The sequence below is a fragment of the Scyliorhinus torazame genome, chromosome 21, assembly GCF_047496885.1.
Source record: "Scyliorhinus torazame isolate Kashiwa2021f chromosome 21, sScyTor2.1, whole genome shotgun sequence".
Taxonomy (NCBI): Eukaryota; Metazoa; Chordata; class Chondrichthyes; order Carcharhiniformes; family Scyliorhinidae; genus Scyliorhinus; species Scyliorhinus torazame.
In genome coordinates, this window is record NC_092727.1 from 105,331,221 (window position 1) to 105,403,309 (window position 72,089).

The following is a 72,089-nucleotide window of genomic DNA, read 5'->3' on the forward strand; positions in this document are numbered from 1 at the left end:
GGCCAAGGATGGATATGTGGGCTTGACAGCAAGATGCAGAGTTGAAATGGCAAGTGACAAGAAGGTTGAGATCATGCTTGCAGACTGAGCGAAGGAGTTCCACAAAACCAGTCTTCATTGTCCCCAAAGTAGAGGAGACTACTGGTCTACTGTATTCACTGTTCCTAATGTGGAAAGGCTTGCCATAATCTTCCAATCTCCCCTAGGTACAGAGACGCCAGAAAATTGGATTGTGGTAAATGTGATATTCTAATTCAAGGGTGTAAAGACAGTCCTTACAACTACAGGGCAGTTGGTTTATCAAGAGTGCCTTAGGTTTTAGAATCAAGAATCAGGAGGGGGCGGGGGCAGGCAGAGAGGTTGGAGTTAGTTAAGGAGGGCCAGCTCAGATTTGTCAAGGCAGATTATGTCTGACAAATCCAAATTTAATTTTTTGATAGAGATTGATGAATGGAATTTGGTGGATGTTGTCTATACAGATGTTAATGAAGCGTTTGACACATAAAAGGCTCATTAACAAAATTGAGGCACAATGAATAGGGCAGTCAGTGCCCAATTGGGTAAAAGTGTCTGAAGGACAGAAAACAGCAAACCATAGTAGTTGGCTATTTTTCACCACAGGATAGTAGATGGTGGTTTTCCCCAAATGCAAGTGTTTTTTTTTTTTGCTATACATACATAACTTGGATCTTGGAATTGAGAAATTGGTGATATCAAATTTGAAAGTAGCAAAGAGTGAGGATTATATGAATTGCCTCTGACAGGCTAGCAGAATGGGCAGGCATGTGGAATTTAATAGAGAAGAGCGAGCTGATGCATTTTGGCAGTAGGGAGAGGCAATACAGACATAATGGCACAGCTCTGGGAACAGAGACCCGGGGCTGCATGTGCATCAATCACTGAAGGTTGCAGGGCATATTGAGTGGTTAGCAAACCATATGGGGTCTTGGACTTCATAAGAGGGGAAATGAGTACAAAATCAGGGAAGCTAGCCATAACTTTTATAAACCGCTGGTTAGACTATAACTAGATATTTCATCCAGTTATGACCATATTTCAGGATGAATGTGAGGGGCCCTTGATAGGGTGCAGAGAAGGAACGGAAGACTCCAGTTACAACGTTAGGGTGGAAAAGCTGGAGTTGATTGCCTAGGAACAAAGGTTATTTGACAGAAATGCAGAATATGACAGGTTTAGATAAGGATGACAAAAGAAAATGTGTTCCTGTTAGCTGATAGCACAAGGACATGGGGACACAAGTTTAAAGTTTTGGGCAAGAGATGCAGGAAGTATTTATTTTACACAGTGAATGATAATGACCTAAAACTTGCTGATCATGAGTTCAGTGGAAGCAGAAACAACCAATGATTTCAGAAATAAATTGGATGGACACTAAAGCAAACAAACAAACATGGATGGCTTCAGTGATTGAGTGGAACTGTTTGGACTGCTCTACGGCGAGATGGCATAGACATGATTAGCCTAATGGTCTCCTTCTGTGTTATACCTGACTCTGACTCGAAGTATCATTAGCATCATGCAATCCCATAACATGGTGAGAATAAAAGTCTGTCATTGCCAAACTAAAAAATTTTTTTTTTTAGAATTAACAGTTGAGCAATTTAAAACAAACCAATTTTGTAGAACTCCAATACAAAGTCAAACTATAAATATACACATACGTATAAAAGTTCAGAACATCTGCCGCCACATTTCAAATGGCACTTTTGCAAGTGTTAAAAGGATGAGAGAATGCAAGATCGAGAGGTTAATGTTTTATTCTGACGTGGTGCTGGAAATATACAACTTCCTTCTGATCTGTAAACTGAACTTACCAACCAGCACTTAAATATTGTGCCCTTAAAGGCAAAGGCCATCTCCAAACATACCTGCATCTCAACAGAATTGTGCATTGCCAGCTTTTCATTACCAAACAGCTTAGCAGGAGCAATACCACAGGCTTGTACTAGTATACATTCATTGTAAAACTAATTTCATTTTCTAAATGTACATATGATGGGACCTGGAATATTACAACCTTTACAATGTTGTTCTGAGGATGGAAACTAAAACTGCAGAATTCCAGTAAACACATGATTACAGATTTTCATTAAATTCCATTTGTCTCTCACACACTACAGATCAAAAAATGTTAATTAAGTTTGTTCCAATGTTTTCCCCAATCACACTTGCGTTGTTTTCAGGTACGAGAAACAGTGAATTACAATCCTCAAGGACAGTTAAAATTTTAAAATAATGGAGTGATTAAAGCTGTGATTTTCTTTAATTATTGTCCGCCTGTATCCAAGCTATCTCCTAACCCTCTGAAATGAATCGTCCTCCCTCCTCTGACACCCACAATAACTGCCAAACTAGATAACAAACACAAAATCACCAAGTTTATGGAGTAGTTTATTGCCCAGTTCATGGCGACACCACTGTTTAACAGGTGATTACCCACATTGCAATGTTTTTGAGAACATGAAGAATTAACGATAGTGACATTCTTAATCTAAATTTGTGAAATACGGAGAAAGAGGAAAGTCACGCATCACCTGTGTCAGCCCAATAGCTTTTCCCTTCATTGTTATGCATCAATATAAAATGCTCAATATCAGCCAAATATCTGCTTGTATGCAAAATCTGCACGATGGCGCAGTGAGTAGCACTGCAGCCTCATGGCGCCGAGGTCCCAGGTTCGATCTCGGCTCTGGGTCACTGTCCGTGTGAAGTTTGCACATTCTCCCCATGTTTGCGTGGGTTTCGCCCCCACAACCCAAAAGATGTGCAGGGTAGGTGGGTTGTCCACGCTAAATTGCCCCTTAATTGGAAAAATGAATTGGGTACTCTAAATTTATAAAAAAATAAAAATCCCAAATCTATTTTCTTCATAATGATGTTCAAAGCCTATCTTTGATATCTCTGCCTATAAATTTTTTATTGATGAAAAAGTACAAATCCAGAAAAACCCTTTGCCACATCAGAAGAAAAGCAAAGGAATCCATACAAAGCAGAAAATCTACAGTAGAATAAAGGTAGACGGCAAATCATGAAAGAACATTTACAGTGCCCAAAAAGTAACTCCACAAAGACAATATTCACTGTTGATGAATCCCTGAATGCAGTACCACCAGCACATGTCCATGTATTAAGAGATTCCATTACCATCTTGTGTTTTTAGTCTGGCAAGTGAACTTGAAAGTCCAATTAAAATCAAACTTGTTACATCAGTAAAATAAGCAAGTCAATGTTCTCTGATGTTTCTCTCCATTAAAGGAAACATGTCCACTAGATATTTCTTCCCAGATCATGTAAATAGAAGAATATCATCAGTTTAGTTCTGTAGAAGGTTGGCGTAATAATGAGCTTCATCATCAGGATCGCCCTCACTATATTTTCACCAAATACAGGTGTTTATTTTGAACCTTGATTTAATGGTTATACTATTTATGATAAATCCACTCCTGTTCAGATTTACTCAATACATTTCAAAGAAACGCACAACTTCATTGTACATTTTAGAACAAAGGCTTTCAGTAATATTCCAGAAGTCAATTCACTATTTTATACAAAATTAAAATATAACCATATCAATGCCACGTCCTTGACATTTTAGTCAGATTTCTCATAACATTTTTCTGTCATCTTAGGAACAAACGATTCTAGAAAATGAAAGAATTCTAGGAATAAAGCAGTTTGTTGAATGGGGGTGACTCTGATCATAGTCCTTGTGTCTTCATTACCTCCAACCAGAAAGGCACAGAGTGTAAACATTATTAACGGGCTAGATTTATCTCCATTCTCCTCCTGCTTCAATATAGCTTCAGTAACCTTTTCTTCAATTTCCAAGGAACTGATAACTACGCTAGTGCTTGTATCAGATTCCCGTGTTCTATAATGGAGCTGACGCCTCATTTTTCTCCGCCCAATCCATACTCTGTTCCAAACAGCACAGTGCCATGTCACTTCTCCCTGGTACTGGAGAGATTCAGCCCTTGCTTTTTTGGTGCTTGACGTTTCGGGTATCTCTTCCACAGGAAATGGTCTCTTCAATCCAAAGTGGTCTTCTTCTTTGTTCCCAGTTCCACCAAAGCTACTGATCTTTACATCATTGGTTTGTACATTATTTCCCTCAGTACATGAACAACTACATTCAAGGACAGTCTCCATCACATAGAGGACAGCATGACACACCTTGTTAAACCAGATTTCGCGGAAATCTGGAGATCCATGCAGTTTTCCCCTCGTTTGCTCTGAAAGGCTTGACAATTTGAAAGGAATAGTCAACATATTCACACCATGGCTCAATTCTTTTCCTGGACTATAATCCACTGCTGGAGAATGTGCAGGGGAACATTCAGTACTACTTAGAGGTTGAAACAATCGGACTATGCCCCAGATCTTCCCTTTATTTGATTTTCTTTGATACTGTAGGCTGCGACAGTACTTAAAGGCTTCATCCAATTGTCGTTTAAACTTTTGTCCTGTCCTTTCATTAATGTTTCCAGAAACATTATGACTCAGCTCAAATGGATCCTGGATGTTAATTGGTCCAAGTCGCAGAGTTTTGTCTGATTCTGGACCAATAAAATCAGTTACAAGATGAACTTTACCTTTTCTCAGTGAAATGACAGTTCCAGCAAAGTCGAATTGTGAATAAAATTTGTAGAATTCTGTAAAAAGCCCACCTGTCATATATAAAAAAAAGTTAAGATTTCCAGGAACTGATTTACAAATTTTTTCCATTTCATGCATTCACTATCAACAATGAGTACAAGTCTCCTGAAGCAGTTATGCAGAGTGAAATTACCTCTAATCTTTTCCAATTTCAGATTATGGTTACTGAGTCAAATTGGCAATTAGTGCAGTCAGCTGTTTTATACTGGAGCTGGGTGAAGATTGCCTGAACACATTTCATGCAGGGTCCTGACAGCCAACAGAATTTCATCTCGCCAGTCCAGATTGCAGTCAAATACAGATAGAGTATTTAATTCACTGCATCACCCAGGCCTGATAATTCTAAAGTTTTGAAAACTAAGCAACACTTGCATTATGCATGCACATAATTACTATTGTCTTCAGTTAAAAATAAAGATCAGGAACTAAATACTTACATAATCCCTCAGAATTTGCACTGGGTTCAACTTTAGAACAATCACTTGGAAAAGTACAGTCCCAGCCATCAATCACACAATGGTCATCCTCATCTCAATAAAAAGACACGGAAATTAATTTCCACTTCAGTACAAGGTTGGACATAATAAATACAAATATGAAAAATACGACTAACGTTAAAACTTGCATTACCTACAAGGCAAGATAAGTTGTAAGGTATAATATATATTTCTCCAAGATAAGTTATCCACTGACACTATGGGTATCTTCAGGGACATGCCTGTCAAAATAAAAGTGCTCTAGTTTTATTTATTTCTATTGAGCTTGGACAATCACTTTGATTTTATCATCTACAAACGTCTGATGGAGAGCTACACAATTCATCAAGGCAGTCATAAGATTTTTTTTGAATGTGTTTCAAGCTGTTGTGCTTTCCTAGTCTTGTCAAAATGGTCTACATACTTCATGGAGTAGGAAGTGTGCATCCTCCTCTGCAGACAACACTGTCTTTTACTCACTGATCATCTTCCCTTTCAAACAATTCCCAAGTCATGCACCTTCTATGGCTAAAAGGGCAGCTATGACTGTCAGTCAGCTCTCAGTTCATTGCGAATGTCATTCTTAGCTTAATGCCAGAGTGTCCAAGACAGCAATCCAGTGGAGTTTGCATAAATGCTTCCAGTCAGTATTGTCATGATATGCAGACATGCACATAATGAGATACAGACAGGCAGCTAATGAACACAGAGAACAGGACATAACCAATCAGCAGGCAGAACACTTGGGGGTGGTTTCCCACTAGAAAAGGCACGAGGCACTCACACTCCGCCTCTTTCCACTGGGGACATCTACTGAGTGAGTCAGGTATATATATCACATAACACTTACAGCACGTGGCTATGAGCTAGTCTGGTTCAGTCAGACAGAGGGATCACACTTAGGTTAGCAGAGAGTCAAACTCACAGAAAACTGAGCTAACTGTGTGACAGGTTCAATAAATCAAATTGAACTAACTTCAAGGTCTGGAGTATATTTCAGTTATAGCTGCATCCAGTTGCAGCCCGTGTTATCTCAGTGTGCTTAACACGACAAGCACCTTTTTCCCCCCATGCAACAAAACAGCATACAGTAGCTCTGGAAAGTGGAAATATCAAACTTGTGCCTTTCCACCTCACATCACTAAAAGGTGACACCTTACATTTTAAGAACCGGAAGGTTCTTAATGTGAACAAAGTCTGAGTTCTGATAAAAGGTCATCGCCCTGATACGCTAGCTCTGTCAACAGACTTTGTCTGATCCGCTGAGAGCTTCCAGCATTTTTTGTTTCTCATTCATCCAGCAATTGTGGTATTTTGCTTTTATCTTTTGTACTTTGTGTTTTTAGCTTTTTACATGTTAAAAGGTTTGGAATGTCAAGTGTTGGGGAATGCAAACTGTTGTCTTTGGTTTGCACTTCCTGATAGCAACAAGCACCATCAAGGTCAGCTAAAGCTCTCCCTATGGTGCTCCACCAATGTCTTATTCCAATTTCAGAGAACACCCCAGTGTGACATTTCTATTTCCATTGTAACCATTCTAAATAAGATTGCATAATTCAAAACTGTTTAGTATGACATTTTATCCTGGATTGATATTGCTCACCCTTATTTCATCTAGGGCTCTTACAGTCTAGGTTGAAATCAAATCTATCCCAGATCTGAAAAGGACAGTGCCAAACACAAATTTGAAGTCCTTGTAGTAGTACTAAATCTCTACCAGAAAATGGCACTTTTGCATTTAATAAAAATAACTATGGGAGCAATCGTGTGGCTGCCCTCGACGCCTAGAGGATGGGAGGTGCTGATATCAAATCTCGGGAGAATCGGGAAACGCGATTCTCGCTGGCATATCCCAATTTTTCCTGCCTCTCACCGGCAGTGTCACGGGATTCATGCCCACAAAGAGTGTGAACTTCATTTGAATAAATTTCACCAATTAAATATTAACCGCATTACCCCAATCAGAGATCTCCAAACCTTGCCGACGTGGTTCACAATATGTTGGCCAGGCGTGAAGCTGTCGATGGGATCCCTCCAGGGGAGTAGAGGAACATGCCCAGGCAGTGCAGTTCGAAACTGTGCCATGGCATGCCATTGAGGGTTGGGGGAGAAGAGAAAAAAAAGAGAGAAAGAAAGAGAGAAAGGAGAGAGAGAGAGAAAGAAAGAGAGACAAAGAAACAAAGGAAAGCCCCCGAGACCTCAGAGGTGTGTGCTGCAAAGTAATGAGAGCAGTACAAGATCCTTGGATCCAGTGCTGGTCAGGGCACCCATGAAAGATGGTGCCCCGATCTGTGTGGAGTGAGTTCCCAGCTCTAAGGGCCTTCGCCTGCCAGGGTGATGGCGTAAACCACACCCACTCACTTTTTTTTGGTAAAGTGGCTCAAGATTCAGTGAGAAAACTGGTCTGTGGGACTGGAGCGTTCCATACCAGTTTTCTGTGAGTTCCCCCCGATAACTCAGCAAAACTATCAAAGTGCAAGTGTGAAAAATTTGAAGAGGCTCTACTGATTTCTTGGAAGCACTGAAGAAAACAAAGAACATGTCTGCCCTCTAGAATTCTACTCAACAATAGTTAAGAAATCTTGAAATTTTCTGGTTAAATTCCATTTGAAGTCTTTTGGTGATCTGTTGCAAAGATTACAATGTGTCTTTTAACAGTATTTTAGTGGAAAAATGTTAAAGCAATATCTCCTTTTTTATAAACATACCTGCAATCTCTTTTAAACGATTCACAGTTGGGAGTACTGGAGGTGTCCTGTTCTGAAGGAAGAACACAACCAAGAGAGTCACTGCATAATTATTCATCAATGGCCCCCCTCCAAAAGGATTTCCTGAGACAAAAGTGAAAAATAAATCATATAAAAATAAATCATGGGTGAGCATAAACATTAAGTGTCAGATGGATAAAACAAAGACAAAAATATTGGAAACACTCAGTAAGTCACAGAGAGAGATGGAGAGAGAGGGCGAGACAGAAATAGAGTTAACGTTTCAGGTCAGTGACTCTTCACAGGTCAGCAACCTGAAATGTTTTTTTGTTCATAGAGGCTGCTTGATCTCCTGCAGGTTTCCAATATTTTCTGCATCGGTTTCAAAATCTATCATATTTTGCCTTGAAGTGCTCAGCCCGTCCTTATCTACATGCATGCAGATTTTCCGGTGTATAGGCTGAGATTGGGATTAAGAGCAAGAATATTTTGCATCACCATGCACCATATTTTACTTATCCCAAACTTTCAAATATCCGCAGGCTCCAACTGTAGAACTACTTTTTAAGGCAGGGGTTACAGAGTTACTATACCTTACTCTAACTAGTTTGGCCATTCCTTCCTCATTGGATCAGTCATATAAAAGGAACTTACGGATCTTAGTTTCTAGTTCTGATGAAAGCTTCATTTCTCTTTGTAAGTATTAACAGGTCTGGGAATAGTGTAGATGGGCTTTAGAGTGGTTTCACAGGTCGGCGCAACATCGAGGACCGAAGGGCCTGTACTGCGCTGTAATGTTCTATGTTCTATGGTGCGCACTTCCAGCTATGTCTATTGTGCGCATTGTTGGGTGAAACTTTATGCCTTTCAAGGTGAGGAATATTACTGCTGGGAAACTGATGTGTTGAGTAAACAAAGATCACACAGACAGTAATCTACCTCTGCTTTAGTAAAATAAAGGGTTTCTCTTCTGAACTTGTAGTTCAGGCGCCATATTAGAACAACCTGGACTCTCCCCCTTTCTGTTCTTACTTACAGTAATGATCCTTTTTGCTCAGGCTGGCAATTCAGAGGAAAAGTTACATAACATTATAAGTAATCTTTTCGCATGAATCCTGAAGTGGGTCAGCACTTTGCAAACTCCTTTCAGATAAGACATGCTCTGCCATTTATGGTTGAATTCAAACCCAGGTTATAAAAGGTGGCAGGATAACGTACAAGCATATTACACCCTTCAGGCCTCCTGTAAAATGATTTGCCGTTTCCAATTTTTCCCTGAAAATGCACCTCTAATAATGGGTACAGTAAATAAGAGTGAAATGAAGTGAGCAGCAACATTTGCAATTATGAAGAAAGTCAAGCCAGTCAATTGACAGCTTTTTAGTGTGCATTATGCTAACTTTATGGAACTTTATCTTGGTCCTGGTATTTTACAAACAAGTGTGCGTAACAGTGATACATTCAAGTTCATAAAGTGGTACAACCTGGTCCATTGTGCCATACAGTTGTTTGGTAGTCATCCAATTAATTCCACTGCCCTGCTCTTTCCTCAAAGTACCGCAAGCTTTTCTCTCTTCAAGTATTTATTCAACAAATGTTCCTGCTGAATCTGGTTTCGCCATCCTTTCATGCAGTGCATTCCAGCTCATGAAAAGGTTTGCTGTGCAAGAAGCTGTTTATTCATGCCACCTCTGGGTCTTTTGTCAAGTATCTTAAATTGGTGTCCTCTGCATATTAACCTTATTGCCACTGGAAATGGTTTCGGCTTATTTACTCCATCAAAACATTCCATGATTTTGAACCCCCATCAAATGTACTTTGAAACGCCCCTGCTCTACGGAAAACAATTCCAGTTTCTCCAATCTCTTTATTCTAGTAAATCTCTTCTACACCCTCTCCAAAGTATAAATTGTATATCAATTGTTTTCAATTTTGTGCAGGAGGAGAGCATTAATTGGGGTTTCACTTGAGCACATATAAAGAGACACTTACTGAAACTGTGGGTGGTGTGGTTGAGCTAAGGAGGTGTACCTGGCAATGTTTCACTCCGTAAATAAATGCAGACTAAATAGAGATTGGCTCCACATCATCCTTCGCCAACTGGCTTTCTGGAATCGAACACCAAGGGCTTGACATTCTTCCTAAAATGTGATGCTCAGAACTGGACATATTGATCCAGCTGGTCAATGCTTTATGAAGATTTAGCACAACTTCCTTGCCTTTTTAACTCTATTCCAATATTAAAAAAGCCAAGGATTTTTTTTAACAACCGTCTCAACTTGTCCTCCAACCCTCATTGTGGCCAGATTTTTTTTTGTTCTCTTTATAATTGCACCATTTAGTTCATATTACCTTTATTCATTCTTGCTACCAAAATGAATCATTTTACATTTCTGTGTTGAATTTCATCTGCTCATTTTACCGATCGGTTTCTATTTTCTTCATTGTTTGAGATTTCCAGATTTCATATTATCTGCAGACTTTGAAATGATGTCCTATATACCACAACCTGGTTATTAACATATCAAATAGAGCAGTGACCCCCAACAGTTACATTTGTGTAAAACAATCTCTATATGCTTCCCCCACACCTGAAGATCACTTGTTCACCATTCTGCTTTCTGTTCTTTCATCAATTTTGCACCCAAGCCCCAAGTCCTTAACTTTGTTCACACGTTTTTAAACTATATATCTTTGAGCTAAGTGAAATTGAAGGTGGCAGCACCACCTTCCCATGGGCAAAAAAAATTGGCCTAGCCAATAATGCCTATATCCTGTGAAAAAAAGAATTGCAAGGCTAAAACAAAAACAAGGAGGCCTTTGATGTTTACATTTTGGGGAAGAATGGCCCACCACATTTTAACATTGTTAGATATATTGTGGATAGTAAATTTAGATGGTTTTCCTGCTCCAGTTTGGCGATTACTCCACATGGACAGTCCATAAGGCTACTGCAGCTGAGAGAGCTTTTCTTACCAGCTAGTTGCTTTTGTTTTGCCCAGTAGCGAACAGCATAAACCAGAGGCCTCACTCTTTGATCCACTGATGCACACAACTGAAGAAACATTGTGTTACGTACAGCCAACCTTTAAAAACAGATCATCCTATTATTCATGTAACTTCAAGCAAGTCATCAAAAACATGTTTTAACTTGTTTGATATAGAAAATGCATAAAAAACTAACCATATAGATAGCTAAAATTGTCACAAATTGTACTGAAGATCACTGAATAAGAGGTTCAACAAAGTGACATATATGAGCATGTGAGCAAGATTGAATCATGTTACATTTAACTTGCATATTCTGATCTGTATGTTTTGGGGGAAAAAAGACAGGACAGGTAAAGAGAAATATTCAGGGGCACAGAGACCAAATGTACAAATCTGCTGTCCATTAATTAAGAAAACATCCAAGAAGCTTCAGAGAACACCATGCCATAGAAGGAAATATTAAGGAAAGCAGCTAAAAGCTGGATTTTCCCCTCGGTGGAAGGAAACAGATGACAGGACCATTTCCAGGTCTGATCCGACCTCAGGGGAAACATCACTCATTGGGATTTTCACAGGGCAGAGGCAGGTTCTGGGAGACAGAGTGGACTCTTGAAGGTAGAGGGTCAATCAGAGGCTTCTGGTGAAAGGAACAGCTCTAGTGGAAGGCAAGTAAGAAAGAACACTCTTTAAGATGGAGACCCCTGCTGCAATTTTTTTTTTAAATAATAAAAAATATATTAAGCAGCCATGACATCACTGTTTGGGGAGGGTGGGGTTTAGAAGAAGGGTTTGTGGCGGGGATGAAAGATAATGCTCGCAGAAATGTTGGCAGAAACTGCAGTTGTCACAAGATTGTTTTTAGAACACAGAGGCAGTGAAGAAGAGAGGTAGAATTGGATGTGGGCAGCATACATTACAAAGCTGAGCTCGAGTACGTGGAAGTTGCAAATGGACAGCATGTAGACGAAGAAAAGGAGAAAACCTTAGACCATAGAGATATTGCTGAAGGGGTGGCAAGAGAAGCCATTGCTCGGTCTACGACTGGATAGGTAAGAATAGAAGCAAACAAGGGCAATTCCACAAAGAAAAACAAGAACAAGAGCAGCAGCAATTGAAAATGGTGTAGTGCATGCAACGTCAAAGCATACAGAGGGGTCAGGAGAGATAATGCACCTTGGTTAGAGTCACAGAGACATGGACAAATGATGGTTACTGATTTGGGTGGCAACAACTTATTAAAGAGATGTTGGAAAGGGATGTTGGAGGAGGGTCAATAGCTTGTAAGTAAAGCTGGTGGGTGTTTTTTGAAGATAGAAACCAAGGAGACAGAACCATTTACAATATTAACTGGACTGAAGATGAGGAATAGAGGTCAGCACTCTCTTGGTAATGGACTGTAGGGGGCAGGAGGCGGTGCTCATAATCAAGACAAACTCAGAGGGAGATGGGACAAAATCTGGAGGGGGACATCGGCTCAGGATCAGGCCACTGGGGAAGCAGCAAAGTCATTGAAAGAATGGTCTCAACCTTAGTTAAATCAAGTCCTTGAGCATCTCACCACACCTGTTGAAGACAAAGTTGGAGGATCTGAGAAAAAAAGCTTTGCTGAGATTGTTAGCATTGAAAGTTACCTTTGCTCTCCAGGGTCACCCAGATATATACAATTTATAAATATCAACCTTTTAGTTTGTTGGTTACACCGGGAATTTTCAAAGTGTGATCGTGGCCATCAGGTGGGTGTCAGAAGGATCGCTGCAGTGTTCCCGGAAGAACCCGGTGATATTCTTGAATATTAAACCTCAACAATTCGCAGTACATCCAGCCGAGCGGTTCTAAAACAGCTGCATCACAGTCATCTACCCGGAATGGTGAACAGCGATGCCCACATACTAGAGAGAAAGTAACCCCTTTTTGAGAATGGCATGAATCAGTTGTGGAGCCTTGTTACAAAGATCTGTGATTTGTATCAATTCAGGTTCTGTTTCCACTTACATCGCCGAGAAATAGTGCCGTCTCTTTGGTTTGAGAAGCGTAGGATGAAGATTATTTTCTCATTACAGATGTACGACTAGGCACTTGGAGGCAACAGGTTAATTTCCCTTTTACTGCACTGAAGGCCACTTCTGGTGCCACCAGACCAAAAAAAAGTCTTATAAATCCACACCCTTACTATAAATAAACTATTGTGAATCTGTCCTACCCTGAACATCATAAAGGTAAGAGGTAGAATGACATAATTAAAATGGGAAGGCAGATTTTGAAGCACTCCATGGATGAGTTTTTAAACTGTATTATCAAAAAGGAACAGCCTAATTTTGTCTCTCTGTGTCTAGGTCACTGCTTCTCAATATGTGTGTCAAGCTCCCTACATACCTTTACAACTCTACTTTGATATGCGAGAGCGCTGAAGTAATTGAGACATACATGATGCTGGGGGAAGAAAAACAAAATTGGCGGTCAGACACACAGAAAATTGAAAGAGTCGTTTGGGAACAGGGAAAGAGAGAGGCGAACGAGGAGAGGGGTTGGCTGGACCAGATAGAAACAGAAAGAGAAACAAGAAAAACAAATAAATTCCTGGTGATAAAAGGAAAAAAAAGTCATAGATTAAGAGAAACAAAACTTGCAATGCATGAGAGAAAATTGAAAAAGGAAAATATTGGCACAGGCATGGAGATAAAGCCAATCTGACATGGTAGGAGATGCAGAGTAACTTGTAGGGAGATGAACATGGATAGTGTGGGGGGCGGGATGAGGCAAAAGAGACTGACAGAGCGGCTTGTCTTTCTACTCCAGTTACTCTGCGTCGATGCAGCCAGGGACCGCTTCTTTCCTCCTGTTTCTACCAGCCTGAGGGAGGATGCAAAGATCATGGAGTGAGATTGTGAGGACCAAGCAGGCTCACCTGTCACATTAAAGGTAAGCAAATGTGGCATGGGTCCCAAAGGTCGGCCAGCATGAGACGCGATGGTTGGCCAGTTGGCAAAAGTGGGTGCCGGGAAAACAAAAATTAGGAAACACTGGGTTACATACCTATTATTAATAGAGACGTCCCCTTGCAAGCCCGATTCCTTGTGGATAAATTTAACGACAGGTAGCCTGGCAGTAGTGACAGCTTGAACTTTGTGTACACCTGGAACACACTTCTGCAACACAGTCGCCACAAGTTCAAGCACCTCAGTTGTCGTTGACGTTTCTAGGTTTATGTCAGACAAGATAGAGTCCTCAGACTGAGTATCCTGCTTCGTTTCATTAACCTCCTGCAATTGTATAAAGCATATCATTTGATCTGTGTTACTGTTGTTAATAGTCACCTTTTGTTTCTTATCCTGTCAGCAAACTTCTCAAATTTTAAAAACCATCATGGGTGGGATTTAGGTTGCATTTACCAGAACTTAGCAGAGCTGCAAAAGCAGACAGAGTGAAAATCCAGTGGCAGGACGCCAGAGCAAAGTAGAGTGAATTCTATCCTCTAAAAATCTAGTTTGCAACTAAACTAAGGCCACTCCAAGAGTTCCCACAGAAGAACCAGAGGGTTACAGAAGATAAGGCTATGCAGGTGGTACTTGGAAATTTGTTTTTGCTAAATAACAAGTTACCTTGGAAATATTTGCCTCTTTTCATCATTTAAAGGCTGTTATGGACCTTTTTAGTAAAGTCAAATAGCTAAAACTGAAAAATTATGGTGCTTCATTTCAAGCCATCTTCACTCATCCAGTTCTAATTCAGGAAAATAATACTGGAGTCAGAGATCAAGAACAGTCAATTCCAAATTCCTCCCCCAAAGGAAAAACTACAAACTGACATTGCATCTAAAATGAATTTACGGCAAATGTTTGAGCCTGTTTTCTAACCATCTTTCTGGGAGTTCCTTTAATGCAGGTTGAAATTAAAAATGATCAATATTCTTTAGGGGATTTTCAGCTTTTTAGAAACACTGGGCGAGATTCTCCCAAAGGGAGACAAAATCCCGACGCCGGAGTGAAAACCGGAGTGTTTCACTCCGGCGTCAGAGCCTGCTCCCAGCCCCCTATTCTCCCGCCCCCGGGGGACTAGGAGCGGGGTCGCATATTTTACGCGCTCTGGGCCTTGGCGCCGCGTAAATGATGCGGCCGGCGTCGCATAACTGAAGTCACCCGCGCATGCGCGGTTGCCGTCCTCCCAGAGGCCGCCCCGCAATAAGTTGGCGGATGGATCTTGCGGGGCGACGGAGGAAAGGAGGTCCTCCTTTAGAGAGGTCGGCCCACCGATCGGTGGCCAGATCCCATCAGTGCCCCACCCCCGGTGAAGGACCCCCCCCACCCCCAGCGTTACCGCACAGTTCCCGCCGGCAGCGACCAGGTGTGGAAGGCGGCGGCGGGAACCTGTCGGGTCGGAGCGGCCGCTCGGCCCATCCGGGCAGGAGAATAGCGGGGGTACCGGAGAATCGCCGTTGTGAGTGTCTCAGGCGATTCTCCGGCTGGCGCGGCACAGAACTCGATGGGGCCGTTCTCGCCGGTTGGGGGGGATGCCGTCGGACCGGCGTCGCACGATATAATGGCGCGGCTGGCGATTCTCCCAACCAGCGCAGCCTCAGAAAATCGCGCCCACGATACAGTAAGTAACTACAGACATATATTATAATCTTCTGATATTTTTTAATATTGTGCAGATACTTCTAGATTTCCTAAGGGAAGAAATTAACCCCTTACTTCAGTTTCAGCTGTGCTTCGAGCATTAGCCTGAAAAGTCTTGGTGTGTTCAAGATCCAGATACAAATCCATGTCGCAGCCATGAATGTCGAATGCATTCACCGATGATCCAAAGGGCAAGATTCTACAACCTAAAAACAAAACTGCACTCAGCCACTTGCCATATGGCCCCATGTTTCACCAAGCAGTAAATTAAAATTACAAATTCTTTCAAAAACAAAGAGAAACCATTCTCTCTCTGAAGCAAGGTCCATCAACACATAATTGATATGCGCTGGAATTTTCCACTTTCACCCACAGTGGGAACCATTGCAAGTGGGAAAGGAAAATTCAAAAAGGCAGCCAAAAGTCCATTGACTTTTCGCAGGACCACAAAATCCAAGTCACGGGGGAAGAGCAGAAAATCCTACCCACAACGTCTACCAAGAATAATTACAGGGGGTTACCTACCAACTGACACCTGTGATTTGCAAGCACCTAAAATTAGTGGGATTAAAGTCTTTTCTGTCATTGGTTATAAGAGAAACTAAATTGTGCATGAGCCCATGGAATAATAACTATGCCACAATGTTGGGACTAGAGTGTGGGAAATTAGTGTGCAAGAGCAGGTGCTTGTTTAAGATTGAGGCTATGTCCCAGGGGTAGTTGCCGAAGATCAAACAAGCTTCATGAAGGTCAGGCAGCTCGCGAATAATATAAGACGGCTGTTGAATATAGTGATGAATCCATCAGGAGCTCTGGTACCAGGGATGGTGGCATCCATGGACGTGGAGAAGGCATTTGATCGTGGTGGAGTGGCGGTTAGAGGTTTTGGGAAAGTTTCATGTCGAGATTTGTGGCATGGGAGCAGTTGCTGTATATGGCACCAAGGGCTAGTGTGAGGACGAATAATATGAGTTTGCGAAGCTTTGACTTACACAGGGGTACGAGGCATCTGTCTCCGCTGCTGTTTGCGTTGGCCATGGCTCTTAGGGGGTTGGCGCAGTTGCAGGGCGTTATGAGGGTACAGAGGGAGCATCGGGTGTCGCTCCATGCTGATGACATGTTGCTGTTTTTTCGGATCCACTGGAGTATATGGGAAGGATTATGGGCCTGCTGAGGAGGTTTGGAGGGTTCTCGGGGTACAAACGTAATGTAGGGAAAAGCAAAGTTTTCCCAGTGAATGAGCTGGGACAATGGACTAATTTAGGGAGGGGTGCCATTTCCGGTAACGAGGGATAGGTTTAGGTATTTGGGATTTCAGGTAGCGAGGGGTAATGGACGGGGCTCCATAAGTGGAACTTATCAAAGCTGCTGGAGGAAGCCTGGCGGGACCTCAGGAGGTGGGATACACTGCAGTTGACGCGGAGGGTCCAAATGGTGAAAATGAATATTCTGTCGAGGTTCTTGTTTATTTTTCAGGCTCTCCCGATCTTTATATCAAAGGCTTTTTTTGGAAATTGTACACAATCATTTCGGACTTTGTATGGGCAGGGAAGATGCCGAGGGTCGGGAGGATTCTGCTCCAGGGGCAAAGGTGGCAGGGGGGATTGGCGTTGCCGAATCTGCTTCATTATTATTGGGCGGCAAATGTGGATCAGGTGCGGCGATGGTGGGAAGGAGAAGGGGTAGAGTGGGTTAGGATGGAGGAGGAATCTTGTAAGGGGTTTGAGGGCTACAGTGACAGCAGATTTGCCAATGGCTCAGAGTAGGTGTTCAGGGAGTCCAGTAGTGCAATCCACGGTGAAGATATGAAATCAGTTGATAAGACATTTTAGGGTGGAAGGGATGTCGGTGTTAACTCCGCTGTGCGAGTATCATGGGCTTGAGCCGGGGAGGATAGTGTGTACAGGAGGAGGTGGAGGGAAGTGGAGCTGGTCAAGGTGAGTGATCTGCATTTGGAGGAAGGGTTCTCCAGTCTGGAGAAGCTAAGGGAGAGGATAGAGCTGCCAAGGGGGAGCGAGTTCAGGTATCTGAGCGAAAGGTCTGGAGAGGTTTCCCGGGATACACTCTGCTGGAGACACTGTTGCTTCCGGATGTGGAAGAATTGGGGATATATACAAGTGGCTGGGGGAGCAGGGAGGCAAGCGGGTGAAGATCAAGGAGAAATGGGAAGTGGAGTTGGGAGGGGAGATCAATTGGGGAATACGGAGTGAGGCACTGCATAGGGCAAAGGGGACCTCCTCCTGTGCAAGGATGAGTCTGCTACAGTTTAAGGTGGTGCACATGATTCCGGCGAGAATGAGTGGGGTCTTCCAGGGGATAGAAGACGAGTACGAGGTGTGGGCGGGGGCCAGCAAATCACACGCACATGTTTTGGGGTTGTGAAAAATTGGGAAGATTCAGGGCAGGAGTATTCACGGTCTTAGCCAGGACAGTGGAGGTGGAGGGCCCGGGCCCTTTGGTGGCGATATTTGGGGTTTCAGAGAAGCCGCAGCTCATGGAGAGAAGGAAGGCCAATATTGTGGCCTTCGCCTCAGATTGCACGGCCTGAATTTTGCTGGAGTGGCAGTCAGCTTCGCCACCGGGGTAGCGGCTTGGTTGGTGACCTATACGACTTCCTGCGGTTGGAGTAGATAAAAGTATGAGTTAAGGGGCTCTGCAGAGGGGTTTGAGAAAAGGTGGGGATGTTTGTGACCGTGTTTGAGAAGATGTTCGTCGCCCCCAGGGGGAGGAAGGGGTGACAAAGGGGAGAACGTTTGTACAGCTATACAGTTGATTGCTGGGAAGTATGTTTCCCGGGGCATTTATTTGTTGTAACCTGTTTTGATACATATTTGTAATAAAATACATTTAAAAAAAGATTGAGGTTATGGTTCATTACTAACACAGAGGACCAGTGATTTCCAACCTTTTGTATGTCATGGCACCTCTTTATAGTAGCACAGTGGTCAGCACTATTGCTTCACCGCACCAAGAACCCGGGTTCGATTCCCGGCTTGGGTCATTTGTCTGTGTGGAGTCTGCACGTTCCCCCAGTGTCTGCGTGGGTTCCCTCCAGGTGCTCCGATTTCCTCCCACAAGTCCTGAAAGACGTGCTTGCCAGGTGAATTGGACATACTGAATTTTTCCCTCCGTGTACCCGAACAGGCGCCGGAGTGTGGCGACTAGAGGATTTTCACAGCAACTTCTTGCATTGTTAATGTAAGCCTACTTGTGACACTAATAAAGATTATTACTATTCAAATATTGAGCCACACACCCGATTTTCTACAAAGGAACTTCCTTCTATCAAGATCCTTTGATCTCTAAAACCTCCTAGAATGTCAAAAATCCATCTATTGTTTCCATGAGTTTAAGAAGTTCACAATGAAAGCCCGAACACCAGCTTCACATTAACTAAAATATTTTCATTGAAAATGTACATAATTTAATGTTTCCTATTAAACATTTCAATCATTTTCAGTAATTCTTAAGTCTGCATTTCTCAGTGAAAGTTCATAAATGAAGGAATTACTGTGAGCAGCATCTTACCGACAATGTTAATGCAACACCTGGAACTGCCTCTGTGAGCAGTGTCTCTTGATCCGGGTTGGGGGACTGACGGCAGGGCAATCTGCAGATCTTGTTCCACTGACAGGCATTCCATTTTTTCTTTTTTTTTACATAAGGCAGTGTTGAGAACACCAACTCATACAGGTGATTGTGTGAAATAGTAAGTGTACTGCTACAGCACGATCTGAAATAATGGATTTTCTGGTTTTGCAAGCAACCAAAATGTGTCAAGGCATTTCTGCAAACTTCAGTTTCAGTGTATGATTCATCCTGACCTCTGAAAATTCCTCTTGTTCTTTCCCTACTTGCGAGATTTTCCAGCCAAAGGGCCAGTTTTGATCTGAGGCAGTCAGAATTTCTCGTTTTACTCCTGCAACTTAACATTCAGTTCATTCAGATGGCTAAATAGCTGGCTTAGCACACCAACAATCATCACGTATCATGTGTGGGAATTCATGCAGGGCCAAAAACTCTTCCAGTGTGTTATAGGGCTCATAATAACGAGAGAGGACTTTTCCCTCAGACACTGGTATGTGCATCAGTAAAGCCTCATACTCGGCTCTATCTCTTCACACAAAATAATAAACAGCGCAATTTCAAAGGACGTGACCACTTAATTCACAATTTTCACTGTTTGGTCTAACACTGCAGTTAACTCAGATAGCATCATTTTGGCAACAGGGGCTTCACGGTACAGGATTCCTGGATGTCAGAATTCCGTTCTTACGCCTTACTACAAATTCTTTTGACTTTTTTCCCATCATGGAAGCTGCTCAGTCAGTGCAGATGGTCCAGTTAAGACGGTCTTCCTGCAGATAAACAGTTGTGACAAAAATGACTTCCTCTCTGGTCGTATGACCAGCAATTCTTTGCAAAGGAGGAAAGTTTCTTTGATAGCATCCCCATTACTTACCTGACATTGGCTAAGAGCTGGCAGTGTCCATTAATATCTAGAGTCATCAATCTGCAGGGCAGATTTTACATTAATTTCCAATTTCTGTTCAGTATCAACTGACATTTCATCAACACTTCATTTGATTGAATTATCAGAAAGAGAAACTGTCGAATTCTTTGGCAGCATTGGCTCCCAACATTACTCTCACAATATTTTGCATGCTGGCAGAATTAGGGTTTCGGCAGTGATCTGCAGGTTCTTCGATTTTGCTATGAGCCACCAGGTAAGATGTACCTGAAACCTGTTCACACTCCAGCAAACCTTTGATTTTTTTCCTTTATCAATTGTTCTCTCAGGCACTTTAAGTATTGCATATCCTACTGTTCAGAGTGAACAGTGTTGTGTATTGAAATGGCACTTCAACTTACTTGGTACCAGTGCAGTACTCGAGAGGTTCTCCCTGCAAATTAGGCTTTCCTGGATATGGCAAGAAGCAGAGGCGTCACCAGTCCACAAAAATTCAGACCTACGCTGTAATGTCTGTGGATGAAGCTCACTCCCCCGACCCACCCCACGTCAGAACGGAGTTACCAACCTTTGGTTACTGTCTCGGATCTTTGGGGTTTCTTTTGGAGTCTCTTAAAGACACATAGAATCTTTAGTGCAGGAAGCCATTTGACCCACCGAGTCTGCACTGACCCGCCGAAAGAGCACTCTACCTCAGCCCATTCCCCTGCCCTATCCCGTAACCCTGCGCATTGATCATGGGCAATCCACCTAACCTGCACATCCTTGGACTGTTGGAAGAGCACCCGGAGAAAGCCCACGCAGACACGGGGAGAACATACAAATTCCACACATACCGCCATCCAACGCCGGAATCGAATCCGTGTCCCTGGCATTGTGAGGCAGCAGTGCTAGCCACTGTGTCACCGTGCCCTCTAGGGCTTCTCCCAAGCCAACTTCACTCAAGGTCGGCTCCTTGCAAGCCTTTCACTAATTGTCTTCTTTCCTTCCTGGGCACTTTTTTTTTTTTTTTTAAACTTCTCCCTGTCCCCTCTCCTATTTTTCCGACCTCTCCATCTCCCATGTTTCTCCCAGGGTTTTTGATCCCCTCTTGACTTTTAGGTTTTTGTGCAGAAGGCTTTAGTCTTCAGCTCAGTGGTTGGCATCCCCAGGTCTGGAGGAATCTCGGGCCTCCTGCACAGGCACTGACCAGGAATGGGCCTGACCAAGGTAAAAAATTCAAACCACGCTTTGTGGCTCCTTCCCAGCCACATGCGTGAGGGAATTTCAAAGTTCATCGGGACTTGTAGAGCATGCTGACCATAGAGCTGAAGACAAAAGCTTGTTTTAGTTTATTGACATGAATTTTGGATCTTATTTCGCGACACACTTGGGAATCCTTCATGGCCAGCATTGTGCTGCGGCACTGAGCTCACAGCCGTGGAAGAAACTTTGGGCATTAGCCGGCTGTGTGTTGAGTGTTTGACACTGATACCAGGTGTCCTAAATGGGAAACAGGTTTCATTTCTCAGCACTAATATTTAAAATGATGAGCACAAAAAAAAGTAGAAAATCTGAGTGGAATTTTACTACAATTCTTAGTTTAAATGAAAGTTAGTCCAAAGTCCTTAATGATTTTGTCTACAGGAAAAATTATATTGCAACAATATATTTTTACTTTGGAGAGAGATTGTTTTTTTGTTCATCTTAACATACATTTTGAACAGTAGGGCGGGCCCCACCTTTAGCACAAATGTGAGGTTATCCACTTTGGTAGGAATAACAGCAAAAGGGATTATTATTTAAATGATAAAATATTAAAATATGCTGCTGTGCAGAGAGACCTGGGTGTGCTGGTGCATGAGTCGCAAAAAGTTGGTTTACAGGTGCAACAGGTGATTAAGAAGGCAAATGGAATTTTGTCCTTCATTGCTAGAGGGATGGAGTTTAAGACTAGGGAGGTTATGCTGCAATTGGAGAAGGTGTTAGTGAGGCCACACCTGGAGTATTGTGTTCAGTTTTGGTCTCCTTACCTGAGAAAGGATGTACTGGCGCTGGAGGGTGTGCAGAGGAGATTCACTAGGTTAATCCCAGAGTTGAGGGGGTTGGATTACGAGGAGAGGTGGAGTAGACTGGGACTGTACTCGTTGGAATTTAGAAGAATGCGGAGGGATCTTATAGAAACATATAAAATTATGAAGGGAATAGATAGGATAGATGCGGGCAGGTTGTTTCCACTGGCGGGTGAAAGCAGAACTAGGGGGCATAGCCTCAAAATAAGGGGAAGTACATTTAGGACTGAGCTTAGGAGGAACCTCTTCACCCAAAGGGTTGTGAATCTATGGAATTCCTTGCCCAGTGAAGCAGTTGAGGCTTCTTCATTAAATGTTTTTAAGATAAAGATCGATAGTCTTTTGAAGAATAAAGGGATTAAGGGTTATGGTGTTCGGGCCGGAAAGTGGAGCTGAGTCCACAAAAGATCAACCATGATCTCATTGAATGGCGGAGCAGACTCGAGGGGCCAGATGGCCTACTGCTCCTAGTTCTTATGTTCTTATGTTAATGTTGGTCCATTTCATATCTACAGTGTAACAGAATTGTTAAAAATCAATTGATAATATATCAAGTATAAATGGTAAAAAGTTTTATAAATTAAGATCACTTACTTGGGAAGAATTCTAAGAAGACCTCCTGTAAAAGTGACACAACCAGTTTCCTAAGTATTTTCTCACTATCTGTAAGTTCAAATAACTGCAACAATTGCTTCATTTGTTCATCCACCTATCACACAATAAAACACTGTTATTGAGTAAGAGGGGGAATCAAAAAATGTACTTGTATATACATAACCAAATGATATGGTCCTTTGTGACAGTTAAACAATAAGTTTTGCACGAACAGTTGAGGAAGAATAGAGTATGCATTGAGGCCTTATCTGCACGACACTCGACATAGCTATACAGGTAAATTCAACTGGATTCATATTTTGTGGGTTGATGCCAGAGACAGGTTGGTCCTTATTGATGTGAGGGTTCTATATTGCCAGTTAACTAAGATTTAAATTAAGAGGGAACTACAATAAAGCATTCAACTTAGTATAATTTCTCTCAATGATCATTAAAAACAAATTATAGGATATCCAAGAATCTCACTATTAACTCATGCATGCCAGTGAAGCTCACACTGCAACTGCTCCATACCACTGAAGACTTCTGACTTATCCCAATCTAGCAAGTAGCTGATATGCTTGGACTCATCCTACATCACAATTCATTTAGAATGACTATCCAATTAAATTGCATTTTCTCCAATATACCGACCAACAGCAAAGATAAAGTTCCAGCTGAGAGACATTAGTTAACTTACCTGTTTGGATCGAGATTGAACTTTCATTAAAATAAATTGTTTACTTAACTTTCAGAAAATATACCGTCCCCTCTAAATTTACAAGTCACATTCCCACGAGTCATTGCCAAATTCACTGACCAAAGGGAAGGAATGCTGCCCTTTTGTGGCAATACTACAATGCCAAATTCTTCACATAATAGCTGGCAATGAACAGCAACAAAATAAAGCATTTTCTTGAACAACTTGGTGATGGGATTTAAGACAAAAATGTTTTGTTGCAGAAACCATGGGCAAACTGGTCAGTTCAGATGTATGATGCGGTTTCCCATTACAAAGCAACATGTTTTGAAAGTAAGTGAATCTGGGAGCAAGGTGTTCACAGCTCAGAGATACTAATCACCCATCATTCCTTTAACAATTACATATTTCACTCTCCAATAAATCCATACTCTAAAAATACCATATAGCATATCTTCTGACCACAAGGGGCAGCACGGTAGCACAAGTGATTAGCACTGTGGCTTCACAGCGCCAGGGTCCCAGGTTCGATTCCCCGCTGGGTCACTGTCTGTGCGGAGTTTGCACGTTCTCCCCGTGTCCGCGTGGGTTTCCTCCGGGTGCTCCGGTTTCCTCCCACAGTCCAAAGACGTGCAGGTTAGGTGGATTGGCCATGCTAAATTACCCGTAGTGCCCATAAGGGTTGGGAGGGGTTATTGGGTTGCGGGGATAAGGTGGAAGTGAGGGATTAATGTGGGTCGGTGCAGACTCGATGGGCCGAATGGCCTCCTTCTGCACTGTATGTTCTATGTAATCTATGTAAACTTGTAATAATGCCGCTCCCATGCTGACTCAGTAAAAAAGCAGCACCAGGCACAAATTTCTATTGTTAAATTTCAATGCAAGCTCCCCAAAAAATAGGAAGATGTATTGAGGCTTTATCTGTTCACATCATCTTTAGCTAACATGATGCTAATATCACCCTTCATTACCCAACACATTTATGCAAGGAGCATCTTATGCTAATTATTTATGACCAATATTCCAAATTGGGCTCATTTAGTGGTCACAATAAATTAAACAGCTATGAGCAAGGTTAACATAGAATAATGTAGATTGGTTCTATCACATTTTACCATTCATGCATATGTCCAATATCTTAACCAGCACCTATTTGGAAAACTATTCATTTAAAAAAAAACTTTTTGCAAAACCAAAATAGAAATTACTGAGCACTTCATTGGCACCTAATGTCACTTATGTCTCATGTTAGAATAAAAAGGGGTCAAAAGTTTCATAAAAATGAATAAATTCACCTCCAAGGGATGGGCAGCACTAAGTCTCATCTGGGGCATCCTTTAGAGTACCCAATTCATTTTTCCAATTAAGGGGCAATTTATCGTGATCAATCCACCTACCCTTTTGGGTTGTGGGGGAGAACCCAAGCAAACATGGGGTGACTGTGCAAACTCCACACGGACAGTTACCCAGAGCCGGGATCGAACTTGGGACCTCGGCGCCGTGAGGCAGCAATGCTAACCACTGCGCCACCGTACTGTCCTCTCTTAATCCTTAAAATGCTAGCCACAGGTGGGTAATGAAATTCATTGTAATTGATAAAATGCATATCAGTGTTTGATTAAAATTACATTGACCAAAGAAAATAATGTAAACAGACACCGCAACCTATGTGCAGCATCACACCATAATAGCATTTACAATCAGCATCTAGGTCCTTGGCAGAAATGCTGCAGTTGATCAGAACACCCGAAGGAATTCCCAGAGATCTATTTACACTTAATCTTTTAGGAGCTGTAAATTAACCTTCAGAGCCTCCTACAAAGATGCATTTCCTTCCCCATAACCAAGTCAAGCATTTAGGCCACCCACTTTGAAGATTTCACTATTCGTAGACGAAGGAGGGTGGTCTTCTGTGACTTGCCCTGCAATTTTCTTTCCCTCCCGGAGCCTTTTTATTGGCTTAAGTGCAGGAAAGAACAATGGGGTGAAAATGCCATAGGAGGGTTGGGGGGGGGGGGGGGTTAGACTAAATTACTTCACCTTCAAGCTGCATCACTACATGTCAAAAATCAAACTATTGTTTTAATTATCTGGTAGCTAATCAATAAGATAAAGTACTTACATCAACTGCTTGACAGAGAACTTGTATCAGCTCTTCAAAATCAATCAACTGTTTTTTCCCAGGGTCCTGCTTCTTCTTTGGAATATATTTGAACTCCTTATTCTCCTTGTGCTTCACTCGTAGTTTTTGACCATTCATACAGTGGTGTGTGATAGACAGCACTTTTTCCACTCCCTCAGTACTCTCCATTTCTATAATTGCATATAGACCCTGCAACCACATGCAAAACGAATAAATTACACAAAAGCTTTTATAAATAACAAGTGGCTTTACAGTAACCTTACATGGAAGCCAAGAATTAGTTCCATTCAAATCAGTGAACTAGTTCACCGGTTCTAATTTCTAATCAATCACAAATATCTTAAATTGGCAACATCAAATCTCTCCCATTCTTATTGCCTGACACTTGCGTATGTAGGAAGGATTCGCAAGTTGATACTCAAGCCATTTGACCACATTATGAACGCTCCTTCCTTGGTCATCAAGTCCTGGAGTGGAACTTAAACCTGCAGTTTCCAGCTCAGAGGCAGGGACGTTACCCACTGTGTCACTAGGTCTCAAGTGTTTACTATTAGAGGTCCTCAAAATGTTTATGCAATTAGAACTCATTCTAGTGGCAGAAAACTGTTATTGGCCACTTGGTAATTTACTCCAAAGATTCCAATGCATTATTCCTTCTCCAAATCAGTAATCTGTTCCAGTCACCTTATTTAATTTAGTATCAGATTGAATTTATCTGGCATTTGACTTACTTTGTCTTTGTCCATTATCACATTTGCCACTGTGCCAAAGGTTTGAAAGTAATCAGTGATCTCCAAATTGGATGTGCCTTTGTGAAAACCACTCACAAATAGGCTCTTCTCTTGCTGGGATTTCCTGGCGGTTCTGACACTCAGAAGTTTCTGATGTTTCTTTCCTTTAAGATGATCATTTAAGGTAGGACCTACAAACATAAAAAAGCAAGAACTATTAAAAGAGGGCGACCAGCTTGTTTTGCCAGGGGGCACTTAAAACAAATTTAAAGTAAATCTATTTTCATGCCTGGCTAATTTTTGATTGTAAAGCTTCTTCTAACAAAGCATCAGAATTCAGGTGCTAGCAGTCACCCAGAGCAGTGTTTTTATTCTTAAGATAGGGAAATCTGTACCACATCACTGCAGACAAACAGGCCATTTGGCGCACAATTATGGCACTTTTCTCCATACAAGTTACTGAAACGGGAAACAATCAAAAATGAATATACTCATTGCAACTTCAGTGAGTGGCAAAGGATTTGGCCTGGGTGGATTGGAAATAAAGACTGACAAGTAAGTCAGCAAAGGGAAGCCTTCAATAAAGAGAGTTCGAAATTCAGAAAGCTAGAGCTCCCTGCCTGAATAAAATGGAACAGACTGTTAGTGGGGGAGCATTTTGGAGATAGTGACCACAATTCTGTGACTTTCACTTTAGTAATGGAGAGGGATAGGTGCATGCAACAGGGCAAGGTTTACAATTGGGGGGAAGGGTAAATACGATGTTGTCAGACAAGAATTGAAGTGCATAAGTTGGGAACATAGGCTGTCAGGGAAGGACACAAGTGAAATGTGGAACTTGTTCAAGGAACAGGTACTACATGGCCTTGATATGTATGTCCCTGTCAGGCAGGGAAGAGATGGTCGAGTGAGGGAACCATGGTTGACAAGAGAGGTTGAATGTCTTGTTAAGAGGAAAAAGGAGACTTATGTAAGGCTGAGGAAACAAGGTTCAGACAGGGCATTGGAGGGATACAAGATAGCCAGGAGGGAACTGAAGAAAGGGATTAGGAGAGCTAAGAGAGGGCATGAACAATCTTTGGCGGGTAGGATCAAGGAAAACCCCAAGGCCTTTTACACATATGTGAGAAATATGAGAATGACTAGAGCGAGGGTAGGTCCGATCAAGGACAGTAGCGGGAGATTGTGTATTGAGTCTGAAGAGATAGGTGAGGTCTTGAACGAGTATTTTTCTTCTGTATTTACAAATGAGAGGGGCGATATTGTTGGAGAGGACAGTGTGAAACAGACTGGTAAGCTCAAGGAAATACCTGTTAGGAAGGAAGATGTGTTGGGCATTTTGAAAAACTTGAGGATAGACAAGTCCCCCGGGCCTGACGGGATATATCCAAGGATTCTATGGGAAGCAAGAGATGAAATTGCAGAGCCGTTGGCAATGATCTTTTCGTCCTCTGTCAACAGGGGTGGTACCAGGGGATTGGAGAGTGGCGAATGTCGTGCCCCTGTTCAAAAAAGGGACTAGGGATAACCCTGGGAATTACAGGCCAGTTAGTCTTACTTCGGTGGTAGGTAAAGTAATGGAAAGGGTACTGAAGGATAGGATTTCTGAGCATCTGGAAAGACACTGCTTGATTAGGGATAGTCAGCACGGATTTGTGAGGGGTAGGTCTTGCCTTACAAATCTTATTGAATTCTTTGAGGAGGTGACCAAGCATGTGGATGAAGGTAAAGCAGTGGATGTAGTGTACATGGATTTTAGTAAGGCATTTGATAAGGTTCCCCATGGTAGGCTTCTGCAGAAAGTAAGGAGGCATGGGATAGTGGGAAATTTGGCCAGTTGGATAACGAACTGGCTAACCGATAGAAGTCAGAGAGTGGTGGTGGATGGCAAATATTCAGCCTGGATCCCAGTTACCAATGGCGTACCGCAGGGATCAGTTCTGGGTCCTCTGCTGTTTGTGATTTTCATTAATGACTTGGATGAGGGAGTTGAAGGGTGGGTCAGTAAATTTGCAGACGATGCGAAGATTGGTGGAGGTGTGGATAGTAAGGAGGGCTGTTGTCGGCTGCAAAGAGACATAGATAGGATGCAGAGCTGGGCTGAGAAGTGGCAGGTGGAGTTTAACCCTGAAAAGTGTGAGGTTGTCCATTTTGGAAGGACAAATATGAATGCGGAATACAGGGTTAACGGTAGAGTTCTTGGCAATGTGGAGGAGCAGAGAGATCTTGGGGTCTATGTTCATACATCTTTGAAAGTTGCCACTCAAGTGGATAGAGCTGTGAAGAAGGCCTATGGTGTGCTCGCGTTCATTAACAGAGGGATTGAATTTAAGAGCCGTGAGGTGATGATGCAGCTGTACAAAACTTTGGTAAGGCCACATTTGGAGTACTGTGTACAGTTCTGGTCACCTCATCTTAGGAAGGATGTGGAAGCTTTGGAAAAGGTGCAAAGAAGATTTACCAGGATGTTACCTGGAATGGAGAGTAGGTCTTACGAGGAAAGATTGAGGGTGCTAGGCCTTTTCTCATCAGAACGGAGAAGGATGAGGAGCAACTTGATAGAGGTTTATAAGATGATCAGGGGAATAGATAGAGTAGACAGTCAGAGACTTTTTCCCCGGGTGAAACAAACCATTACAAGGGGACATAAATTTAAGGCGAAAGGTGGAAGATATAGGAGGGATATCAGAGGTAGGTTCTTTACCCAGAGAGTAGTGGGGGCATGGAATGCACTGCCTGTGGAAGTAGTTGAGTCGGAAACATTAGGGACCTTCAAGCAGCTATTGGATAGGTACATGGATTACGGTAAAATGATTTGGTGTAGATTTATTTGTTCTTAAGGGCAGCACAGTAGCATTGTGAATAGCACAATTGCTTCACAGCTCCAGGGTCCCAGGTTCGATTCCGGCTTGGGTCACTGTCTGTGCAGAGTCTGCACATCCTCCCCATGTCTGCGTGGGTTTCCTCCGGGTGCTCCGGTTTCCTCCCACAGTCCAAAGATGTGCAGGGTAGGTGGATTGGCCATGATAAATTGCCCTTAAGTGTCCAAAATTGTCCTTGGCGTTGGGTGGAGGTGTTGAGTTTGGGTCGGGTGCTCTTTCCAAGAGCCGGTGCAGACTCAGGAGGCCGAATGGCCTCCTTCTGCACTGTAAATTCAATGATAATCTATGATTAATCTAGGACAAAGGTTCGGCACAACATCGTGGGCCGAAGGGCCTGTTCTGTGCTGTATTTTCTATGTTCTATAGGTAGTAGAGGAATTGGATAGGATAAAAATAATAAGGTTATTGAAGAGGTTGGTATTGCTCGAAGTGGAATGGTCTCCTGGTCTGTATGGGGACTTTTGTCAATTTTGCAATCTTCCTCGGGTGTGGGAGGACGGGAGGATTCCAAATGTTACATCCCCGTTCAAAATAGGGACAATCAAGTGACTACAGGCCAGCATTCCGTATATCAATAGGTGGGGAACTTGGGAGACGATATTCCCAAACACAATCAATGCTGACTTGGAAACACACAGCATGGATATAAAGACAAATCATATTTGACCAAGTTCATTGATGAAGAGGGATGGTTGATGAGGGTAGAGTGGTTGATGTGTGCACATGAACTTTCAAATGGCCTTTGGCAAAGTACCACATAATAGACTTGTTAGCAAGTCTGGTTAAAGGGGCAGGGAGAGTACGGATACAAAATTAGCTTAGAAACAGAAAATATGAAGTAGCGAACAGTCAGTTGTAAAACAAGTGAAATGTGGAGTGGTGCTCCTGCCAGGGGTGGGTTTGGGACCACTGCACTTTTCGGTATATATTAATAACCTGGACATGGATTTTAAAAAATTATTTTATTGGATGTGGATAAGAAGCAAAATACTGGGAATGCTGTTAACTGAAGTAATTATAGAAAATACTGAAAATATGCAGGTCAGGCAGCATTTGTGGAGAGCGGAAGCGAAGCCTAGATTTTCACTCCTGAGCTCCAAGCCGGGACACTTCCCGGCTCCGCAAACCTGACCCAGGAAACAGTGCCTTCAAGTTGGGATTGTCATTCCATGATGGCAGGGTTTTCTGGGAGTTGAGTCATGTGACCCCGGAACAAGTAGGGACTGCTGGGGGGCGCTGGGCAGAGTCTGCCTTGGTGCTCCGTCACGGTCTTGAGGTTTTAAAAAAAATAAAAGTGAAACATAAAACAGCTTTCACCCTCACTCACTCCCTCAATTCTTGCCAGCCCATGCCCCACAACCACCCCAATAGCTCATCATACCGTGTAAACCTATGCCATTTTATCCACCTCTCAAGGCTTCTCATACCCTCCACGCAAAAGTCAGGATCCCCATCCAGCCCCATGACATTTTACAATTCCCCCCCCCCCCCAGGCCAACTCATGCCCCCGTACCCCCTCCCTTTGCCCTACATACCATGTTAACTCACCCAGAATCCATTATCCACAGACCTCTGGGGTCATGCTGAGATTAAAATAGTGTCAACTGCAAACTTTATTTTAAATCACTCAATTCAAATATGATCCTGTATAAAAATAAACACTGCAATTCATAGTCCCACTTCAAAGACTTTAACCACTTGGGAGCGGTCAAACGTAAAATGGCAAGGGCAACACGGTGGTGCAGTGTGTTAGCCCTGCTGCCTCACGGTGCCGAGGTCCCAGGTTCGATCCCGGCTCTGGGTCACGGTCGGTGTGGAGTTTGCACATTCTCTCAGTGTCTGCGTGGGTTTCACTCCCACAACCCAAAAAGGTGTGCAGGCTAGGTGGATTGGCCACACTAAATTGCCCCTTAATTAAAAAAAACAAATTGGGTACTTAAAACATAAAATGGCAGACATCCTACTCTGATAATGGAAGGCTGAGAAATCAATCATGCAGCACTAACGGTAACCCTCCGGCTTATGCCAACAGAGTGAAGTAGCACGCAATAATTTCTATTACATATTTTTTCAAAGATGTAAAGGACAAGATAATTAAATGCCTCGTCAGCTTGAAAGTTGCCTTTCACAGTTCATTTCGAACAATTGGTTTATGCAGTTTTTACACAAGCCTACTTTTAATAATCCTAAAGAGCAATTTGACCTCCCACAATGGTGTCCTGAGTCACAATCCAAATGGGGCATCATACCTGTCCAAAAGGGTAACCCCACCCCCCACCCCGGACCGTACCAAAGGAGTCCACAAGGTTCAGGCCTGTTCCTACCAGATCTAACCTGCACACACTAGGTGGGATTCTCATGGCGCTAGCCATGTGCGCGAACCTTGCCTGCCAGCTGCCATAGTGCCCCACTAACCACCCCCAACCAGTCCCCGCCAAAGTCCCCACACCAGTCCCTGTTTTTGAGGGGCGGAGCATCCGGAAAACGGCACCGCCCCCGATTTTGGCCTAAAAAACAGATTCTCCGGCCAATCCCGCCCAAAGCGCTAACGCCAACGGAGAATCCGTGGACTTTTACAATAGTAATATCGGCGCCGGGTGGCCACGTTGAGCAGTGGTTAGCACTATGGCCTTGCGGCACCGAGGTACCAGGTTCGATCCCGGCTCTGGGCCGCGGTCCGAGTGGAGTTTGCACATTCTTCCTGTGTTTGCATGGGTTTCACCCCCGCACCCTAAAAGATGCGTAGGGTATGTGGATTGGCCACGCTAAATTGCCCCTTAATTGGAAAACATTTAATTGGGTATTCTAAATTTTAAAAAAGAAATATCGGCACCGTACCTGCACCGATTCCGCTACCGGAGAGGGGCTAGTACCGGTGCCATGTGGAACACCATCGATTCCAATGAAAAAGTGCGGAATTTGCCGCGTCCGTGATCGATACTCTCAGGGCTGACAAGCTACAGCCGCACACATACATTACATTCCCCCCACACACACACTTATTGAAGCCAAAAAGATGGGAGTTTGTGCTGTAGCACCCATACACCTGATGGGTTGACTGGGGCCAGAGGGCACACCTATACGACCCATGGCACTATGTTTAAAGCGGGCTGTCAACGGCAGACGCAGCTGCATGGCTGCCTTGCCGGCTGCTGTAATGGTGTTGCATACCTGTCCACCCCGACCCCATGGCCCACCTCCTGGCCAACCCCACTACTCCGGCTCAAGCCCCCTGGCCAGCTGCAGGACTGTCGGCGAAGTTGGACACTGTCTGTATGCTCTCTCTCTCTCAGCAGCCAACAAGCCAGGTTCACGGGTTTTGAAAGCACAAATGAACCACGGCGTCGGGAACTCGTCTAATCAGAGGCTGAGAATCACGCGTGGGCCCACTATCGATATGCAAATAGGGTTTAAAGTACGCGAGGAGTGAAACGCATCAATGCCATTTTCGAGGTGACAAGAGAATCTCGATTTAGCGTCAAACCAGCACCTGCCACGGTTTTGGCGTTGGAAGCTATTCTCTGCCAGATCGTACTTCCCGATTTCAGCGGCACCTAATGGAGAATACGGCCCCCTTGTGTGTCACAAATCTGGGTCATCAAAATCACATGAGTGAAGGCAACTGCCTCCAGGAAAGGCAAACACGCCAATGCCAACCTGGACCGATTCCAGCCCCTGTGAGAACGGTAGGTGCCATGTTTGGGGATGGGGGCTGGATTACCACCTCTTGCCCAACGATGGAGTAAGTCCAGTTCACAGAAAGCCCTTTCCGGAATGCAAAGCATAATCCTCCGTCATTTTCGCTAACTCCAGCATGATGCCACCATCAAACACATCTTCCCTTTACTCCCTCGGTCAGCATTCCGCGGAGACCGCTCCCTCCTAGATAATCTAGTCCACTCCTCCACCATACCCAACACCTCTCCCATCACCCATGGCACTTTCCCATGCAATCGCAGAAGGTGTAACACCTGTCCCTTTACCTCTTCCATGCTTAACATCCCAGGCCCAAAACACTCAATCCAGGTTAAGCAGTGTTTCACTTGCACCTCTTTCAATCTGGTCTATTGCATTTACTGCACCCAATGTGGTCTCCTCTATATCGCAGAGACCAAACGCAGACTGGGTGATCGCTTTGCTGAGCACCTTCAGTCTGTGCGCATCAACAACAAGGATGAGAATTTTATAACAAAGGCATGGATGAGGGCCTGCCAGCAGATGGGCTGAGGCAGGGGCAGAGTTTGGCCATGTTAAAGAGGTGTAGATCGGTGGCCTTGGTGATCACAGTAACTTCATTGAAGCCTACTTGTGACAATAAGTGATTATTATGAATATGTAGCTAGAATCTTATCTTGGGGCAGATTTGACGTTGCTTGCCATTTTAACACAAGACCCTGCTCCCATGCCCACATATCTTCCCTTGGCCTGCTGCTATGTTCCAGTGAAGTTCAACGCAAACTGGAGGAACAACACCTCATCTTCCAGTTAGGCACGCTACAGCCTTCCGGTCTCAACATCGAATTCAACAACTTCAGATGATTAGCTCTACCTCACCTCGACCCCTTTGTATTCATCCAGTTACTGTTTAGTTGTGTTTTGCCATTTCTTTCTTGTCTTACTTTGTATGAATCCCCCCCCCCCCATCTTATCCCCCTTTCCTTACCTTTTCTTCCTTTTCCCCTCCCCCACATCTACATCTGCACAGTTTGGAGTTGGGGACCAAGTGCAATGTGTCCCAAGTTTGCAGACGACACTAAGATGAGTGTTGAAGCAAAAAGTGCAGAGGATACCGGAAGTCTGCAGAGGCATTTGGATAGGTTAAGTGAATGGGCTAGGGTCTGGCAGATGGAATACAATGTTGACAAATGTGAAGTTATCCATTTTGGTAGGAATAACAGCGAAAGGGATTATTATTTAAATTATAAAATATTAAAACATGCTGCTGTGCAGAGAGACCTGGGTGTGCTAGTGCATGAGTCACAAAAAGTTGGTTTACAGATGCAACAAGTGATTAAGAAGGCAAATGGAGTTTTGTCCTTCATTGCTAGAGGGATGGATTTTAAGACGAGGGAGGTTATGTTGCAATTGGAGAAGGAAACAAAAGATCAGCCATGATCTCATTGAATGGCGGAGCAGGCTCGAGGGGCCAGATGGCCTACTCATGCTCCTAGTTCTTATGTACCCTCTGATGTTAATTTCTCTGCTGTTTGGCCTTTCACACCTTTTGTTCTCTCTGGGGACTGCCATTAGAACTCTGTTCCCTTGGTTTCCGTGGCAATTAGCACTCTGTTTCCTTGGTTTATGTGGCAATGACTCACCTTTCATTCTCTCACGCCACAGTATAAATATTTCCCACTTTCTAAGTCTTTTAACTTTGACAAAGATTCACATGGACTTGAAACGTTAATAATAATCACTTATTGTCACAAGTAGGCTTCAATGAAGTTACTGTGAAAAGCCCCTAGTCGCCACATTCCGGCGCCTGTTCGGGGAGGCTGGAACGGGAATTGAACCAGTGCTGCTGGTCTTGTTCTTAATTACAAGCCAGCTGTCTTAGCCCACTGTGCGAAACCAACATTAGCACATTTAGAATTTGAAGTGCTGAAGGAGGCCATTCGGCCCATCGAGTCTGCACCGGCTCTTGGAAAAAGCACCCCACCCAAACCCACACCGCCACCCTATCCCCATTACCCAGTAACCCCACCCAACACTAAGGGCAATTTTGGACACCAAGGACAATTTAGCACGGCCAATCCACCTAACCTGCACATCTTTGACTCTCCCTACAGATGCTGCCACACCTGTTGAGGTTTATCGGAATGCCACTGGGCGAGAGCAGGTCCGATCGACACCAAAAGTCGGCCAGGATCTTCAGGCCCCGCCGAAGTCAATGGACTCTTGGCTGGCTGGCTCACTAGCTCGATGCGGCAGGGCCAGAAAACCTCCCCGTTAACTCGGTTCCTGTCCTTCCCCAGATGCTGCCTGACTTGTTGAATATTTCCTGCGTTTCCACCTCATGAAATCCGGCCCCGACGGGCTGGTGCCAAAAGGCCAGTCAGAGTGAGGGCGCCTCCTCCCTTGAGGCTCAGATCGGCTGCACTAACACCGCGGCCTCAACTCTGTCCCCCTCCGTCCCCGGCAACCCCGCAGAAAACGGCTCGCTGAAGTGCCCGGATCTCGGCGGGTCAGGAGCGGGTGGTGTTCCCGCCGCAAAGGCCCCGGTGCGCCGCTTCGAAAGGTTTCGGCACTTACTGTTCGGGAGGCGGACGTCGCACAAGGAACAGCGGTAACCACCGCGGGCCAGCGCCGCGACGTCCGGCTCGCTCATGCTCCAGCCGCCTCTTGCCTTTGTTTACGGATAAAACTCCGGCGGCGCGAATTCACCGACCCCCAACGGGCAGCGTGTCACCCTCTACTCCTTCCCACCCTCCCCCAGCGCCCGGGCAAAGGTTCCGCCCAGCCGGTCACAATGCTGAGCGCTGGGGGAAGCGCGCGCGGTTCAGAGCCTGGATTTGAATCTTAACTGCCGAACTTACTGCCTGCTGCACCACACTCAAGGTGCCAAGGGCCTGATCGGAAAAATAAGTCCTTGGAGCTCCAGCATTTGAGTTTAAAAATGTGACTATTTTTAACTTCTGAGAATACACAAGACTTATTGACTGTCCCAAATAACTTGTTTCAAAAGAATACAAGAAGCGCTGTGATACCTTGCAAGCTGATGGACAAATTTGAAAACACTATTAGTCCTTTTTCCTGAAAACGCAGGATAATAACATAAGAACTAGGAGCAGGAGTAGGTCGTCTGGCCCCTCGAGCCTGCTTCACCATTCAATGAGATCATGGCTGATCTTTTGTGGACTCAGCTCCACTTTCCGGCCCGAACACCATATCCCTTAATCCCTTTATTCTCCAAAAAACTATCGATCTTTATCTTGAAAACATTTAATGAAGGAGCCTCAACTGCTTCACTGGGCAAGGAATTCCATAGATTCACTACCCTTTGGGTGAAGAAGTTCCTCCTAAAGTCAATCCTAAATCTACTTTCCCTTATTTTGAGGCTATACCTCCTAGTTCTACTTTCACCCGCCAGTGGAAACAACCTGCCCGCATCTATCCTATCTATTCCCTTCATAATTTTATATGTTTCTATAAGGTCCCCCCAACGCCCCCCCTCCCCAATGCATCCTTCCAAATTCCAACAAGTACAGTCCCAGTCTACTCAACCTCTCATAATCCAACCCCCTCAACTGTGGGATTAACATAGTGAATCTCCTCTGCACACCCTCCAGTGCCAGTACATCCTTTCTCAGGTACAGTAAGAAGTCTTCCAACACCAGGTTAAAGTCCAACAGGTTTGTTTCAGATCACTAGCTTTCGGAGCACTGTTCCTTCCCCAGATGAGCTTCCTCCTTCCTTCATTCACCTGAGGAGAGAGCAGTGCTCCGAAAGCTAGTGAATTGAAACAAACCTGTTGGACTTGAACCTGGTGTTGTAAGACTTCTTACTGTGCTCACCCCAGTCCAACGCCGGCATCTCCACATCATGGCTTTCTCAGGTAAGGAGACCAAAACTGAACACAATACTCCAGGTGTGGCCTCACGAACACCTTATACAGTTTCAGCATAACCTCCCTAGTCTTAAACTCCATCCCTCTAGCAATGAAGGACAAAACTCCATTTGCCCCCTTAATCACCTGTTGCACCTGTAAACCAACTTTTTACGACTCAAGCACTAGGACACCCAGGTCCCTCTGCACAGCAGCATATGTTTTAATATTTTATCATTTAAATAACAATCCCTTTTGCTGTTATTCCTACCAAAATGGATAACCTCACACTTGTCAACATTGTATTCCATCTGCCAGACCCTAGCCCATTCACTTAAACTATCCAAATCCCTCAGCAGACTTCCAGTATCCTCTGCACTTTTTGCTTTCCCACTCATTTTAGTGTCGTCTGCAAATTTGGACTCCAACTCCAGATCATCTATGTCAATTGTGGGCCCAACACTGATCCCTGAGGGACACCACGAACTACTGATTGCCAACCAGAGAAACACCCATTAATCCCCTCTCTTTGCTTTCTATTAATTAACCAATCCTTTATCCATGCTACTACTTTACCCTTAACACCATGCATCATTATTTTATGTAGCAACCTTTTGTGTGGCACCTTGTCAAAAGCTTTTTGGAAATCCAGATATACCACATCCATTGGCTCCCCGTTGCCTACTGTACTGGTAATGTCCTCAAATAATTCCACTAAATTAGTTAGGCACAACCAGCCCTTTATCAACCCATGCTACGTCTGCCCAATGGGACAATTTGCATCCAGATGACTCGCTATTTCTTCTTTGATGATAGATTCCAGCATCTTCCGTACTACTGAAGTAAAGCTAACTGGCCTATAAATACCCGCTTTCTGCCAACCTCCTTTTTTAAACAGTGGTGTCACGTTTGCTAATTTTCAATCCGCCGGATACCAAACATGGTGTTATATTTTTAAAAGCTCCAAGTACCTACTTTATCTGAATCTCAGCATTGGTTTTTTTATATTCATTTTTACGGGAGGGGGGCTTCGCTGGCTAGGCCAGCATTTAACACAATGGTTAGCACTGTTGTTTCACAGCTCCAGTGTCCCAGGTTCGATTCCTGTCTTGGGTCACGTTCTGCATGTTCTCCCCGTGTCTGCGTGGGTTTCCTCCGGGTGCCCCGGTTTCCTCCCTCAAGTCCCGAAAGACGTGCTTTTAGGTAATTTAGACATTCTGAATTCTCCCTCAGTGTACCCGAACAGGCGCTGAAATGTGGCGACTAGGGGCTTTTCACAGTAACTTCATTGCAGTGTTAATGTATGTTTACTTGTGACACTAATAAAGATTAAATGTTGCCCATCCCTAATTACCTTTGAGAAGGGGGTGTTAAACTGCCTTCTTGAATCGCTGCAGTCCATGTGGTGCCGGTACACCCACTGATATTAGGGAGGGAGCTCCAAGACTTTGATCCAGCGAAATGAAGGAACTCTGATATATTTCCACGTCAGGATGGTGAGTGACTTGGAGGGGAACCTCCAGGTGGTGGTGCTCCCAGGTATTGCTGTCCTTGTCCTTCTAGATGGTAGTGGTTGTGGGTTTTGAAGGTGCTGCCTAAGGAGATTTGGTGAGTTCCTGCAGTGCACCTTGCACACGGTACGAACACCTGCTACTATACGGCGGTGGTGGAGGGAGTGAATGTTTATGGAAGTGGTGCCAAGCAAGAAGGCTGCTTTGTCCTTGTTGGTGTCGAGCTTCTTGAATGTTGTTGGAGCTGCACTCATCCAGGCAAGTGGGGAATATTCCATCACATGCCTGATGTGTGCCCTGTAGATGGTGGACAGGCTTTGAAGAGTGAGGAGATGAGTTACTCGCCGCAGGATTCCTAGCCTCTGGCCTGCTCTTGTAGCCACAGTATTAACATGGCTAGTCCAGTTCAGTTTCTGGTCATCCCCCAGGATGTTGATAGTGGGGGATTCAGTGATGATAATGCGACTGAATATCAAGGAGCGATGGCTTGATTCTCTCTTAGTGGAGATGGTCATTGCTTGGCACTTGTGTGGCAGAAATGATACTTGCCGCTTGAAAGCCCAAGCCTGGATATTGTCCAGGTCTTGCAGCATTTGCACGTGGACTGCTTCAGTGTCTGAGGAATCACGAATGGTGCTGAACATTGTGTAATCATCAGCGACATCCCCATTTCTGACCTTATGTTGGAAGGAAGGTCGTAGGTGAAGCAACTGAAGATGGTTAGGCTCAAGACACTAGCCCGAGGCACTCCTACAATGATGTCCCGGGACTGAGATGACTGACCTCCAACAACCACAACCATCTTCCTTTGTGCTAGGTATGGCTCCAACCAGTGCAGACTTTTCCCCCTAATTCCCAATGACTCCAGTTTTGCTAGGAGTCACACTCGACCAAATGCTACCTTGATGTCAAGGGCAGTCACACTCACCACCTCACCTCTGTAGTTCAGCTCTTTTGTCCATGTTTGAACCAAGGCTGTAATGAGAGCAGGAGATGAGTGACCCTAGCGGAACTCAAACTGGGCATCAGTGAACTGGTTATCACTAAGTAAGTGTCGCTTGATAGCACTGCTGATGACTCATTCCGCCACTTTGCTGATGATGGAGAGTAGACTGATAGGGTAGTAATTGGCTGGGTTGGATTTGTCCTGCTTGTGTACAGGATATATCTGGGCAATTTTCCACATTGCCAGGTAGATGCCAGTGTACTGGAACAGCTTGGCCAGGTGTGCGGCAAGTTCTGGAGCACAAGTCTTCAGTACTATTGCCAGAATATTGTCAGGGCCAATAGCCTATGCATTATCCAGTGCCTTCAGCCTTCTCTTGATATCAGGTGGGGTGAATCAAAATGGTTGATGACCGGCATTTGTGATGCTGAGGACCTTTGGAGGAGACCGGGATTAATCATCTACTCGGCACATCTGGCTGAAGAATACTGTGAATGCTTCAGTCTTGTCTTTTGCACAGATGCGCTGTGCTCCTCCATCATTGAGGGTGAGGATATTTATGGGACCTCCTCCTCCAGTGAGTTGTTTAATTTTTCACCACCATTCACGACTGGATGTGGCAGGACAGCAGACCTCTAGACGTTATGAATGGTGGATTTTGACTGGATTCCTTTTTATTCCTAAGAGTGTATGCAGGGTTTGAAACCCCTCATATTCTCTATAGCTTAACCTGGAGCAGGGTTGGATCTCTTCTTCCCTCCCCCACCCCCCATCCCTCTCCCTGCCTCTATTCCTCTATCATTAAGTTTAAGTTGTTTAATTTACCCTACGACTACTGACAACAAATGTATTGTGGTATGAATCGCCCCATTGCTGCAATCCTAGCTTCCAAAAGCAGACTTGTCAACAAGATACGTAACAAGATGTGCAATCACCTGACCCCACACAGAATGGGTTTGCCATTGTCTGAAACAATCATTAGCCACAAGTTCCATTGTACAGGTACTGTATTTGGCACATCAGTTTTGTTATATGCATGTCTAATATGAAGTTCTCCATATTGTTCCAGCTAATTGAGCATTAATCATAATTTCAGTTGGTTCTTCATTATTGAGAACCTTTTCACAGTACATACAATGGCCACTTGGAAAATCTGGATACCTTTAAAAAAGATAGCTGGTGAATCCCTTCGATATCGATAACTTACAGGTTTCACTGTATATAAAGATGATTTGATAAATGATGCCACAAGGCTGCTGTCTTGTTACACAGTGGATTATATCTAGGGACCAGAGAAATAATTCAGCAGCCTCAACCAAGAACACTTGTACCAGTGGGCAACACATTGTGTCCCGCACGGACCATTTCTTTTTAAAAACGGTGCATATAAAACAAAAATTGTTAGAATTTAAAAAAAATAATTTGGATAAAATTAGAATACAAAGAAAATTTACAGATGCAATAAGGGTAAAGACTGGGGCTGCTATGGAGATGTAAGTAAGCAATCCTGGTGATGGATAGGATATAGAGTTTGAAGCTTAGGGGCTTTTCACAGTAACTTCATTTGAAGCCTACTTGTGACAATAAGCGATTTTCATTTCATTAGCTGGTTGAATGGTGCAGCAAATAGCATGACACTAAGGGATAATGCCCCATGTTTGCAGTCATAGAAGGTGTTGATGGCTTTGATTTGGTGGTCTTGCTGCACTAGATAAGGTGGAGCTCCTGAAAGGATTAAAAATAATTTGAAATGGGAGTTATGGGATGTAGCACTATCAATTACTCACGAGACGAGAAGAGATGAAGTCAATCAAAGGCTTTATTAAGCAGACTTGTTCCCCAGCAGCTCAGTTACAGAATGCGGCTGCTGGGAGAACCTGGGTTCTTATACTCTGCCTTACTGGGTGGAGCCAGCAGGCGGCAGATCCAATCAGGACCCAGTGTCTGTCTACCAATAGCCTCTTGGCATCACAGGTACCGTACTACCCCTAATACATACCACCACATGGGAGAACTGGTGATAACACAATAAAGGGTTTTGCAAAGGAAAGGGAGGCTTAAGAGATGAGTTAGAATCCTGTTAAAGCCTTGGAAGATACGCCTGTTTCGCTGGAGAGCTGGTGAGTGATCCGTGTTGCCTCTTTATGAGAAGGCCCACTGAACCACAAGCTAATTGAGCAGCAGCTTTCCCTTGGATTCAATGTCTCACCTGTCGGGAATAGCTGGCTAATCAGAGGCTCAGCAAATCCTATGCTCACTGGGGAGGCTGTGGCTACTACTGGAAGGACAAGCACTGGAGTCCCAGGATCACACAGCACCAGCCACAGGTAAATAAATTGTGGGGGGTGGAGGTGGGGTTTCATGGGTGGGGACATAGGGGGTCAGCAAGAGCAGGGGTTGGGTTTCAGTAGGATCCTCCTTCCTTGATCATTGAGGGATCTCCAACCCGCTTCACTGGACGTGGCAAGCTGGTTGTACAGTTGGCATGCACGTTGCATGGTGACAGGCCTGCCTGCAGCCGGGTGAATATTGCCGGCGGCTGCTGATGTTGCAATCACTGGAGAAGGAGAAATAATTGAGCAGTATGTATTTGGGGCCTGGATTAAGAGCTCGAATGAGAAGGAGATAAATTTCATTGTCGTCTAGGCTGGTTTGCGTGATGGATTGGGCTACATTCACAACCTTTTGTAGTTTCCTGCGGTCTTGGGCAGAGCAGGATCCATACCAAGCTGTGATACAACCAGAAAGAATGCTTTCTATGGTGCATCTGTAAAAGTTAGGGAGAGTCGTAGCTGACATGCCAAACTTCCTTAGTATTCTGAGAAAGTAGAGTCATTGGTGGGCTTTCTTAACTGTAGTGTCGGCATGGGGGGACCAGGACAGGTTGTTGGTGATCTGGACACCTAAAAACTTGAAGCTCTCGACCCTTTCTATTTTGTTCCCATTGATGTAGACAGGAGCATGTTCTCCACTACGCTTCCTGAAATTGATGACAATCTCCTTTGTTTTGTTGACATTGAGGGAGAGATTATTGCCATCGCACCAGTTCATCAGATTCTCTGTGTCATTCTTATACTCTGTCTCGTCATTGTTTGAGATCTGACCCACGATGATGGTGTTATCAAGAAATTTGAAAATCGAGTTGATGGGGAATTTGGCCACACAGTCTTAGGTGTATAAGGAGTAATAGGGGACGAAGGACACAGCTTTGTGGGGCACCGGTGTTGAGGATGATCATGGAGGAGGTGTTGTTGCCTATCCTTACTGATTGTGACCTGTGGGTTAGGAAGTTCAGGATCCAGTCGCAGAGGGAGCAGCCGAGGCCCAGGCCACAGAGTTTGGGGATGAGTTTTGGAGGATAATGGCGTTGAAGGCTAAGCTGTAGTCAATAAATAGGAGTCTGACATAGGTGTCCCTGTTATCTAGGTGTTCTAGGGTTGAGTGCAGGGCCAGGGAGACAGCATCTGCTGTGGACCTGTTGCAGCGGTAGGCGAACTGTCATGGATCAAGACAATCCAGGAGGCTGGCGTTGATTTGTACCATGACTAACCTTTCAAAGCCCTTCATAATGATGGATGTCAGAGCCACTTGATGATAGTCATTAAGGCACGCTGCTTGGCTTTTCTTTGGTACAGGGATGATGGTTGCCTTCTTGAAGCAGATAGGGACCTCAGATTGTTGTAAAGAGAGATGTGTGTGACAGTTGAGGCGTGAGGGCTAGAGGGCCTTTCTGTATTCATTTTAACTTGGACAAGGTCACACAACACCAAGGCGGGCCTTCTAAACAACCCATCCCAGCACCCAGGAGCCCCTGTGGCTACCTCCAAACTTTCTCTCAGGTCGGCTGACCCGACTCCAACCTGCACCCTCCCATCATCCCCATCCCCTGCCTCAACACAATGAAAATCCCGTTCTTGCGGGCACTTTCTCCCAAGGCGGGCAGGCCGAGCAGGAAATTCTCCCGACTCTCACTACCAGTCTCAAGGTTAAAAATCCAGGACGATGTGTCTAGACTTTCAAAAAGGCTTGTAAAAAAGTTGCACACAAAACGTTATTAATTCAGACTAAACCCTTGCAATGGATAAAAACTGATTGAAATGTAATAAGTACTTATTAAATAGATTTTGTCACAATGACAGCAAAAATGTACCAGAGGAATTAATGGCACTTTAAAATGGATAAATGCCCTGGACCTGATGATCTACATTCCAGAATCTTAAAAGAGGTGGCAATAGAGATAGATGCATTGGTAGTCATCTTTCAAAACTCTATAGACTCTGGAATGGTGCCTGAAGATTGGAAGGTGGCAAATGTGACCCCCACGTTTTTAAAAAGGAGTGAGGGAGAAAACGGGGAACATCAGACCTGTTAGCCTGATATCAGTCGTCGGGATAATGCTGGAATCTATATTAACCTACATGATGACAGGTCACTTAAAAAGTAGTGCTGGGATTGGGCAGAGTCAACATGGATTTATGAAAGGGAAATTACATTTAACAAACCTGTTGGAGTTTTTTGTGGATGTAACTAGAAGAATAGATAAGGGGGAATCAGTGGATGTGGCGTAGTCAGATTATCAGAAAACTTTTGGTAAGGCCCCACGCAAGAGGTTAGCAAATACAATCAGAGCACGTGAGATTGGGGGGGGGGATGTGCTGGCATGGATTGAGAGCTGATCAACAGACAGAAAACAGAGAACAGGAACAAATGAGTTATTTTCAAGTTGCCAAACAGACTATTGGGGTACTGTAAAGATAGTAGTTAGGCCCCAGCTATTCACAATCTCAGATGATGATGTGGATGTGATTAAAGGATATATTTCCACATTTGCTGTTGAGACAAAGCCAGATAGAAGTGTGAATTGTGAGGATGCAAGTGGATTTGGAAAGGTAGGGTAGGGTGAGGGGGCAAAGAATTGTTGGATGGAATACAATGTGGAGAAATGTGAGATTACTGGGGCTGGTTTAGCACAGTGGGCTAAACAGCTGGCTTGTAATGCAGAACAAGGCTAGCAGCGCGGGTTCAATTCCCTTACTGGCCTCCCCGAACAGGCACCGGAATGTGGCGACTAGGGGCTTTTCACAGTACCTTCACTGAAGCCTACTTGTGACAATAAGCGATTATTATTATTATCCGCTTTGGTAGGAAAAGCAAAAATGCAGAGTATTTCTTAAATGGCGACAGGTTGGAAAGTGAACTTCAAAGGACTCGGGTGTTTTTCTTCATACGTCACTGACAGCTAACATGCAGGTACAGCAAGCAATTAAGACAAATGGTATGTTGGCTTTCATTACAACAGGCTTTAAGTATAGTATAGAGCCTTGGTGAGATCACACCTGGAGTATTGTGTACAATTTTGATCTCCTTATCTAAGGAAAGATATATTTGCCATAGAGGGAATGCAATGAATGTTCACCAAACTAATTCCCGGGATGGAGGTGTAGGAGCATTTTCAGAGACTGAGTTTTGAGCTGGCTTTGATGTGGGGGATCCCCCCTCTTAATTAACACAAAGACCCGCGGAGACAGCAACTCTGTTTAAGACAGCTTTATTTTCCAAGCTTGGTCAACGTACAAGGGAGAGTTATTTGGATAAGTGTCAAAACCAACTCTGCTTTACATTGCTTTAGGTTCAACAGCTATCAATTTCCAAAAATCAGTAGCCCTGCCTCAGCAAATCCTTGTCGCTATAGATTATACCGTGACCAATGAATTTTACTTTAGGCAGCATGGTAACTGCGTGATCAGGTCATGGTGTAGTGTCCTGCCCACTGGCCACCTGTTATTTTTCAAGAACCCCCCCACCATATGCTGCCTTCGCTCTCCCTCACTCCCATTTCCTCTTATCATAGTGTAGTTGCTGATAAAAGCTGCTTCCTCTGGATGTGTTTCTCCTGACCACATTATTTTTATATGATTCTGTCTTTCTCAGGAATGTGGTCAAGTTAGCTAGCTTAAATCCCACTATACATTGCGGCCACTACTATTAGCAAGAGTTTAAATGCTTGTTACTGTTATGTTCTAAGAACACATGTTTAATGGTTAATAACGATTACTAGATCTATTTTCTATGGTTAGTTTCAATAAACTAACTTATGTAGAACTATTCCAGTGTTATCCTAGCTATCTGGTTTTAAGGGGTCTCATCTCTGGACCCCCCCCCCCCCACCCCCCCCCCCGCTCTTTCAGGAGGGATTATCCTGGGAGGAAGGATTAATTAGACTGGGCCTTTATTCTCTGTAGTTTAGAAGGATGAGAGATGATCTTATTCAAACATACAACATTCTCACAGGGCTCGACAGGGTAGGTGCAGGAAGAATGTTTCCTCTTCTTGGGGGTGTGTGTAGAACCAGGGTACACAATCTCAGAATAAAGGGCCAGCCTGATAGGATTGAAATATGGATGAATTTCTTCATTCAGAGAGTGGTGAATCTTTGGAATTCTCTGCCCCAAAAGGATCTGACAAATTCAGGGAGGCACGGTGGTTAGTACTGCTGCCTCACAGCGCCGGGGACCAGGGTTCAACTCCGACCGCTGGTGACTTTCTGTGTGGAGTTTTTACATTCTCCCAGTGTCTACGTGGGTTTCCTCCGGATGCTCCAGTTTTCTCCCACAGTCCAAAGATGTGCAGGTTAGGTGGATTGACCATGCTAAATTGCCCCTTAAGGTGGGGTTGCAATAATAGGGCAGGTGATTGGGCCTAGATAGGGTGGTCTTTTGAAGGGTCGATACAGACTCGATGGGCTGAATGGCCTCCTTCTGGACTGTAGGGATTCTGTGATTCTATGATGGAGTCTGTGTCTTTGAGCATGTTCAAGACTGAGAGCAATGGATTTCTACATCTTAAAAACATCAAGGGATATAGACATAGTGCAGGGAAATGCTGCTGAAATAGACGATCATCCATGATCTCGTTGAATGGTGGAATGGACTGATGCTCGATCAATAACACCAGAAGCGAGATTGGATGACAATTGAAGGCTTTATTGGACTAGATGTTTCCCGCAGCAGCACAGGTACAGAATGCAGCTGCTAGGGAGACCCAGACTCTTATACTCCGCCTTACTGGGCGGAACCAACAGGCAGGCTTCACCAAGGGGCTGCCGCGCGGTCGGGGGTGTACGCGCGGGTGTTTCGGGAGGCCACATCCAGGGAGCTAGCAAGGGTTCGTGCCTCCTTGAGGCCGAGTGTCTCTTTCTCCAGCAGCCGCTGGCGGATTTGGGAGGACAGCATACCTGCAACGAATGCGTCCCGGATTAAACGTTCTGTGTGGTCGCTGGCTGAAACTTGCGGGCAGTCACAGTTCCTACCCAGTACCAGGAGCGCGCGGTAGAATTCATCCAGCGATTCCCCCGGGATTTGTCGCCTCATCGCTAGCAGATGTCGGGCGTAAACCTGATTTACTGGGCGAATGTAGTGTCCTTTCAACAGGGCCATCGCGGCCTCGAAATCGTCCGCATCCTCGATGATGGTGTAGATCTCTGGGCTCACCCTCGAGTGGAGAACTTGCAGTTTCTGGTCCTCCATGGGTGCAGTCGTGGCCGTCCTGAGGTACCTTTTGAAGCACGCCAGCCAGTGTTTGAAGGTTGCCGCTAAGTTTGCCACGAGGGGCTGAGTTGCAGACACTGCGGCTTGATTCGGAGCTCCATTCTTTAAAATCTGGTTCAATAAATTGATGCTCAATCAATGACTCCAGAAGCGAGGTTGGATGATAATTGAAGGCTTTATTGGACTAGATGTTTCCCCCAGCAGCGCAGGTACAGAATGCAGCTGCTAGGGAGACACAGACTCTTATACTCCGCCTTACTGGGCGGAACCAGCAGGCAGTCTTCACCAATGATCTTCCTGTTTCAGGTACCTCCCACACCAATAATCTTACAGCCTCAACCAACGTACCGTAATACCCCTAATACAGACTACCACATGGACTCAAAGGGCTGAATGGCCTAATCCCTGCTCCTATTTCTAATGCTCTTATGGATAGAAGCCAGTAAAAGCATGATGAGCCCAGTGGCTGCGTTCTAAGTTGTAAGATTCTATGATTCTAAGCACCGAGTGCAGTGACTAGGGGCTGAGTACAAGAACCACAATGATTTCTAATTTACATAAATGATCTGGAATCAGAACCCCAATGCTTAGTGGTCAACATTACAGATGGTATCAAACCATGAGGGGCATGAAATCAGAAGAGACAGCTCAGAACTTATTAAGTTGGAAAATAGTAGATTTTTATTATACACAAGAGCTAAGCAGAACACCAGCAGGTGAAAAATAACATGAACAAACGCAAAGTGATGCACACAGCAAGTAAAAATAGATGAAGTGTATACTCCATGAATAGTTTGAAATAGCTTTAGATAAAATTGTATTTGACCTGAGGGTCTTGGAGGCAGCATGAACATTGTACAAGAGTGGCAATAAACAAAACTAATAGGATATTGAACTACACAGTCAAAACAATGGAATAGTGAGTCAGAGGAAGTAATGGTGAACAGTATAGTGCTCTTGCCAGTTGTGCCTTGAATGTCAATTCCTAATTCTGATCATCAAGAAACGGAGACATTCGAGCACCAGAAACGACACCAAGAAGTGAGCCCCAGTGTTGGGGGGTCTGAGTTATGAGAAAAGAATGGAGAATCTTGGACTTTTCAGTCTGTCTTTTTTCCTGTAACTTTTCAGCCTTCAGTTGACTAGGCCCTCAGATCTGATACCTCTCTCTCCTTCACCTTTCTCCTTTAAGACGCCTCTTAAAGCCTACCTTTTTTGTTGCGGCGAACATCGGGGATCACATGACCTCCCCGACTGAGGCCTCACGAAACCTCGGGGGCCACGTGACGCCATGGCCAATGAGGACAAAGCACACACAATTTCAGCTACCATGGGGCCTTTAGAAACCACAGACTAGATCTGAACTGAGAGAGGAGTTGGAGTCATTGTCTGGTTTGTAACTTGTATTTTTATGCAGTTTGTAAATAATTCCCTCCTGTAAATAAACCGTTTTGCATCTTCTCCACTGGTGGTCGCCTGGAGTCCCGTTATTAGACCTTTGACCAAACATCTGATCATCTGCCTACTATCTCCTAATGTGGCTCTTATGTGTAATAGTTTGTTTCACATTGCTCCAAGAACCATGGCATTAGGTTAAAGGCAATATATAAATATTAGCTTAGTTGCTGTGAAGGAGGTGGGATGAGGGTCATCTTAAAAACACACATAATGGGCGGGATTATCCGAAAACTGCGTGATGTCCGGGTCCCGGCGCCAAAAACGGCGCGGATCACTCCGGCGTCGGCCCCCCCCAAACAACGCAAATTCTCCGGCCCTGAATGGGCTAGCAGCGGCGTGGCGCCATTCGCCATTCACCCATGCCTCAGCCGGTGTCTGTGGAGGGAGGTGGCAGAGGCCGTCAGCACGGTGGCTCTGACACCACGGACAGGCACCCAGTGCCACAAGAAGGTGAACGACCTCGTCAGGGCAGCCAGGGTGAGTCCCCCCCCCTCCCTGCCCGATGTGCGGCACCCCCCCAGGTGAAACCAACCCTAACCCTAACCTCTGCACTATATGCGCAACCGATGGCGTGCATTGTATAACACTGTTGCCTTTTACCCCTGCAGCCCCCCCCACCCCCACAGGAGAAGCACGCACACAACAATAGCGAGCATGAGAGGAGTGGAGGGGGCCCAGCTGATGAGTGGCCACTCACCGTACATGAGGAAAGGGCCCTGGAACTGGCTGGCAGACCTGAGGACCGGGAGGTTGCCGATGCAGAGGTTGGGGTCCCACCAGCAAGTGAGCCACCGACAGCCCGTCCCCATATCCCCTCTCCCCCATATCCCCCCTCCCCCGTATCCCCCTCCCCATATCCCCCCTCCTCCATAACCCCCTCCCCCATATCCCCCTCCCTCATATCCCCCCTCCCCCATATCACCTGATCACCGCCTGCGTGTCTAGCCATGCACGCTTCATTGTGTATCGCAGGAGCAAACGTCGAGGCACCCATCCCCGCAGATGCCGACCGCCCGCAGGATGCCCCAGGGCGACCACGGGAGACGGAGAGACCCGGACCCTCTGGCACCCAACGCCCGCAGGATGCCCCAGGGTGACCACGGGAGACCGAGAGACCCGGACCCTCTGGCACGTGACGCCCACAGGATGTCCCAGGGTGACCATGGGAGACGGAGAGACCTGAAGCAATAGGGAGACGACACCCCCGTCTCGTGCGGGTGTGGCGACGAAGGCGTGTGCCACCCAGCGACGAGAGGGGCAGCCACAGGCCCCCGTCATAGCAGAGCCACAAAACCATTACCCAGGACAGCCCTACCCAGGACAGCCCTACCCACGACACCCCTACCCAGGACATCCCTACCCACGACACTCCTACCCAGGACACCCCCACCCAGGAGACCCCTACCCAGGAAACCAAAATACAGGACAGTGACACAGAGTGGATGGGTGGAGACGAACCGCCACCCCAAAGTACCATGGACTCAGAGTCGGACGATGCGCACGACACAACGCCACTGCTGTCTCCAACACCCTCCACCATCGCAGAGACACTCACCTCGGTTGGGCATTTTTGTGCTGAGGCGCCTGGTACACTCACTGGTGCGCACAACACAGCCGTCCCGGTACAGCAGGTGGAGGTAGGAGCAGCAGAGGGGCCGGGAGGCCAGAGGGCATCCTGGCGCAAGCGAACATCTGCCACCCAGATGGATCCCGGATTCCTGGAGTTACCACACCCACCCATAGCCCCGATGCAACCACCGAACCTGGGACGAGCGAAGCGGGTGACGGCCGGCTCGCAGCGGCTGCAGTCTCAAGTGGAGGCGTCCAGGAGCTGGGAGTGGTGCCGGTCATGTGTGCCACCCAGGCCGACACCGCACGGCTGGCGTCTGCGGTGGAGGCAATGGGTGCGACGGTGTCAGACATGGGGAGCAGTATGCGAGGCCTGGGGCTTTCCGTGCAGGCGGCGTCTGTGGCCCAGGACATGGCTGCCCTCTCACAGGAGGCCATGAGCCAGCACCAGCGGCAGATGCGCTCAATGCCATGGCCCAGTCTCAGCAGGCAATGGCCCAATCCCTGCAGGCCATGGCCCAGTCTCAGCAGGCCATCGCTGAGGGCATCGGCGCCATTGCCCATGTGCTAGCCGGCGTCGCACAGTCACAGACAGAGATGGCCAACTCCCTGAGCTCCATGGCTGCAAACCTGCAGACACTTGTCGATACCAGCACGGGCCTCCAGGACTGGCAGCGCCAGATGTCGGGGGGGCGTCGGATGGCCAGTCCGTTCGCACCCCCGACCCATGTAGAGGCCTGGGAGCCATCTTCCTCACCGCCCGCCACGCTCGACCAACAGGGGCCGCCATCTGCTACGCCGCTCGACACGTATGATCAACAAGGGCAGCCATCGCGGAACCGCCCCAGCACCTCCGATCACGCCGGCTACCCGCAACTCAGCGCGGTCACCTTGGACCAGTCGCGACCCAAGCACCTCCGGAGCTCCATGATGACCGTCCGGGTAAGCGGGCACGAGACGCCTTGCCTTTTCGACTCCGGGAGCACAGAGAGCTTCATTCACCCGGACATGGTAAGACGCTGCTCGCTCCCAATTTTCCCGGCGCACCAAACCATCTCCCTCGCCTCTGGGTCGCACTCGGTGCAAATCCGAGGGTGCACTACCGCAACCCTAGCAATACAGGGCGCTGAGTACGCTAATTTTAAATTATATGTGCTCCCAGACCTCTGCGCTCCTCTCCTATTGGGACTAGATTTCCAATGCAACCTCAGGAGCCTAACCCTGAAGTTCGGGGGGCCCCTACCCCCACTCACCGTATGCAGCCTCGCGACCCTAAAAGTCGACCCTCCCCCACTCTTCGCAAACCTCACCGCCGACTGCAGAAGGAGGCGGTATAGCATACAGGACAGGACTTTTATCAGGTCTGAGGTCCAGCGACTCTTGCGGGAGGGAGTCATCGAGGCCAGCAATAGCCCCTGGAGAGCTCAGGTGGTAGTCGTCAAGACCGGGGAAAAGAACCGAATGGTTGTAGATTGCAGCCAAACCATAAACCGGTACACGCAACACGATGCATACCCCCTTCCCCAGATTGCAGACATGGTAAACCAGATCGCATACTACCGGGTGTTCTCCAGGGTGGATCTGAAGTCTGTATACCACCAGCTCCCAATCCGCCCGGAGGACCGCCACTACATGGCTTTTGAGGCAGACGGCCGCCTTTTCCATTTCCTCTGGGTCCCCTTTGGCGTCACGAACGGAGTTTCGGTGTTCCAAAGAACAATGGACCGAATGGTGGTCGGTCTGGGGGCCACATTTACGTACATGGACAATGTCACCATCTGCAGCCATGATCAGCAGGACCACGACGCCAACCTCCACAGATTTCTCCAAACCGCCCAAATCCTAAACCTCACGTACAACAAAGAGAAATTTGTTTTCCACACAACCAGACTAGCCATCCTCGGCTACGTCGTGGAAAACGGAGTTCTAGGACCCGACCCCGACCGTATGCGCCCCCTCCTGCAACCCCCCCTCCCCCACTGCCCCAAGGCCCTAAAGAGGTGCCTCGGGTTCTTTTCATATTACGCCCAGTGGGTCCCCAACTGTGCGGACAAAGCCCGCCCACTAATCAAGGCCACCATCTTCCCACTGGCGACTGAGGCCCGCCAGGCCTTCAGCTGCATCAAGGCGGACATCGCCAAAGCCGCGATGCACACGGTGGACGAGTCCGTCCCCTTCCAGGTGGAGAGCGACGCATCAGAGGTCGCTCTTGTCGCTACCCTCAATCAAGCAGGCAGACCGGTAGCGTTTCTTTCGCGCACCCTCACCACCTCCGAAATTCGGCACTCCTCAGTCGAAAAAGAGGCCCATGCCATCGTGGAAGCCGTACGGCACTGGAAGCACTACCTCGCTGGTAGGAGGTTTAGCCTCGTCACCGACCAACGATCAGTAGCCTTCATGTTCGATAATACGCAGCGGGGCAAAATCAAGAACGATAAGATCTTGAGGTGGAGGATCAAACTCGTCACCTATAATTATGATATAGTATATCGTCCTGGGAAGCTCAACGAGCCCCCAGATGCTCTGTCCCGCTGCACATGCGCCAGCGCGCAAGATGACCGACTACGGGCTATCTACGATCAACTCTACCACCCGAGGGTCACCCGGCTTATCCACTCCATCAAGGACCGCAACCTGCCCTACTCCACCGAGGAGGTCAGAGCTATGACCAGGGACTGCCAGATCTGGGCGGAGTGTAAACCGCATTTCTATCAACCAGATAAGGCTCACCTGGTGAACGCATCCCGGCCCTTTGAACGCCTCAGTATCGATTTCAAAGGGCCCCTCCCCTCCAATAAACGCAATACATATTTCCTCAACATTATTGAAGAGTTCTTACACTTCCCCTTTGCAATCCCTTGTCCCGACATGACCACGTCCACCATCATTAAAGCCCTACATAGTGTCTTCACCCTGTTTGGTTTCCCCAATTATGTCCACAGTGACCGGGGCTCATCGTTCATGAGTGACGAACTGCGTCAGTACTTGCTCAGCAAGGGCATCGCCTCGAGCAGGACTACCAGTTATAACCCCAGGAGAAACGGGCAGGTGGAGAGGGAGAACGTGACGGTCTGGAAGACCGTGCTACTGACCCTGCGGTCTAGGAATCTCCCAGTTTCTCACTGGCAGGAGGTCCTTCCCGATGCGCTCCACTCTATTAGGTCCCTACTTTGCATGGCCACAAACGAGACTCCTCATGACCGCCTATTTGTTTTCCCCAGGAGATCCACCTCAGGGGCCTCGCTTCCGTCGTGGCTGAAGACACCGGGACCAGTCCTACTCAGAAAACACGTCCGATCCTCTGGTAGAGAGGGTCCAGCTCCTACACTCAAACCCCCAGTACGCTTATATCGAACACCCCGATGACCGACAGGATACAGTCTCCCTCCGGGACCTGGCGCCCGCCGGTTCCACCACCACCACCACCATCGCCCCCCCACCATATCCAACCCAACCTACCATGACCAGTGCCCCCGCCCCCATATGGCTCCCGCGCTCCCTCCCGCCCGCCATCCCCCTTTCACCGATCCACAGGAATGAAGCTCCAGAAGAGACGCTCCCGGAGTCCACGTCTGTACCCGCACCGGCGCCCTCACTACCGATGCCGGCACGGACGAGCTCGACACCCGGGCCAGCAACAACGCCAGAGCTTCAGCAATCACAGCGCACAATCCGTGCGCCGGACCGGCTGAACTTATGAACCCGTCACCCCGCCAGACTTCATTTTTTTAACAGGTGGTGAATGTGGTGAATATATTATATCAATAATCCACCATTGAATTTGTATCTGTGCTATGCTGTTGCCCTTGTGGGCTCCTCCTTTGGGCTATTGTTCATCGGGGAACATGTTGGGGCCTGTATGGGTTCCGCCCATGGCTCCTCCGCTTGAAGGGAGGTATAAAGAGCAGTCGACCTGTAGGTGGTTCTCAGTATTGGATCAGGCGCAGGCAGGCACTGTTCTAAGTTGATTAAAGCCACATTTTACTTCTACTCCCTTCTCGAGTGAATTGATGGTCGCATCACTAAGGAGGCTCTTTAGAATGATGACATTTTTGGACAAATTTGATGCAAGTAAGCTTTCGTGCCATGTAGAGAATTTCAGCACGAAGGATCATAATTTCCAACAAAAATGAACAGGAAATGCAAGAATTAGATGGATCCTTATCAGCACTGATATTCAGGGTGATTGGAAATATACCAAAGGAATACCATGAATTAGTGCGCTAGATGGAACAAAAAAACCTGTCTCAAGATGTTACTTTGATAGCATCGGCAATTGCACCATTAATCACCAAAAATATGTAAGACATCTAATCAGTTATGATTCATTGAGAGCATCATAGAATCATATCATAGAATTTACAGTGCAGAAGGAGGCCATTCGGCCCATCAAGTCTGCACCAGCTCTTGGAAAGAGCACCCCACCCAAGGTCCACACCTCCACCCCATCCCCACAACCCAGTAACCCCACCCAACACTAAGGGCAATTTTGGACACTAAGGGCAATTTAGCATGGCCAATCCACCTAACCCGCACATCTTTGGACTGTGGGAGGAAACCGGAGCAACCGGAGGAAACCCACGCACACACGGGGAGGATGTGCAGACTCCGCACAGACAGTGACCCAAGCCGGAATCGAACCTGAGACCCTGGAGCTGTGAAGCAATTGTGCTATCCACAAGGCTACCGTGCTGCCCAACACATTAAATAAACGCTGAATTCTGAAGATTCCTGAGGGATGGGCCATGGTTTCTCTGGCTAGTTCTCCGCGGGTGCAAATTCTGTAATGTCTGCTAACTCTAGTGAGAGCCCAAAGACGTGAAGATCCCAGGCACTCCCCGCCAACGTAATCAGGTTCACACCCAACGAGGGCATGAACCTGATTATCATAAATTTAAATGTGGTTCCGGTTGCGGCGATGACCAGCTAAGCCGCACGTTTCGGCGGCTCCAGCTCCAACGGACCTTCGGGCTCTTTTAAGAGCCCCAACGGGAAATTTTCTCACGACAAAACCCGGTGTGGGGTGAGTTAATAGGGAGTCCCCCCCCCAACGAAAGAGGAAAATATCGGCGGCGGCGGCTACATCGCGAGGAATCCTCGACGATAGGGTCAGAAGGGAAAAGAAGCAAGATGGCGGCAGAGAAAGCCCAGGCGACATGGGGGCCCGATCAAGACGAATTTTTAAGACGGTGTGTGGAGCTACTAAAGAAGGAGGTGCTGACCCCGATGCTACAGGCAATTGAGGGGCTTAAGGAGGCACAAAGGACCCAGGAGACAGAGCTCCGCGTGGTGGAGCAGAAGGTGACGGATAATGAGGACGAGATCCTGGGCCTGGCGGTCAAAACACAGACGCACGAGGCGCTCCACAAAAAGTGCATTGAAAGGATTGAGGCCCTAGAAAACAGAGCACGAAGGAAGAACCTTCGGATCCTGGGTCTCCTGAGGGAGTGGAAGGAGCGGACTGCGGGGCTTACGTGAGCACGATGCTAAGCTCGCTGATGGGAGCTGAGGCCCCTTCGGGCCCCTTAGAAGTGGAGGGGGCTCAACGGGTCCCGGCGAGGAGACCAAAGGCGGGAGAACCACCTAGGGCGACAATCGTGCGATTTCACCGCTTTAATGATAGAGAAGTGGTTCTGAGATGGGCCAAAAAGGTACGGAGTAGTAGATGGGAGAATGCAGTGGTACGGGTGTACCAGGATTGGAGTGCGTAGGTGGCGAGAAGGAGGGTGAGTTTTAATCGAGCCAAGGAGGTGTTACACAAGAAGAAGGTGAAGTTCGGGATGCTGCAGCCGGCGCGACTATGGGTCACGTACCAGGAGAGACATCACTACTTCGAAACGGCGGATGAAGCATGGACCTTTAATAAAGGTGAGAAATTGGATCAGAACTGAGGGACTGATATTAGAGGGAAATGTCACTGTTGATGTATATAGAGATGTAAATTGAGAAGGGGGGAGACACTAAGAAATGTGGGCGCCGGTGGGGGGGGAAAGAAGAGACATAGGCGGAGGATGAGGAATGGGAGTGGGGTGGCAGAGGGAGCTGCGCCACAAGGGGCGGGTCAGCTACAGAGATGTTCCCGCGCCAGAAAGATAATGGCGGGAAGATAGGCGCAAGGTAGATGGGAGTTCCCCACACGGGGGGGGGGTCAAGGAGTGAGCAGGAGAAGCCGGGGTCAGTTGAAGTCAGCTGACTTGCGGAAGTTATATGGGGGGAGCAATTACGCTAGAGGGGGATCTAGCGGGGGGGGGGGGGGGGGGGGAGGATAACTGGGTTGCTGCTGCAGAAATCAAAGAGGAACTGGCTAAAGAAAGGGTGGTCGGGGCTGGAATGCGACACCTGGGGAACGAGTGGGAGCGCGGAATCGGGACGTGGGACTGGCCTAGAGAGGGTGATGGCTAGTCGACACGGGAAGGGGGCAGGTAGCCCCCTACTGAGGCTGATCACGTGGAACGTGAGAGGCCTAAATGGACCGATTAAAAGGGCCCGAGTGCTCGCGCACTTGAAAGGACTGAGAGCAGACATGGCTATGCTCCAGGAGACGCACCTGAAGGTGGCGGACCAAGTTAGGTTAAGGAAAGGATGGGTGGGACAGGTGTTCCATTCAGGGCTAGATGCAAAGAATAGAGGGGTGGCCATACTGGTGGGGAAACGGGTATCATTCGAAGCAAGGAGCATTGTAGCAGATAGTGGAGGCAGATATGTAATGGTGAGTGGCAGGCTGGAGAGAATGGAGGTTGTGTTGGTTAACGTATATGCCCCGAATTGGGACGATGCGGGATTTATGAGGCGGATGCTGGGACGTATACCGGACCTGGAGGTAGGAAACTTGATAATGGGGGGAGACTTCGACACCGTGCTGGACCCAGGGTTAGATAGATCCAGATCTAAGACCGGAAGAAGGCCGGCAGCGGCCAAGGTGCTTAAGGGGTTTATGGACCAAATGGGGGGAGTGGATCCATGGCGATTCCTTAGACCGAGGGCCAGGGAGTTCTCCTTCTTCTCCCATGTTCATAAGGTGTACTCCCGGATAGATTTTTTTGTTTTGGGAAGGTCGTTGATCTCGAGGGTGGAAGAAACTGAGTATTCAGCCATAGCTATTTCGGATCATGCCCCACATTGGGTGGACCTGGAACTAGGAGAGGAGAGGGAGCAGCGTGCACTCTGGCGATTAGATGTGGGATTGCTGGCGGCTGAAGGAGTTTGTGGAAGAGTGCGGGGATGTATCGAGAGGTACCTGGAGGCCAATGGCGACGGGGAGGTCCGAGTGGGAGTGGTATGGGAAGCAATAAAGGCGGTGGTCAGAGGAGAGCTGATCTCCATCAGGGCCCACAAAGGGAAAACAGAGGCCAAGGAAAGGGAAAGACTACTGGGGGAGATCTTAAGGGTGGACAGAGAATTTGCGGAGACCCCGGAGGAGGGACTGTACAGGGAGAGACAACGACTCCAGACAGAGTTCGACCTTCTGACCACCAGGAGGGCGGAGGTGCTGTGGAGGAAGGCACAGGGGGTGAGGTATGAATATGGGGAAAAGGCTAGTCGCCTGTTGGCCCATCAGCTGCGAAAGAGGACAGCGGCGAGGGAGATAGGGGGAATTAGAGACGAAAAGGGAGCTACGGTGCGGAGAGCAGGGAAGATAAACGGGGTGTTTAAGACCTTTTATGAAAGACTTTATAGGTCCCAACCCCCGGAGGGAAAAGAGGAGATGCGGCAGTTCCTGGACCAATTAAGGTTCCCGAGGGTGGAGGAGCAGGAGGCGGAAGGCCTGGGGGCACCAATTGGGGTGGACGAGGTTACCAAGGGGCTGGGGAACATGCAGGCAGGGAAGGCTCCGGGACCAGATGGGTTCCCGGTGGAATTTTATAGAAAATATGTGGACCTGCTGGCCCCGCTGTTGGTGAGGACTTTTAACGAGGCCAGGGAAGGAGGGACTCTACCCCCGACAATGTCGGAGGCGACGATATCGCTAATTTTGAAGCGGGATAAAGATCCGCTGCAGTGCGGGTCCTATAGGCCTATTTCACTATTAAATGTGGACGCCAAATTGCTAGCAAAGGTGCTGGCATCGAGGATAGAGGACTGTGTCCCGGGGGTGGTGCACGAAGACCAGACAGGATTCGTAAAGGGGAGACAACTAAATGTCAACGTGCGACGGCTATTAGGGGTGATAATGATGCCCCCAGTAGAGGGGGAGGCAGAGATAGTGGCGGCAATGAATGCAGAGAAGGCATTTGACAGGGTGGAGTGGGAGTACCTATGGGAGGTGCTGAGGAGGTTCGGGTTCGGGGACGGGTTTGTTAGCTGGGTCAAACTCCTTTATGGGGCCCCAACGGCAAGTGTGGTCACAGGTCGGCAAAGATCGGAGTATTTCCGACTATACAGGGGAACAAGACAGGGATGCCCGCTATCTCCATTACTGTTCGCATTGGCAATTGAACCACTGGCCATGGCGCTGAGAGACTCCAGGAAATGGAGGGAGGTGATTAGAGGGGGAGAAGAACACCGAGTGTCACTCTACGCGGATGACCTACTGTTGTATGTGACGGACCCAGTGGGGGGGATGACAGAGGTCATGCAGATATTGAGGGAGTTCGGAGATTTCTCGGGATATAGGCTTAACATGGGGAAGCGTGAACTTTTCGTGATACACCCTGGGGACCAGAGTAGAGGGATAGATGGCCTGCCTCTAAGGAAAGTGGAAAGAAACTTCCGATACCTGGGGATTCAGATAGCCAGGAGCTGGGGAACCTTGCACAGACTTAATCTGACATGACTGGTAGAACAAATGGAAGAGGACTTCAAGAGGTGGGACATGCAGCCACTGTCACTGGCGGGCAGAGTGCAGGCAATTAAGATGATGGTCCTCACTTCTGGGTGCGGCGATGACCAGCTGAGTCGCACGTTTCGGCAGCTCCCGGTGAAACGGACTTTTGGGCTCTTGATAGGAGCCCCAACGGCAATTTTGACGGCTAAAAACACTGTGCGGTAAACCAGAAGGGAATCCCCCCTGGATACGGATGAAAAAAGGAGGAGAAAGTGGCCGGATTGCGGTGGATCCTTTAGAACAGCGGCAAGGAAGGCAAGCAAAAACCAAGATGGAGTCGGAAGGTGGCAGTTTAACATGGGGCCCTGAACAACAAGAGTTCTTGAAATGCTGTGTGGAAGAGCTCAAAAAGGAAATGAAGAAAGAGCTGTTGGCCCCGATACTACAGGCGATCGAAGGGCTAAAGGAGGAACAAAAGGCCCAGGAGCGGGAGCTTCGGGTCGTGAAGGCAAAGGCAGCCGAGAATGAGGACGACATACAGGGCCTGGTGGTGAAGACAGAGACGCATGAGGCACATCAGAAACGATTTGTGGAAAGGTTGGAGTCACTGGAGAACAACGCAAGGAGGAACAACCTGAGGATTCTTGGTCTTCCTGAAGGTGCGGAGGGAGCGGACGTCGGGGCATATGTGAGCACGATGCTGCACTCGTTAATGGGAGCGGAGGCCCCGGCGGGTCCGTTGGAGGTGGAGGGAGCATACCGAGTGATGGCGCGAGGACCGAGAGCAGGAGAAATTCCCAGAGCCATAGTGGTGAGATTCCTCCGTTTTAAGGATAGAGAAATGGTCCTTAGATGGGCAAAGAAAACTCGGAGCAGTAAATGGGAGAACGCGGTGATCCGCGTTTATCAAGACTGGAGTGCGGAGGTGGCGAGAAGGAGGGCGAGCTTTAATCGGGCCAAGGCGGTGCTTCATAAAAAGAAGATAACATTTGGAATGCTGCAACCGGCAAGACTGTGGGTCACATATCGAGGGAGGCACCACTACTTTGAGACGGCGGATGAAGCGTGGACTTTTATTGTGGAAGAAAAACTGGAATGAGCGGGCTATTAAAAAGAACGTTTGAACAAAGTGGTGGGGCGAATGTGGGGGGCGAAGAGGGGGGTTAAAAAGGGGGGAAAGAGGAGTTTTATGTACTAATCCTGCGATGTGGTAACTTTTCTCTCTTCCACAGGTGGTGATGGGGGGAGGAGGGGAGGTGGAGGAGATGGGGCGTTGGCCATTGGGGGCGGGGCCAAGGGAGAAGCGCGGGCTTGGTTCCCGCGCTATGATAATCATGGCGGGAATAGAGAAGCAGGAAGGAGGGGGCGTCGCACGGTGCGAGCCGAGGTCACGGGGGGAAGCCGAGGTCGGCCAGAGTTTGCTGACTTCTGGGAGCAACATGGGGGGAGTAATTACGCTTGCGGGGGATCTAGCGGGGGGGGGGGGGGTGGGAGGGGGGAATTACTGGGTTGCTGCTGCTGGGGAAAGGGGGGAGCTGGTATGGGAGGGGATGGGCGGGGGGGCACCGCCTGGGGGAGATACAGCTGCGTGGGAACCGGGTGAGGAGCTGGAAAAAGGGGATGGCTAATCGACAAGGGGGGGGTAGGAAGCCCCCCAACCCGGCTGATCACGTGGAACGTGAGAGGGCTGAACGGGCCGATAAAGAGGGCACGGGTACTCGCACACCTTAAGAAACTTAAGGCAGGACTTCCGGGTGCGGCTATGCAGAGCTAGGTCGCATATTCGGCAGCTCCTGCTTGGAACGGACTTTTGGGCTCTTTTACAGGGCCCCCACGGCATTTGTTTGACATTTCCCGGTGTGGGAAGAAGGCTGCAATATTCCCCCGACAGTGTCCCCCAGGAAGGGTACGTCTCTGGGTTGCCAGACACGGCAGAAAGAGTAAAAGATTTGGCTGCAACTGCAGGATAAACAGGGCCTCTTCCAGCATGCAGGCGGGGGAAGGGCAAGCTTAAAGCTGCAAGCTGACCTGAGGGCCTGTATCAAAGGTGAATTCTAGCAGCAGAGGGAACAACTGTGAAAAGACCTCATCAAGGCCACTGAAGGGACTTCCGGTTGCGGTGATGCCTAGCTAGCCGCACGCTTCGGCGGCTCCAGCTCCGACGGACCTTCGGGCTCTTTTAAGAGCCCCAACGGGGAATTTTTCGACGACGCAACCCGGTGTGGGGTGTGTGAGAAGGGAGTCCCCCCCAAACGAAGGAGGGAAAAAACCGGCGGCGGCGGCTGCAGCGCGAGGAATCATCGACCAAAGGGTCAGAAAGAGAGAAGTACAAGATGGCGGCGGAGAAAGCGCAGGCGACATGGGGGCCTGAGCAGGATGAAATTGTGAGACGGTGCGTGGAGCTGCTGAAGAGGGAGGTGCTGACCCCGTTGCTACAGGCAATTGAGGGGCTCAAGGAGACATTAAAGACCCAGGAGACAGAGCTCCGCGTGGTGGAGCAGAAGGTGACAGATATTGAGGACGAGATCCTGGGCCTGGCGGTTAAGACACAGACGCACGAGGCACTTCATAAAAAGTGTACTGAAAGGATCGAAGCCCTAGAAAATGGAGGGCGAAGGAAGAACCTTCGGATACTGGGTCTCCCTGAGGGTGTGGAAGGAGTGGACTGTGGAGCGTACGCAAGTACGATGCTGAGCTCACTGATGGGTGCTGAGGCCCCTACGGGCCCCTTGGAGGTGGAGTGGGCAAATCGGATTCCGGCGAGAAGACCAAAAGCGGGAGAACCACCCAGGGCGATAATCGTGCGATTTTACCGCCTTAAGGATAGAGAAGAGGTCCTGAGATGGGCTAAAAAGGTGCGGAGTAGCAGATGGGAGAATGCAGTGGTACGGGTATACCAGGATTGGAGTGCGGAGGTGGCGAGAAGGAGGGCGAGCTTCAATCGAGCCAAAGAGGTGTTGCATAAAAGGAAGGTGAAGTTTAGGATGCTGCAGCCGGCAAGACTACGGGTCACGTATCAGGAGAGACACCATTATTTCGAGACGGCGGAGGAAGCATGGACCTTCATCAAAGAAGAGAAATTGGATCGGAACTGAGGGACTGATGCTGCAGGAAATGTGATTGTTAATGTTATGGTTGAAGTTAATTGAGAAGTAAATTGGGAAGGGGGGAGACATTGGGGAAATGTGGGCGCCGGTGAGGGGGGAAAGACGGGACATAGTCGGAGAATGGGGAAGGGGAGGGGGAGGGGAAAGGGAGCTGCGCCATAAGAGGCGGGTCAGGTAAAGGGATGTTCCCGCGCCAGAAAGAATAAGGCGGGAAGACAGGCGCAAGGCGGATGGGAGTTCCCCACACGGGGGGGGTCGAGGAGTGAGCAGGAGTAGCCGGGGTCAGTTGAAGTCAGCTGACTTACGGAAGTAATATGGGGGGAGCAATCATGCTAGAAAGAGATCTAGCGGGGGGGGGGGGGGGGGGGGGGGAGGGGGGGGACAACTGGGTTGCTGCTGCGGAAATCGAAAAGGAAATGGCTAAAGAGAGGGTGGGCGGGGATGGTGTGCGACGCTGGGGGAGCGAGCGGGAGCGCGGAGGCGGGATATGGGGCTGGCCTAGAGAAGGTAATGGCTAGTCGACACGGGAGGGGGGCAGGTAGCCCCCTAGTGAGGCTGATCACGTGGAACGTGAGAGGCCTGAACGGACCGATAAAAAGGGCCCGAGTGCTCGCGCATTTGAAAGGACTAAGGGCAGACGTGGTTATGCTCCAAGAGACGCACCTAAAGGTGGTGGACCAAGTTAGGTTAAGGAAAGGATGGGTGGGACAGGTGTTCCACTCAGGACTGGACACAAAGAATAGAGAGGTGGCCATTTTGGTGGGGAAACGGGTAGCATTTGAAGCAAAGAACATCGTAGCAGATAGCGGAGGTAGATATGTAATGGTGAGTGGCAGGCTGGAGGGAATGGAGGTCGTGTTGGTTAATGTGTATGCCCCAAACTGGGACGATGCGGGATTTATGAGACGGATGCTGGGGCGTATACCGGACCTGGAGGTAGGAAACTTGATTTTAGGAGGGGACTTTAATACGGTGCTGGACCCGGGGCTAGATAGATCCAGCTCAAGGACCGGAAGAAGGACGGCAGCGGCCAAGGTACTTAAGGGGTTTATGGACCAAATGGGGGGAGTGGATCCATGGCGATTTCTTAGACCTAGGGCTAGGGAGTTTTCCTTCTTCTCCCATGTCCATAAAGTGTACTCCCGGATAGATTTTTTTGTTTTGGGAAGGTCGTTGATCTCTAGGGTGGAAGAAGCTGAGTACTCAGCCATAGCGGTTTCGGACCATGCCCCACATTGGGTGGACCTGGAATTAGGAGAGGAAAGGGAGCAGAGAACACTCTGGCGATTAGATGTGGGACTGATGGCGGATGAGGGAGTGTGTGCAAGAGTGCGGGGGTGTATTGAGAGATACCTGGAGGTCAATGACGACGGCGAGGTCCCTGTGGGAGTGGTTTGGGAAGCACTAAAAGCGGTGGTCAGAGGAGAGCTGATCTCTATTGGGGCCCACAAAAGGAAAACAGAGGCCAAGGAAAGGCAAAGATTACTGGGGGAGATTTTAAGGGTGGACAGGGAATTTGCAGAGACCCCGGAGGAGTAATTGTGCAGGGAGAGGAGACGACTCCAGACGGAGTTTGACCTTCTGACCACCAGAAAGGCGGAGGTACTGTGGAGGAAGACACAGGGGATGAGGTATGAATATGGGGAAAAGGCTAGTCGCCTGTTGGCTCATCAATTGCGAAAGAGGGCAGCAGCGAGGGGAATAGGAGGAATTAGAGACGAAAGGGGAGACACGGTGCGAAGGGCAGGAAAGATAAATGAGGTGTTCAAGACCTTTTATGAGGAACTGTATAGGTCTCAACCCCCAGAGGGAGAGGAGGGGATGCGGCAGTTCCTGGACCAATTGAGGTTCCCGAAAGTGGAGGAGCAGGAGGTGGTAGGCCTGGGGGCACCGATTGAGGTGGACGAGGTCATTAAGGGACTGGGAAGCATGCAAGCAGGGAAGGCCCCGGGGCCAGACGGGTTCCCGGTGGAATATTACAGAAAATATGTGGACTTGTTGGCCCCGTTGATGGCGAGGACGTTCAATGAGGCCAGGGAAGGGGGGACTCTACCTCCGACGATGTCGGAGGCGACGATATCGCTAATTTTGAAGAGGGACAAAGATCCGTTGCAGTGCGGGTCCTATAGACCTATTTCACTATTGAACGTGGACGCCAAATTGCTGGCAAAGGTACTGGCATCGAGGATAGAGGACTGTGTCCCGGGGGTGGTGCACGAAGACCAGACAGGGTTCGTAAAAGGGAGACAACTGAATGTTAACGTGCGACGACTATTAGGGGTGATAATGATGCCCCCAGTGGAGGGGGAGGCAGAGATAGTGGCGGCAATGGACGCAGAGAAGGCATTTGATTGGGTGGAGTGGGAGTATTTATGGGAAGTGTTAAGGAGGTTTGGGTTTGGGAACGGGTTTATTAGCTGGGTTAGACTTCTTTATGGGGCTCCAACGGCAAGCGTAGTTACAGGTCGACATAGATCGGAGTATTTCCGACTATATAGGGGAACAAGACAGGGATGCCCGCTGTCTCCATTGTTGTTCGCGTTGGCAATTGAACCTCTGGCCATGGCGTTGAGAGACTCCAGGAAATGGAGAGGGGTGATTAGAGGGGGAGAAGAACACAGAGTCTCGTTATACGCGGATGACCTATTGTTATACGTGTCGGACCCAGCGGGGGGGATGGTAGAGGTTATGCGAATTTTGAGGGGGTTCGGGGAATTCTCGGGGTATAGGCTAAACATGGGGAAGAGTGAATTATTTGTGATACATCCAGGGGACCAGAGTAGAGAGATAGAAGGCTTGCCGCTAAGGAAAGTGGAAAGAAACTTCCGATACCTGGGGATTCAGATCACTAGGAGCTGGGGAACCTTGCACAGACTTAATCTGACACGGCTGGTAGAACAAATGGAGAGGACTTCAAGAGGTGGGACATGCAGCCTCTATCGCTGGCGGGCAGGGTGCAAGCAATTAAGATGATGGTCCTCCTGAGGTTCTTATTTGTATTTCAATGTCTCCCTATATTAATCACCAAGACCTTTTTTAATAAAATAGACAGGAGCATCACGAGCTTCGTGTGGGCAGGGAAAGTCCCGAGAGTAAGGAGGGGGTTCCTTCAGCGTAGTAGGGACAGAGGAGGATTGGCACTACCGAACTTGGGCGATTACTATTGGGCCGCCAATGTGGCAATGATACGTAGATGGATGATGGAGGGTGAGGGAGCGGCATGGAAAAGACTGGAGAGAAAGTCCTGTAAAGGGACAAGTTTAGAGGCGCTGGTAACGGCGCCGCTACCGTTCTCACCTAAAAGGTTTACCACGAACCCGGTGGTGGCGGCAACACTGAATATTTGGGGACAGTGGAGGTGACAGAGAGGGGTGCGGGGAGCCCTGGTGGGGTCCCCTATCAGGAACAACCATAGGTTCGCCCCAGGAAGAATGGATGGAGGATTTCAGAGCTGGTACCAGTTGGGAATTAAGAGGGTGGGAGATTTATTTATAGATGGGACTTTTGCGAGCTTGGGAGCATTGGAGGAAAAGTATAAGTTGCCCCGGGGAAATTTCTTGAGATATATGCAGGTGAGGGCGTTTACTAGACAACAGGTGAGGGAATTTCCGTTGCTCCCGACACAGGGGATACAGGACAGGGTGCTTTCAGGGGTGTGGGTCGGAGAGGGCAAGGTGTCAGAGATTTATCGAGAGATGAGGGAAGAGGGGGAGGAGTTGGTGGGCGAACTAAAAGGAAAGTGGGAAGAAGAACTAGGGGAGGAGATAGAGGAGGGTATGTGGGCTGATGCCCTAAGCAGGGTAAATTCCTCTTCCTCATGCGCCAGGCTTAGCCTGATTCAATTTAAGGTGCTACATAGAGCACACATAACGGGAGCAAGATTGAGCAGGTTCTTTTGAGTGGAGGACAAATGTGGGAGGTGTGGCGGGAGCCCGGCAAACCACGCACATATGTTTTGGGTGTGCCCGGCACTGGAAGGGTATTGGAAGGGAGTGACGGGAGTGATTTCGCAGGTGGTGAAGGCCCGGGTCAAACCAGGCTGGGGGTTAGCTCTATTTGGAGTTGCGGAAGAGCCGGGAGTGCAGGAGGCGATAGAGGCCGACGTTGTGGCCTTTGCGTCCCTCGTAGCCCGGCGCAGGATCCTACTCATGTGGAAGGAGGCGAAACCCCCCGGACTGGAGGCCTGGGTAAATGATATGGCGGGGTTCATTAAACTGGAGCAGATAAAGTTTGCCCTGAGAGGATCGGCTCAAGGGTTCACCAGGCGGTGGCAGCCATTTCTCGACTACCTAGGGAAACGTTAGAGGGAAGACAGATGACCAGCAGCAGCAACCCAGGGGGAAGGGGGGGGGGGGGAGGGGGGGAGGAGGTTTAGTTTAGGTCAAAGATAAAGGGGTTTTGTTACTTGTGTATTGTTTAAAATTTCTGTATTGTTTGCTTTGTAAGAGGGGAAAAATTGTTGTTTGGGAAAAAAAATTCAATAAAACATATTTAAAAAAAAAAAGAAACTTAAGGCAGATGTGGTTATGTTACAGGAAACGCACCTGAAACTGATAGACCAGGTTAGGCTACGCAAAGGATGGGTGGGGCAGGTGTTCCATTCGGGGCTAGATGCGAAAAACAGGGGGGTGGCTATATTAGTGGGGAAGCGGGTAATGTTCGAGGCAAAGACTATAGTGGCGGATAACGGGGGCAGATACGTGATGGTGAGTGGCAAACTACAGGGGGAGACGGTGGTTTTGGTAAACGTATATGCCTCGAACTGGGATGATGCCAATTGTATGAGGCGGATGCTAGGACGCATTCCGGACCTAGAGATGGGAAAGCTGATAATGGGGGGAGATTTTAATACGGTGTTGGAACCAGGGCTGGATAGGTCGAAGTCCAGGACTGGAAGGAGGCCGGCAGCAGCCAAGGTACTTAAAGATTTTATGGAGCAGATGGGAGGTGTAGACCCGTGGAGATTTAGCAGACCTAGGAGTAAGGAGTTCTCGTTTTTCTCCTATGTCCATAAAGTCTACTCGCGAATAGACTTTTTTGTGCTGGGAAGGGCGTTGATCCCGAAGGTGAGGGGAACGGAGTATACGGCTATAGCCATTTCGGATCACGCTCCACACTGGGTAGACTTGGAGATAGGGGAGGAAACAGGAGGGCGCCCACCCTGGAGAATGGACATGGGACTAATGGCAGATGAGGGGGTGTGTCTAAGGGTGAGGGGGTGCATTGAAAAGTACTTGGAACTCAATGATAATGGGGAGGTCCAGGTGGGAGTGGTCTGGGAGGCGTTGAAGGCGGTGGTTAGAGGGGAGCTGATATCAATAAGGGCACATAAAGGGAAGCAGGAGAGTAAGGAACGGGAGCGGTTGCTGCAAGAACCTTTGAGGGTGGACAGACAATATGCGGAAGCACCGGAGGAGGGACTGTACAGGGAAAGGCAAAGGCTACATGTAGAATTTGACTTGCTGACGACGGGCACTGCAGAGGCACAATGGAGGAAGGCACAGGGTGTACAGTACGAATATGGGGAGAAGGCGAGCAGGTTGCTGGCACACCAATTGAGGAAAAGGGGAGCAGCGAGGGAAATAGGGGGAGTGAGGGATGAGGAAGGAGAGATGGAGCGGGGAGCGGAGAGAGTGAATGGAGTGTTCAAGACATTTTATAAAAAATTATATGAAGCTCAACCCCCGGATGGGAGGGAGAGAATGATGGGCTTCTTGGATCGGCTGGAATTTCCCAAGGTGGAAGAGCAGGAAAGGGTGGGACTGGGAGCACAGATCGAGGTAGAAGAAGTGGTGAAAGGAATTAGGAGCATGCAGGCGGGAAAGGCCCCGGGACCGGATGGATTCCCAGTCGAATTCTATAGAAAATATGTGGACTTGCTCGCCCCGGTATTGACGAGGACCTTTAATGAGGCAAAGGAAAGGGGACAACTGCCCCCGACTATGTCTGAAGCAACGATATTGCTTCTCTTAAAGAAGGAAAAGGACCCGCTACAATGCGGGTCCTATAGACCTATTTCCCTCCTAAATGTAGATGCCAAGATCCTGGCCAAGGTAATGGCAATGAGAATAGAGGAATGTGTCCCGGGGGTGGTCCACGAGGACCAAACTGGGTTTGTGAAGAGGAGACAGCTGAACACGAATATACGGAGGCTGTTAGGGGTAATGATGATGGCCCCACCAGAGGGGGAAACGGAGATAGTAGTGGCGATGGATGCCGAGAAAGCATTTGATAGAGTGGAGTGGGATTATTTGTGGGAGGTGTTGAGGAGATTTGGTTTTGGAGAGGGGTATGTTAGATGGGTGCAGCTGTTGTATAGGGCCCCGATGGCGAGCGTGGTCACGAATGGACGGGGATCTGCATATTTTCGGCTCCATAGAGGGACAAGGCAGGGATGCCCTCTGTCCCCATTATTGTTTGCACTGTCGATTGAGCCCCTGGCGATAGCGTTGAGGGGTTCCAAGAAGTGGAGGGGAGTACTTAGAGGAGGAGAAGAACACCGGGTATCTTTGTATGCGGACGATTTGCTACTATACGTGGCAGACCCGGCGGAGGGGATGCCAGAAATAATGCGGATACTTGGGGAGTTTGGGGATTTTTCAGGGTATAAATTGAACATGGGGAAAAGTGAGTTGTTTGTGGTGCATCCAGGGGAGCAGAGTAGAGAAATAGAGGACTTACCGTTGAGGAAGGTAACAAGGGACTTTCGTTACCTGGGGATCCAGATAGCCAAGAATTGGGGCACATTGCATAGGTTAAATTTAACGCGGTTGGTGGAACAAATGGAGGAGGATTTCAAGAGATGGGATATGGTATCCCTGTCACTGGCAGGGAGGGTGCAGGCGGTTAAGATGGTGGTCCTCCAGAGATTCCTCTTTGTGTTTCAGTGCCACCCGGTGGTGATCACAAAGGCTTTTTTTAAAAGGATTGAAAAGAGCATCATGGGTTTTGTGTGGGCCGGGAAGACCCCGAGAGTGAGGAAGGGATTCTTACAGCGTAGCAGGGATAGGGGGGGGCTGGCACTACCGAGCCTAAGTGAGTATTATTGGGCCGCTAATATTTCAATGGTGAGTAAGTGGATGGGAGAGGAGGAGGGAGCGGCGTGGAAGAGATTGGAGAGGGCGTCCTGTAGGGGGACTAGCCTACAGGCTATGGTGACAGCCCCATTGCCGTTCTCACCGAGGAACTACACCACAAGCCCGGTGGTGGTGGCTACACTGAAGATTTGGGGACAGTGGAGACGGCATAGGGGAAAGACTGGAGCCTTGGGGGGGTCCCCGATAAGAAACAACCATAGGTTTGCCCCGGGGGGAATGGATGGGGGATATGGAATGTGGCAAAGAGCAGGAATAACGCAACTGAAAGATCTGTTTGTGGATGGGAAGTTTGCGAGTCTGGGAGCGCTGACCGAGAAATATAGGTTGCCCCAAGGGAATGCATTCAGGTATATGCAACTGAGGGCTTTTGCGAGGCAACAGGTGAGGGAATTCCCGCAGCTCCCGACACAAGAGGTGCAGGACAGAGTGATCTCAAAGACATGGGTGGGGGATGGTAAGGTGTCAGATATATATAGGGAAATGAGGGACGAAGGGGAGACTATGGTAGATGAACTAAAAGGGAAATGGGAAGAAGAGCTGGGGGAGGAGATCGAGGAGGGGCTGTGGGCAGATGCCCTAAGCAGGGTAAACTCGTCGTCCTCGTGTGCCAGGCTAAGCCTGATTCCGTTTAAGGTATTACACAGGGCGCATATGACTGGAGCACGGCTCAGTAAATTTTTTGGGGTGGAGGATAGGTGTGCGAGGTGCTCGAGAAGCCCAGCGAATCATACCCATATGTTTTGGTCATGCCCGGCACTACAGGGGTTTTGGATGGGGGTGACAAAGGTGCTTTCAAAAGTAGTGGGGGTCCGGGTCGAACCAAGCTGGGGGTTGGCTATATTTGGGGTTGCACAAGAGCCGGGAGTCCAGGAGGCGAGAGAGGCCGATGTTTTGGCCTTTGCGTCCCTAGTAGCCCGGCGCAGGATATTGTTAATGTGGAAAGAAGCCAAGCCCCCGGGGGTGGAGACCTGGATAAATGACATGGCAGGGTTTATAAAGCTAGAGCGGATTAAGTTCGTTCTAAGGGGGTCGGCTCAAGGGTTCACCAGGCGGTGGCAACCGTTCGTCGAATACCTCGCAGAAAGATAGATGGAATGGAAAAAAGAAGGCAGCAGCAGCAGCCCAGGATCGGGGGGGGGGGGGGGGGGGGGAGGGCGGGGGGAGGAGGAACCAGAAGGACTCTCAGGGTTGTTAATATATACTGTATAATATGTATAGGTCGTTGCTACAGATAATTATATATTGGACTGTTAAATTATATTTTTAGAGAGTGTTACTTGTGATAAGGCAGGTGCCAATTAGGGTTAGTTTTCATTTTTGTTATTTATTATTTATTCATTTTTTTTTGTTTGTTTATAAAATAGGTCATTGTTATTTGTGTTGTTATAATATTGTGTAAAGGATGCACAATGTACTGTGTTGGTTGACCAAAAATTTTCAATAAAATATTTAATAAAAAAAAAAGATGATGGTCCTCCCGAGGTTCCTATTTGTATTCCAATGTCTCCCTATACTGATCACTAAGGCCTTCTTTAAAAAAATAGACAGGAGCATCACGAGCTTCGTGTGGGCAGGGAAAGTCCCGAGGGTAAGGAGGGGGTTCTTACAACGTAGCAGAGACAGAGGGGGACTGGCGCTGCCGAATTTGGGCGACTACTATTGGGCCGCCAATGTGGCGATGATCCGTAAATGGATGATAGAGGGAGAGGGAGCGGCATGGAAAAGACTAGAGAGAAAGTCCTGTAAAGGGACGAGTCTAGAGGCGCTGGTCACGGCGCCACTACCGTTCTCACCAAAAAGATTTACCACAAACCCAGTGGTGGCGGCAACATTAAATATCTGGGGGCAATGGAGGCGACAGAGAGGTGTGCTGGGAGCCCTGGTGGGGTCCCCAATTAGGAACAACCATAGGTTTGCCCCAGGGAGGATGGATGGAGGATTCCAGAGCTGGCACCAGTTGGGAATTAGGAGGGTGGGAGATTTATTTATAGACGGGACGTTTGCGAGCTTGGGAGCGTTGGAGGAAAAGTATAAGCTGCCCCGGGGAAATTTCTTTAGGTATATGCAGGTGAGGGCGTTCACAAGACAACAGGTGAGGGAATTTCCATTGCTCCCGACACAGGGGATCCAGGATAGAATGCTCTTGGGGGTGTGGGTCAGGGAGGGCAAGGTGTCAGAGATATACCGAGAGATGAGAGAAGAGGGGGAGGAGTTGGTGGGCGAACTGAAGGGAAAATGGGAAGAAGAGCTCGGGGAGGAGATTGAGGAGGGTTTGTGGGCTGATGCCCTAAGCAGGGTAAATTCCTCTTCCTCGTGTGCCAGGCTTAGCCTGATCCAATTTAAGGTGCTGCATAGAGCACACATAACGGGAGCAAGGTTGAGCAGGTTCTTCGGAGTGGTGGACAAGTGTGGGAGGTGCGGGGGAAGCCCGGCGAACCACACACATATGTTTTGGCTGTGTCCGGCACTGGAGACGTATTGGAGGGGAGTGACGGGAGTGATCTCGAAGGTGGTGAAGGTCCGGGTCAAACCAGGCTGGGGGTTAGCTCTATTTGGAGTTGCGGATGAGCCGGGAGTGCAGGAGGCGAAAGAGGCCGATGTCGTGGCCTTTGCGTCCCTAGTAGCCCGGCGTAGGATTTTACTCATGTGGAAGGAAGCGAAACCCCCCGGACTGGAGGCCTGGATAAACGATATGGCGGGGTTCATAAAACTGGAGCAGATTAAGTTTGCACTGAGAGGGTCGGCTCAAGGGTTCACCAGAAGGTGGCAACCATTCCTCGACTACCTAGCGGAACGTTAGAGGGAAGATAGATGACCAACAGCAGCAACCCAGGGGGGGGGGGGAGGGGGAGGGGAAAGTTTTATTTTATGTTAATTGATTAGTTTACCATGTTAGTTAGTTACTTTTTATTAGACTGTGGTTATCATGTTACATGTACTGTTAAATTTTTTTTATGTTTGATGTGTAAGGGGAAAAAAAATTGTGATCGAAAAATTTCAATAAAATATATTTCAAAAAAATAATAAATAAATTTAAATGTGCTGAAGCAGCTTAACGCTGTTGCTACCGGGTCACAAGGGGCTGGATTCTCCAAAAATGGGGTTATGTCCCCTCGCCGGCGTAAAAACGCTGGCGTTTCACTCCCCAGTTTCTTGCAAAAAAAAATAGTGATTCACTTACCTGCAGGGGGCTAGCAGGGACCCAGGGAGCTTCACGCAGCTTTGGTTGCAGATATGGGCCCCCGCACATCCGGTTCCGAGTCCGCGCATGTGCACCACCAGCGGCCGCACCGAGCGTCATGGCAGACTCGGATCACGGACCATCACGAAGAAACAAGGTCCCCCCGATCAGCCCCGCGCCCATGCATCGGACCGGGCCCGATCGTTGCCCCAGGCACCCATAAGACCCCTCCCCCCCCTAGTGCTGTATCACCCTGCCCCCCTCCACCAGGGCGGCCGCAGGCTGAGTCCGCAGCCGCTGCGCGAGATTCCCGACCGGCCATA

General features: G+C 47.6%; 1 protein-coding gene across 2 annotated transcripts; it reads right to left on the minus strand.

The window, feature by feature from the left end:
* Nucleotides 1-1,762: 1,762 nt before the first annotated feature.
* On the minus strand, nt 1,763-35,468 carry tut1 (terminal uridylyl transferase 1, U6 snRNA-specific). 2 transcript variants are annotated; one of them, XM_072487164.1, is made up of 10 exons: nt 35,293-35,468; nt 26,159-26,349; nt 25,407-25,616; nt 22,585-22,699; nt 15,544-15,674; nt 13,886-14,112; nt 10,838-10,947; nt 7,862-7,984; nt 5,115-5,207; nt 1,763-4,688 (listed from the first exon to the last, which is right to left on the minus strand). In XM_072487164.1, the coding sequence occupies exons 1-10, from the start codon at nt 35,366-35,368 to the stop codon at nt 3,613-3,615; spliced, it is 2,352 nt and encodes a 783-aa protein (XP_072343265.1). In that variant the 5' UTR covers nt 35,369-35,468; the 3' UTR covers nt 1,763-3,612. The 2 variants fall into 2 exon arrangements, with proteins under 2 accessions (XP_072343265.1, XP_072343266.1); XM_072487165.1 differs by lacking the exon at nt 35,293-35,468 and adding an exon at nt 32,698-32,752.
* Between the last annotated feature and the right edge of the window lie 36,621 nt (nt 35,469-72,089).

What these genes read in the sequence shown, in the direction of transcription:
- tut1 (XM_072487164.1), bottom strand. Translation starts at nt 35,368, where the DNA reads ATGAGCGAGCCGGACGTCGCGGCGCTGGCCCGCGGTGGTTACCGCTGT. An exon ending in TTCTCTGTCAAGCAGTTGAT is followed by an intron (nt 22,700 to 25,406) that starts GTAAGTACTTTA and finishes ATTGTGTGATAG; the next exon opens with GTGGATGAACAAATGAAGCA. An exon ending in TGCAAATTCTGAGGGATTAT is followed by an intron (nt 4,689 to 5,114) that starts GTAAGTATTTAG and finishes TATATATGACAG; the next exon opens with GTGGGCTTTTTACAGAATTC.